At 37.0% G+C, this 72,089-nt stretch overlaps 1 protein-coding gene across 2 annotated transcripts; it reads left to right on the forward strand.

The window, feature by feature from the left end:
* The first annotated feature begins 5,229 nt into the window (after positions 1-5,229).
* On the forward strand, positions 5,230-27,353 carry LOC127449826 (zinc phosphodiesterase ELAC protein 2-like). Of its 2 annotated transcripts, XM_051713406.1 has the most exons (24): positions 5,230-5,640; positions 8,998-9,048; positions 9,276-9,346; positions 9,514-9,578; positions 9,702-9,759; positions 9,862-9,930; positions 10,032-10,163; positions 11,889-11,944; positions 12,168-12,226; positions 12,333-12,405; positions 12,528-12,640; positions 12,730-12,828; positions 12,917-13,055; positions 14,287-14,372; positions 14,630-14,751; positions 16,681-16,771; positions 16,934-17,072; positions 18,688-18,726; positions 18,809-18,918; positions 19,083-19,182; positions 19,858-19,978; positions 22,789-22,867; positions 25,646-25,790; positions 26,519-27,353. In XM_051713406.1, the coding sequence occupies exons 1-24, from the start codon at positions 5,360-5,362 to the stop codon at positions 26,759-26,761; spliced, it is 2,541 nt and encodes an 846-aa protein (XP_051569366.1). In that variant the 5' UTR covers positions 5,230-5,359; the 3' UTR covers positions 26,762-27,353. The 2 variants fall into 2 exon arrangements, 1 of the variants encoding a protein (XP_051569366.1); XR_007898823.1 differs by lacking the exon at positions 26,519-27,353 and having other exon boundaries at positions 22,789-22,965; positions 25,646-25,782.
* The last annotated feature ends 44,736 nt before the right edge of the window (positions 27,354-72,089 follow it).

Consider the following 72,089-nt stretch of genomic DNA (forward strand, 5'->3'; position numbering starts at 1 on the left):
CAAAGCTTGTGACAAACAGCTTGTGTTGGGATACAACAACTGGCAGTGTCTTTCAAAAACACTACATCATCATGAAACAAGAAAATATCATAAAGATGTTTACCTTTCATAGAAAGAATGAATGAATGAATGTTGCATTTATATAGTGCTTTTTCTGACACTACTCTCAAAGCGCTTTATACAATGAACAGGGGACTCTCCTCAACCACCAGCAGTGTGCAGCATCCACCTGGATGATGCGACGGCAGCCATAGTGCAGCAGTATGCTCACCACACATCAGCTATTTGTGGAGAGGAGAGAGTAGAGTTATACAGCCAATTAATGGATGGGGATTTTTAGGAGGCCATGATTGAGAAGGGCCAGTGGGGGGAATTTGGCCAGGACACCCCTACTCTTTTTACGAGAAGTGCCCTGGGATTTTCAATGACCACAGAGAGTCAGGAATTGGCAACTCGCTTGCAATTAGGAAGAACAGTTGACAGTGAATTGCAAAAGGTGATTGCAGCAGAAGAGTCCCGCTTGAAAAGTGTTTTGACAAGAGTAATTGACTGCGTTCTTTTGCACTTGCCACTGAAAGGGAAGAAAGAACAATTGGGGAACCCTAAAAATGGCAATTTCCTTGGCTTAATTGAGCTTCTAGCGGGTAATTATGTTACAATGACAGAGCATCTAAGAGAAACATCTTCCAAAAAAAATAACATCTTACCTGTCGTGGTGAACCCAAAATGCACCTGATAGGATAAATCATCATTCTCCCTGTTTTTATTTTTGCACCTCCAGGGGGCTCATGCATGCTTTCAAGCCAGGGCACCTCACTCTTCCCGGCTTCAGTCACTGTCACAGTGACCATGGATCAACCGCTCCTCCCAACTGCACTGACTTATTTATTTTACTAGTTATGCTCATTCTTCCAGTCCCTTTGGGCTCTGATTCATGCCCAGGGGTGCCACCCACCTCGGATAAGGTCACTGACACTGTTCCCATGGAGCTCACATGCACCTGTTTTTTCTGCACATCCAGGGGCCCGGGGCAAGTTTTTGCAGTCTATATCTGAATGCATTGTCAGCTAAATCTGTACACACATCAATGCAGCAAAATATTTTGCTGTTGAAGTTGACTGCACTCCTGACATTTCAAAACAGGAGCAGGCCTCTGTTATAATAAGATATGTCCACACAGATGAAAGTAAAAAAGCAAGTGTACAGGAATCATTGGTTGGCTTCACTGCTGTGAAGGACACAGCTGGTCAAGGCCTAGCAGAGACACTGATTGAAGTGACTGAGAAGAATTTAGGATTGGAGTTAATTAACTGTTGTGGACAGAGCTATGACAATGGCTCCAATATGAGAGGGATTCAGAAAGGGGTCCAAGCTTTAATTCTAGAGAAAAACCCAGAGGCATTATTCATTCCTTGTTGTAGCCACAGCCTTAATCTGCTTTTATGTGATGCAGCATCCTCTAACAGAGAATGTTTGACTTTCGTCAGCACTCTTCAGAGATTGTAAACAATCTTCTCCTCATCAGTCAAGAGATGGGATATTCTGAAAGAATTTGTTGAAACTACACTGAAGCCACTGAGTGACACCAGGTGGGAGGCAAAACTGGATTCTGTTAAATGCCACTAACAGTTGCCTCTGCTGAAAGATCTTTCAGCAAACTGAAACTTATAAAAACATACCTTTATTCAACTATGAACAATGATCACTTGATTGGCTCTTGATGCATCATGTTGCCTGCCTGAGCATCAGTGAATGTTTTCACCCTTTGTAATAGTTGTGTATGAGTCCATCAGTTGTCCCCAGTGTGAAAAGATGGATCTCAAAATCATACAGTCACTGTTGGAAAAGGGGTCAAATATGCAGAAGATGCTGGAAAACCAAAGAATGTGCAGGACCTGGAGGATTTTTATGAAGAACAGTGGGCAGTTTAACTGCTCAGGACAAACAAGGACCCATGAACAACTATCACAAAACTAAAAAACAGTTGTGGATCTTCCAGGTAACAAGGTACTCACTTGCAGAGGTGGACAGTAACGAAATACATTTACTTGAGTAATGTACTTAAGTACACGTTTTGAGTATCTGTACTTGAGTATTATTTTTCTGGAAACTTGTGACTTTAACTTCACTACATTTGAAAGACAATTATCGTACTTTTCACTCCACTACATTTCTATCAAGGTCCTCGAGTAGAAAGTCGTTACTATGTAGCAGCTTTGTTTGCCTAAAACTAACCATATCACAGCCTTCAAAAACTCGCTGTCCAACCTGTGGAAGCATACTGAAGTATGTCAACTTTTAATTTCTTGTGAAAGCTTGAAATTATCTGTGCTGTAGAGCTAAAGTTTCAGTATGAAGTATGGTCGGTCAAATTGTTTTCTATGGATTTGCCAGCCAAGTTGCCATAGCCTTGTGGATATACCGCTAACGCATAGGTAAGGTTCGACAATAATGTTAGTTAGCATGCAGAAGCGTGAATTCAAATGTAAATGAGCTTAAGAGTTAAATAAGTTAATATCTTGTAACTTTTATAGTTTTTTTTTGTTGTTTTTTTTTGTTGTTGTTGTTGTTACCTTGCATAATTACTATAGTTATGTGTAGAGCTGCACAATTAAATCATAAAAAGATCACAATCTCAATTCAAACACCCACACGATCTCTTTCCTAAATGATAACGATTCGCCTGTCTATTAAACCTTTGACAAAAATCATACAGGAACATTCAAATCTGCGTTGGTGCTGCCACTGAGCCAGAGAGAGCAGTTATCACAGCTTTCACTCAAGTAATGGAGTTGTGTACTTTGTCCACATCTGCTCACTTACAAAGTTCACTTACTTTTTCCACAGCACTGTGAATGTTTAATGGGATGTGTTCAATAAAGACATGAAAGATTATAATTGTTTGTGTGTTGTTAGCTGAAGCACATTGTGTTTGTCTATACTTGTGACTTTTATGACGATCAGATGATATTTTATGACAAATTAATGCAGGAAACCAACAAATTCCAAAGGGTTCACATACATTTTCTTGCCACTGTATAGTTTGTACAGTACAGAATATATTATATTTATGGAGGGTCCTCATAAACCACAAATACCAACACGTGTGTGTGTGTGGGTGTGTGTGTGTGTGTTAGGGCCTGGTAATATTGCTTAAATATTATATTTAGTACTTTTCATTTACAGGCACTAATACAATTGTGTGGGGAAAAGCTAGTATGCTAAAATTATAGGATTATATACTTTTGTTACATGTAGCATATTTCTCTCATATTTACTTCACCTTCACTGTTCCTGGGGCGGGGGAGATTTGGGGGTGCCAACATTGATCTTGCATACCCCTCAGCAAATGTGCAGTTGTGCACCCTGGGTATAATGCATTACAAAGTAATTAATTACTGTAATCAAATTACTTTTTCATTGAAAAAATTAAGGGATTACTCTTAATAATTTAGTGATTTAATTAGTTACTTCTGATACAATTGCTAATTCTAGATAAAACAAAAGCGAATTTATAATTGAAATTTAACGTCATGTTAAAATTTATCTTTTCTAATTTAACGCCGCCCCTTTAAATTCTTTGGCTGATTCATGAATAATTTATTTGATTTTATCTGATTTATTTGAAAGAATTATAAGAACAGTTTCATCTCTATCCTTGTATTTTTCATTTGGTCAAGGTTGATCAGGGTTTTAGAAAGTAATTAGTAATAAGTAATGCAATTACTTTTCAGACAGAGAAATTAGTACAGTAATCTGATTACACTGTAGAAGATGTAATTAGTAGTTAGTAGTTAATTACTTTTTTAGTGTAACTTACCCAACTTAGTGTGAGCTTTAAACCTTTACGGTTGCTTCGCATCGCCCATTTCTGGAAGAATTTCATGATAATTGCCATTTTATCCAATTGTATTTCTACGGTAATTGCTATTCTATCCAATTATATTTCTATGGTAATTGCTATTCTATCCAATTATATTTCTATGGTTATCCAATTATATTTCTATGGTAATTGCTATTCTATCCAATTATATTTCTATGGCAATTGCCATTCTATCCCGTTATATTTCTAAGGTAATTGACATTCTATCCTGTTATATTTCTATGGAAATTGCCATTCTATCCCCTTATATTTCTACGGCAATGGACATTCTATCCAATCATATTTCTACTTGACATTCTATCCAATCATATTCTATGGCAATTGACATTCTATCCAATTATATTTCTATGGCAATTGACATTCTATCCAGTTATATTTCTATGGCAATTGACATTCTATCCAGTTATATTTCTATGGCAATTGACATTCTATACAATTATATTTCTATGGAAATTGCCATTCTATCCCGTTATATTTCTAAGGTAATTGACATTCTATCCTGTTATATTTCTATGGAAATTGCCATTCTATCCCCTTATATTTCTATGGCAATTGACATTCTATCCAAACATATTTCTATGGCAATGGACATTCTATCCAATCATATTTCTATGGCAATGGACATTCTATCCAATCATATTTCTACTTGACATTCTATCCAATCATATTCTATGGCAATTGACATTCTATCCAATTATATTTCTATGGCAATTGACATTCTATCCAATCATATTTCTACGGCAATGGACATTCTATCCAATCATATTTCTACTTGACATTCTATCCAATCATATTTCTACTTGACATTCTATCCAATCATATTCTATGGCAATTGACATTCTATCCAATTATATTTCTATGGCAATTGACATTCTATCCAGTTATATTTCTATGGCAATTGACATTCTATCCAGTTATATTTCTATGGCAATTGACATTCTATACAATTATATTTCTATGGAAATTGCCATTCTATCCCGTTATATTTCTATGGAAATTGACATTCTATCCAATCATATTTCTATGGCAATGGACATTCTATCCAATCATATTTCTACTTGACATTCAATCCAATCATATTCTATGGCAATTGAATTTCTATCCAATTATATTTCTATGGCAATTGACATTCTATCCAATCATATTTCTACGGCAATGGACATTCTATCCAATCATATTTCTACTTGACATTCTATCCAATCATATTCTATGGCAATTGACATTCTATCCAGTTATATTTCTATGGCAATTGACATTCTATACAATTATATTTCTATGGAAATTGCCATTCTATCCAATTGTATTTCTACGTGAGGCTTGACGTCATCATCGTGAGCCGGAAACAGCGCGTCGAGGATTAACACACATGTGACAGTCCTTCAACTCACTTTTCGCTACAGGTTCAGACTGCACATCTGCTGTAATATCGCTTTATTCCGGGAATGATCGCTCTGATGTTCCGCTGTACTGTTTATTATGCTCGCTGCGGCTCTCCGCTGTACAGTATTTACATGTAGAGTGTTTAGAGGTGGTGAAGCGGCTCTACTGCATAGATCAGTGTCTCAGTGTGTGAAACTGATGGCCACACACACCTGCAGAAAGATCAAACCTCCTAAAGACACACTGCGACATGTGAAGATGAAGGAGAACCGCAGGCAGGGCGACCTGCACGGACCCTCCACCGTCTATGTGCAGGTGGTCGGGGCGGGCAGTCGAGATAATGGAGCGTCACTGTATGTGTTCTCCGAGTATAACAGGTGAGACATAACCACACTGAATAAATATCCCAGTGTCATATGTAAAAAAATAAATAAAATAAAGCTGCATCACTTTACAATAGCTTGCTTTAAGAACATTTCATTCAGTAAAATCATTATACAGTGCTGTGAAAAAGTATTTGCCCCCATTCGGATTTCTTACATTTGTGTATTTTTCATACTAAATGGTTTTAGATCTTCAAACGAGATATAACATAAAACAAAGGCAACCTGAGTAAACAACATACAGTTTTCATTAGAGAGAGAGAGAGAGAGAGAGAAGCAAAAAGTGTATCCAACACCTGTATCACCCATGTTAAAAACTAACTGCCCCCTTAAACTTAATAGCTGGTTGTGCCACCTTTAGCAGCAACAACTGCAACCAAACACTTCCGATAACTGGAGATCAGTCTTTCACAACACTGTGGGGGAATTCTGGCCCACTCTTCTTTGCAGAACTGCTTTAGTTCAGCCACATTGGAGGGTTTTCGAGCATGAACTGCCCGTTTAAGGTCCTACCACAGCATCTTCCATGGATGGCATTTTTGGCCAGTGTCTTTCTGATAGTGGAGTCATGAACAGTGACCTTTACTGATGCGAGAGAGGTCTGCAGTTCCTTGGATGTTGTCCTTGGCTTTTTTGTGACTTCCTGGATGAGTCGTCGCTGTGCTCTTGGAGGAATTTTGGAAGGTTGGCCACTTCTGGGAAGGTTCACTACTGTGCCAATAATGGCTCTCACTGTGGTCCTTTGGAGTCCCAGAGCCTTTGAAATAGCTTTGTAACCCTTCCCAGACTGATGTATTTCAATCACTTTTTTTCCTCATCATTTCTGGAATTTCTTTTGACCTTGGCATAGTGTGTGCTACTGAATGAGACCTTTTAGCCAACTTCATGCAGCTGAAAAAGTTTTATTTATGTGTTGATTTGATTGAACAGGGCTGGCAGTAATCAGGTCTGTGTGTCTAGTCCAGCTGAACCCCATTATGAATGCAGTTTCATAGATTTGGGGATTTAGTAACTAACGGGGCAAATACGTTTTCCACACAGGCCCAGTTGGTATTGAATAACTTTTTTGCTTCAATAAATAACATTATCATTTAAAAACTGTATTTTGTGTTTTCTGAGATTGCCTTTGATTTATGTTCGAACTTTTGAAACAGTTTAGTTTGAAATATACACAAAAACAGAAGAAATCAGGATGGGGGTAAATACTTTTTCACAGCACTGTAGAATGTCTAAAAGGTGAGTTGATGAACATTAAAATGTGAATATGAAAGTATATGAAGTATAAAAGTTTCATGACATTTCAAACTATTTGAATACTACACGTCATATCTCTTGTAAGAAAATATTAATTAATAGTCTATAATTTATTTAATTTTCAAAAAATAATTAGTGTTTATAGTATATTTAAATAAAATGTAATATTAAAATTACATTATTCATATAATACATATTATATTATATAATGCTAAATTCATTTACACTGATGTAAGTATAAAGTATATTAATCTAAATATTATGACATTTCAAATGCTTTGAATTGATCCATTAAAAACATTATATATATTATACATTAGAATTTTTAAATATCATTTATTAACATGAATGGTTATTATAAATATATTATAGTAAACATTAGTTCTTAATTCATGAATATTCACATGTAAATTTAGAAATGTTAATGTTATGACATTGAAAAAATTATTTGAATATGATATATAGTTAGCACGTCATAATGCGTCTAATAAATTAATTAGTAGTTAGTTTAATTGTATTTAATTAATAATTTGTTATAATTGTAGTATTATATTTAAATCCCAACATTCTTGATTATTAAAATTAAATTATTAATAATAATTTTATATAATATTTAATTAATGTACACTCAAGTAAATATATGTGAATCTAAATATTATGAAATTTCAAATTATTTAATACAATATACAAGCCAACACGTGAGAAAACTGTCATAAATAACATTAATTGTTAACAATGTTTTCTAATATATCAAGAAGTAATCATTTTTATTACAGTGTAATATTTAAAAAGCATTATTATTAAAATTAAATGTTCAATAACAAATATTATATAATGCCTAATTCATGAACACTCATGTAAATAAATATAAATATAAATATTATGACATTTCAAATGATTTGAATACAAAATGAAAGGTAAAACTTCATAGTACTTTCCATAAAAAAACATTATTAATACAGTAGTTAATTGTGAAATTATTATATGTCAATTATTAATAAATCTATTAATGGTAATATTATAATTAAATATCAACATTATTGATTATTATAATTAAATTATTTATAAAAAAAACATTATATATTGCGTAATTCATGTACATGCAAATTTAAACCTATAAAATGCTGTAATATGTAAATGCTACATGAGATTTCAAATTATTGAATACTATTCAAAAGTTTTCACTTCATAATGCCTCCCATAATTAACAATGTTTATTATATATAAATGAATAACATTATTATTAATTTTAATATTGGAATTAAATATCAGTATTGAATATTAAAATTGCATTATTTATAAATATTACAAACAGTATTACATTATATAATGATTCATTTATGTACATTCAAATTAAAATATGACAATTATATGACTCTAAATATTGTAGTAAAATGATATAATATTTATATTTTATAAAATGAACTAGGCATTATATAATAAAATATTTAATTAAAACATTTAATTTTAATAATAATGCTATTTAAATATTATACTATAATTAATAAAAAATATTATTTATTGATATATAAGAAAACATTGTTAACAGTTAATGTTATTTATGACAGGTTTTATCACGTGTTACCTTGTATATTGTATTAAATAATTTGAAATTTCATATATATATATATATATATATATATATTATGTGTATATATACATTCATAATATATATAAATATATAAACATTCATAATTGTAATATATATACACACATTCATAATATTAATATATTTATATACATTCATAATTTAATATGTATATTCATAATATTAATATATATATACATTCATAATATTAATATATATATATATATACATATATATATATACATACACATTCATAATATTAATATATAAATTATAAACATTCATAATATATAAATATATATACACATTCATAATATAAATATATATATATATATATATATATATATATATATATATATATATATATATACATTCATAATATAAATATATACATATACATTCATAATATAAATATATATACATTCATAATAAATAATCGAGTATCACTATAACTTTTATATGTTTTGTAAAAAATGAATTAATGAAAGTGATTCTCTTATTCTTTGCAGGTATTTGTTTAACTGTGGAGAGGGAACACAGAGACTGATGCAGGAACACAAGTAAGTTTATGATGACAGTAGACACTCTTTTAAATCTAATAGAGATCTGATCAGACATTGATTGATGTGTATAATGCTGCCGTTCTCAACACATAAGGCCGAACAGACATGTTTGAAAATATCATGCTTTGTGTCACTCAGAGCCTTAATGCACAACATTTTTCAAGTACTGCTGATGTCCTACTTTCATGCTGAGTGTCCTGTTTTTGTTCTTTGCTTGTGTGCAGATTAAAAATTGCTCGCCTAGACAACATCTTCCTCACCAGGATGAGCTGGGAAACTGTCGGGGGTTTATCAGGTCAATCATTGACTCTTTTTCATCACTTTAATCTTTCATATTTGAAGTTTTTCCCTTTTTATTTGCCTCATCTCTGCAGAGTTCGACACTGCTGTTAAACTGCACACGTAAACAGGAATCTGTACTTCATGGGTGAATGATGTTTATTCAATGTTTTGTCTGTGCAGGAATGATACTGACTCTCAAAGACACTGGAGTCCCTCAGTGTGTCCTGTCAGGACCGCCACAGCTGGTACGTGTGTGATCACACACCCTTAGTGCAAATGATCACTCTGTTTTACATGTATATTGTCTGCAGATCTATATATGATATTTTTGTAATTATGTGGTAGTGTCTGACTGATTGTTGTTTTAGGAGAAATATATAAGCGCCATTAGAGTGTTTTCAGGACCGCTTGATGACATTAAACTTGGTAAAGTCCACCGTTACTCTTCTGGATCCATGTTTCCACATTTTCCTGCAGTTATCCTCAGATTGCTTTATAGAAGTATTTCTTTCTCTCTTTGATCCACAGCTGTGAGACCTCATTCAGAACCTCAATATAAAGACGACACAATGACTGTCACTCAAGTTCCCATAGTCTGTGAGTGTTAACCCTGAACACTCACTTAATTCCCATTAAAGGTTGTATGCTTCAGATCTGTTTGCAGTAAATAACTGCACTGTGTCTGTGTGTTGTGTAAGCTGAGGGCAGACGATGTCCCGGCTCTGTCCGCAGCAGCAGTCCTCACAGCAGTCAGAGGGGGGCGCTCAAGAGGCTGGAGGATTCAGAGGAGACTCACACTCTGAACGCCAACAGAAGAGCAGCGAGCCCAGGTAAGACGACACACACCTGAGACTGGCTTCATAGGGGGTTAGCTGGACGTAGATGAAATGTATAAAGAGGAGAATTGTTTGAAAATTGTAATCAAAATATAAATCCTGTTATAATGTAGTTTATTGGATGTAATGTTTTAACAGGGATGCAAACTACTCACCTTTTGGATAAAGTCAAGCTAATTTGCCCAATTTGTTTGGTAAAATCATTTTTATTTATTTAAATAACTTGAAATGGGTACTTTAAGCTAAAACACACACACACACACACACACACACACACACAAACAAAGAAGCTTTATATCAGCTGAAAATACACCTCTGGAACACCTGTCCTTAGTTTATAATGAATTATTCATATCTTGCATATTATTATTATTATTATTATTATTAATGAACATTTTTTTTTGTATATTTCAACATTATTTTATATTGAATTTATATATTTGATATGTACATTATATTAAATATATATATATATATATATATATATATATATATATATATATATATATATATATATATATAAAATTTAATGTTTTAATAGATTTACAATTAATTATTATTAATATCTTCCATAATGTTGTTGAACATACATACCAAATGTTCTCTAATATTCATATTATTTTATTTTATATTTTACATATTATAATATTTATATAATTATATTTGATATACAGTATATTATATTAAAATAATTGTTTTTATATATTATTATGTATACTATATAAAAACAATTTTTAATAGATTTACAATCAATTAGTATTTAAATCTTAAAATTATATTAAACATATTTTTTCTAATATATTCATATTATTTTATTTTTATATTTTACATATTATAATATTTATATAATTATATTTGATATACAGTATATTATATTAAAATAAATACTTTTTATATATATTATGTATACTATGTAAAAAATGTTTTAATAGATTTACAATCAATTAGTATTAATTTTTTTTCTAATATATTCATATTTAATTTATTATACTGTATAAAATTATTTCTTATTTTATGGTATCTTCATTATATTTAAAATACACATGTTGTAGTTTATTTTATGTTATTATTATATATAATGTAATGTTAAAAAATAATCTAATATTCATATTTATTATTATAATATTTGTATAATTTTATTAATGAAAAATGCATTATATTTAAAGGATGTTATAGCAAAGTATTATTATATACAATGAAATAATGTAGTTTAAATATATTTACAGTGAATTATTAATATCTTATATAATATGTTATTGAGCATTACTTTTTTCTAATATTCATATTATTTTAGTTTTTTATATTATAATATTTGTAAAATGTTATTTATGGTATATGCATTATATTTTAAATTAATATTATATTGTTTGTTTTTCTTATGTATTTTTGTAATATACAGTGTAATAATATAAAGTTTTAATAGATTTTGAATGGATTATTATTAATATCTTTTATTTTTACTGAACATAATTATCTGCTTTTTCTAATCTATTAATAAATATAAATATTCTTTTATTTATTTATTTTTATTTACAATATACTGTATACATTACATTTTAAATTATATATATTATTGTTTATTTTTAGTATATATATATATATATATTAGTGGTTTTAAGCACAATTACATTTAGACTTATTTTGTTGTTTTTGTTGTTTTTCTTTTTTAGCCACGTAAAGATTTAATACAATCAGAAATTGTATAATTTTTTTCCCCAGATGGCAGAGGAAATGTCACTCGAGATTCATCTCTTGTGGTGGCTTATGTGTGTAAGGTGAGCAGAAATAATCAGATTTGATGAAACCGTTTCAGAGGCTTCAGATATGCAGACACACTTCTGCTTGAAAAATAAGCAAGACTTTAAACATACACCTTGTCCAGTCTGTCTCAACCACACAATGATATTTTTTCCTTCAGTTTAAAAGTCAACATTGCTTCATGGTTCTCGTCACTCTTTGATGATGCCCATTTTCTTGTCCTATCAAACATTTGTTTAGATGCACGCAAAAAAAGGGAACTTCCTGGCACTGAAAGCTAAAGAGATGGGCCTGCCAGTGTAAGTGTCTGAGATCAGTTCAGTTATTATGTGTTCACTACTCTTTCATCCTGTAAATGAATCCCACATAGTTTACAGCACAGTTTCACCCTTGTGTTTTCTCTAGAGGAACAGCAGCCATTGGACCCATAATCGACGCTCTTAAAGCAGGAAAGACTGTGACACATGATGGAAAAGAGGTGACACCAACACACCACACATTACTTTACAATAAGTCAAATTTAACTACTTGCAAAAACATTTCTCCAGATTTGAAAGTAGGGGATGATAACTAGAATTGTTTGTGTGCTGTGTGTTTCAGATTCATCCTGAGGAGCTGTGCACTCCAGCTGATCCTGGACCAGTGTTCATAGTGCTGGACTGTCCATCAGAGGAGTTCATACAGCCGCTCTGCACCAATCACGTTCTACAAAGGTGAAGAGATGTCTTTTGAAAGGCATTCTTTGCATTCTGCATATTTGAAGTCAAATAAATAACTGCAGCTAATATTGTCATGCGTGCAGGTATCAGACTGGAGGGTCTGAAGATTCGGCTGCTCTGGTGGTTCACATGAGCCCAGAATCGGTTCTGAACACGGATCAGTACAAGAGCTGGATGGAGAGGTACATCTGAAGTACACACACACACATCTGATCATACTGTCATCAGCACACAGCGAGTACGAGGTGTGATGGGTCTTTTCTCTGTCAGGTTTCCCAGCAGTACTGAACATCTGGTGATGAACGAGCACACGTACACGCATCATAACGCTCGCAGTCACAAACTCCAGACGCAGCTAAACCTCATTCACCCCGAGATCTTCCCTCAACTCAAACTCTACAGAACCAAAGTACTGCAACACTCACCAATGAAATATTTTCTCTTTCTAATCGAATTTAATATCGATTTAATATTTTTCTAATTGATAAAAAATTTATTTCATAATATATATTATAATTTCCACTAATTTAAATATGTATTTAATATTTAAATTCCCTAATTTAATAAAAAAACAAAAATGTGATGTAGTTTTTTCTCTCTAACTTTAAATAATTTTCCTATTTCCCTTATTTATATATGCATTTAATGGTTAAAATTCTTAATTTAATTTAGTATTTTTTATTTTATTTATTCATTTAATGTTTTTTCTTATTTAAATATTTATGATTTTCTAATTTTGTAATTATTTTTTTAATTTCCCCTAATTTAAATATTTATTTAATTATTACATTTTCTAATTTATAAAAAAAAAAATCTAATTCAATTAAATATTTATTTGATTTTCTTATTTCATAACTCATTTTTCTAATTCCCCCTAATTTAAATATGTATTTAATGGTTAAATTCCCAAATGTAATTTTATATTATGTTCTAATTTCTTTTTTTTTTTTTTCTAATTTAATTAAACATTTATTTGATTGTCAAATTCATGAATTTACTCATTTGTAATTTACCCTATTTAAAATATGTAAATAATGATTAAAATCTTTAATTTGATCTAATACATTTTTCTAATTTAATTAAATATTTGTTAGATTTTTTAAATATTACATATTGTTTTTATTTTATTTTCCCCAATTTAAATGTGTTTAAGGGTTAAATTCCCTAGTTGAATTGTACATTTTCTAATTTATCTGATTTTTAAACATTTTTATGTAACATTTAAATATGTATTATATTTATTAAGTTTTCTAATTTATTTTTTCAAATTTTATGTAACATTTAAATATGTATAATTTATTTAATATAATATTTAAATGTTACATAAAAAAAATAATAATAATAAATTAGAAAATGTATTTAATATATTCAAATTTATTATTTATTTATTTATTTTATTTTATGTAACATTTAAATATGTATTATATTAAATACATTTTCTCATTTATTATTATTTTTTTATTATTTTATGTAACATTTAAGTATTTATTATATTATATTTAATATTAAGTTTATGCATTTCATATATTTTGTTTAATATTTATTTCATGTTTTTAACTAGGCGGAAAGATGTATTAGTTGTTTAAGAGAAGTGTGTGTGTGTGTGTGTGTGTGTGTGTGTGTGTGTGTGTGTGTTGTAGGAGCCGCAGGCTTCTCTTCATGTTCCTAACGTCAGAGCCGAGTGTCTCCTAAAGTTTCAACTTCGGCCCAAACTGGAGTGGCAACGGTCAGTTCACCTTAAGGAAAGTTCTGGGTTCAATACAAGTTAAGGCCTATAGAGAGCATTACTTTTTCTTGTTTTTTACTATTTTTATTTCTTGTATTGAACCGGGAACATTTCTTTAATGGCGTTTATATTAGGTTCTCATTTACCCGACACACTTTCATCACATTGTTATAAACAAGTCACAAGGAGTCAGACTTGTCATTTATCACTTATTATTATCCTTTTTATTTTTTCTTTCTAAATATGTGTGTGTGCAGAGATGCCATCCCATCCTGCGACTCGGAGGAGTTTGTGAAGGAAGCAGCTGAAGTGCCAAACTTCTTACAGGCAGTGGAGGAGTGCAGGAAGCTCCAGGCGGCTGAATCCATCTCCTCGTCTGGTGAGCTTTCTACCGAGACTGAGAGAACGCAAGAGAGATGGAAGTATTAGATTAGTAGACAGAAAAAGACAAGAGGACTTCTGCAGCTTGACATTTAATGTTCTCAGAGTAAAACTTTCTGTAATCTGGACAATCACTCTGTACTGTTGCTCCATCTGCCAGAAATAGTCCAATCAGAGAAGAGTAGCTTGATTTAGGAAAGTTTAATAAACTGAAATGATCGAGAAACATGTTTTAGAGTAATGATTTGTTTTGATATTCTGATGTTTTGGATGTGCATTTAGATGCAGTCTGAGATTATTTCAAAAACAAATACACACCTGGATGAGCTATAGAACGAAACATTTTACAGTAGTGCTTCTGGCTGCTGCTATGGCAGATTTGAGGTGTATGTTTTAAAACTAGAGATGAAAAAAATACTTTTAGCATTTTTAAGCCTTCCCAAATTACAACAGTGTCAATATTGGAAGCAGATAATAATACATTTCTAATTTGTAATTTCCCCTAAGGAAAATATTTATTTAAATATTAAATTCCCTAATTTGATTTAATACATTTTTTATAATTAATAATATATATTTTTAATTAATTAAATATTTTGGAATTTCTAATTTCGTAATTAATTTTTAAATTCTACTAATTTTAATAAGTGTATAATGATTACATTCCATAATTTAATGTCATATATTTTTCTAGTTCATTGTTTTCTAAATGAATGAAATATTTGTTTGATTTTCTAGTGTCTTAATTATAGTTTATTTATTTCTAATTCCCCCTAATTTAAATATATATTGAAATATTAAATTCCACAATTTAATTTTTCAAATGTATTTAATGTTTTCTTTTCTGATTTAATTAAAGATTTCTAACATATTCTAATTTCTACTAATTTAAAAATATATTTAAAGAATAAATTCCCTGTATTGATTTATTACATTTTTCTAATTAATAATGTTTTAAATATTTAGGAATTTCTAACTTTGTAATTAATTTGATCAATTCATTTAAATATGTATATAATTATTAAATTCCATAACTTATTTTATTTTTTCAAAATTGATGAAATATTTGTTTGATTTTCTAATGCTGTAATTATTTTTTTTACATTTATATTTCCCCCTAATTTAAATACATATTTCATGATTAAATTCCCTTTTGGTTTAATACATTTTTCAAAAACATTTTTTTTTTTCTAATGAAATATTTGTTAGATTTTCCAATTTGTAATTCCCTCTAATTAAAACATGTTTTTAATGGTTTAATTCCCCACTTTATTTTAATATATTTTCTAATGAATGATCTATTGATTGAGCAGAAATACTACAGCAGTGTTTCTGGCTGCTGTCATGGCAGATTTGAGGCAGTTTAGTATAAAACTAAAGATAAACAATACTTTTAGCATCTTTTATCCAAATTACAACAGTATTAATATTAGAAGTAGATGATCATACATTTCTCATTTGTAATTTCCCCTAATTTAAATATGTTTTTAATGGTTAAATTCCCTACTTTAGTTTAATACATTTATATATAATATATAAACTAAATTCATTAAGTAATTGTTTGATTTTCTAATTTTCTAGTTAATTTTCTAATATCTAATTCTCCCTAATTTGAATATGCATTTAATGATTAAATTCCCTACTTTGGTTTAATACATTTTTCTCATTTATTTGTCTTTTTCTAAATTAGTGATATATTTGTTTGATAAAATGCCCTACTTTATTTTAGTATATTTTTGGTATGATATGAAACTAAGGATAAGTACATATAGCATCTTTTAACCAAATTACAACAGTGTCAAAATTGGAAGTAGGTAAGAACCAGTGAACGTTATTGGCTTAAAATGATCGGTACATCCCTAGAGTGATCTGTTGACTGATTTCTGTCTGATTTTAAGATATTTATTGTGTGTGTTTATTGGCAAAGGTGAGCGGTTTCCTGAGATTGTGTTTTTGGGCACCGGCTCGTCTCTGCCCATGAAGATCAGAAACGTCAGTGGAACTTTAGTGAATATCAGGTAAAACAAAACACAGTTACAGCACAGAGACATTGTGAAATAGCCGATAAACACACACCTGCATTAATGCAGTGCATTTACATGTGTATATCACCCCCAGTTCAGCTAATTACAGCTATAGTACATGATAAGTGTGCACTTGATTGTCTCTCTGATCTCCAGCCCATCTCAGTCGCTGCTGTTGGACTGCGGTGAGGGCACGTTCGGGCAGTTGTGTCGTCACTATGGCGATGATGTGGACGAGATCCTCTCCAAACTCTCCACTATCTTTGTGTCGCACCTGCACGCAGATCATCACACGGTGAGAGCCGTCATGAACTTACGGCTGCTCGTGATACCAATTATAAACTGGATGGTTTTTGTAGTCATTTGTAGTGATTGACCTATATGGGTTTTTTAATGGCCGATGCGATATCCAGAGAGCAGGGTGGCCGATAGGCCGATACAATGGCGATATATCACACAATTTAATATAGTAAATAACATAAACTTGCTAACAAGATTGACAAACTCTTATTTAACACCATGTTTACTCAATTTCACACAAAACTTAAACTTTGTAAAAAAAAATTAGCTAAAAAAAATATTGTATTTTAAGTGGTTGATAGCAGTTTCTCCTGATTTCTGTTTAGTTGTAACATGTTAGTAATTTTTTTGCACATGAAGAAATTAATATATTAGGAAGAAGGAAATAACAGTACACACAGTAGTCCAGCAACCATGGAGGCATGTCCACGTTAGCAATCGCATTTACTCAAAAAATACTGAATCAAACCAATTGCACATACAGAGATGAATAAGACATTTACTCATCGCACACGTGAAGCGTGAAGTTGCACTCGCGCGCTCGTGCGGATCCAGCGCGAGCAGCAATCTCCTGACAGTTTAAACGGCCTGGATCGCATGCTTGGATTGTCACGGACTGACCATCATGATTTGTGAATCAGAGGAACTTTTGATCCTGATCCTGAAGTTTTGATTCTGGCTGATAGAATACGCGCTTCAGATGAAGATATTAGATGAGTGCTCGACAGGAAAAAAACACTGGATTTTCGTAAAGTTCATGAATTACATCTGTTTAAATGAGATATCTGCATATTTGCAGATGGTATATAATACAAGTTTTATTGATATTTGCCTTTTATTATTAGAAAAGTTACAGGGAACTGTTGAGGAGAGACTGTTAGAATATGTGCTTCTATGAGCACTCCACAGGATGCTGGATCTGCTCAAGTTTTGTGAGGTTGGTTTATTACATCTGTTTAAACGAGATATGCGCATATTTGCAGATGGTATATGATATTAGTTTTAGTGATATTTGCCTTTTTATCATTGGACAAGACAGTTCAAAGTTACAGGGAACTGTTGAGGAGAGAGAGGGAGAATGAAACAGGCGAACACTTTAACATTATGAGCTCCAACGCATCTGCCGCGGCTCTGATATGCGGACCGTTTAAATGACACGGTGTTGCACTCCGGTCTATTATTGTATTTACACGATGGCGTGTAACAACAAACTGGTCGTTTACATGTCTCAGTCACTTCACATGCAAGCAGGTGATTTTCGGCGCCCTCAAGAAACAAATCGGCCAAAGGGGAAAATTTATTGGTTGATGCCGATCATTTAAAAATTCCAAATATCGGCCGATTTATCGGTCTCTGCGATATATCGGACAACCGCTAGTCATTTGAATTAAAATGTGTGTCTTTAATATTCTTTATTGAAGCGATGAGGCACTTAAGGACGTGCTATATTGTAAATATTCTGCCTAACAATGTCTGTCAGCTGTGAATATTCATTCATTACTATATTATTATAGCACGTTTATTCTTTTAATGAATTAATGGTTCAGCAGAATATTGTACTCACTGAGAATCCTTGTCTGCTGACATTTCTGCTTTTTTTGTTTACTCAGGGTTTGATTCATTTATTGGTGGAGCGTGAGAGAGCTCTGGTACGTATTTGTCTAATTCAGTTTAGTTATTTCTTAATGCAAAGTTGATGTTCATGCACTAATGATGTGTTGTGTATTGTAGAACAGTCTTGGTAAAGCGTTCAGTCCCGTGTACCTGATCGCTCCTGTACACATCATGACCTGGTTAAACCAGTACCACGACCACTGCCAGGAGATACTCAGCCAGATCAAGTATGAAAGAACGACTGCTTAACTGTCTCTATTATCTGTCTTTATATCTGCAATATCATCAATAATGCACATTTGATGGTAAATTAAAAAATAAAACTGTTAAAACAAATCTTTGTTTTGCTACTGGTATATACAGTACTTATGTTTGTTCTCGATCACTGTAGTGTTATCCCAGCTAAATTTTTATGTGACGGTGCCGAGACCCCCAAAGTGAAGACCAAATCCTTCATTCAAGCTGTTTTGAAGAAGAACGACCTGCTCAAGGTGTGTATGAACTGCTCGGACTGGCCAATTAGTAGGTAATAAACGATTAAGTGTTAGTTTAGTGTCAATTTCAAAATCTAGTGACAGATTTGTTCATGGAAAACAAAAATCACATATTTTTGTGTACAATAAGTTTAACTTAAACAACTTTTTACTTTATAATTTGTGCCCTAATTAAAGGAATATTTCGCGTTCAATACAAGTTGAGCTCAATCGACAGGATTTGTTGCATAATTTTGATTACCACAAAAATGTATTTCAACTCGTCCCTCATTTTCTTTAAAAAAGCAAAAATCGAGGTTACAATAGAAGTGAATGGGGACAATTTTTAACATTAAAACACTCACTTTTTCAAAAGTATTGCCACAAGACATAAACAATACGTGTGTTAACATGATTTTAGTGTGATAAAATTACTTGCTAAACTTTTCTGTGTAAAGTTAAAGCCAATTATACAACTTTGTTGCCATGACGACGTAATGCTATAAACCCTTTGCTCGCTGAGCTACCCATGCCCCCCATTTTTTTTTTAAAGAAAAGGAGGGACGAGTTGAAATTATTTTTGTGATAATCCACATTATGCTACAGATGTTGTCGATTGAGCTTCTCTTGTATTGAACCCGGAATATTCTTTGAATGGAATTATTCACCCTAAAATTATAATTGTGTGTGCAGTTTCAGACGTGTTTAGTTCGTCACTGTAAGAACGCATATGCCTGCAGTTTGACGCATCAGTCTGGCTGGCGGCTCGTGTTCTCTGGAGACACCATGCCATGCGATGCTCTTGCTAATATGGGTATGTACCACAAACACTTTTATGCCCTACAAAGACAAACCACAGTAACTGTGCCTTTTTTGCCATTGACGCTTTTGTATAAGTAGGTACATTCCATACTATAGTCCTACACCGATCAGCCACAACATTAAAATCACCTGCCTAATATTGTGTAGGTCCCCCTCGTGCCGCCAAAACAGCGCCAACCCGCATCTCAGAATAGCATTCTAAGATTATATTCTTCTCACCACAGTGGGGAAAAAATGTGATCTCAGTGATTTGGACCGTGGCATGTTTGTTGGTGCCCGTTGGGCTGGTTTGAGTATTTTCTGTAGCTGCTGATCTCCTGGGATTTTCACACACAACAGTCTCTAGAGTTTACTCCGAATGGTGCCAAAAACAAAAAACATCCAGTGAGCGGCAGTTCTGTGGATGGAAACGCCTTGTTGATGAGAGAGGTCAACAGAGAATGGCCAGACTGGTTCAAACTGACAAAGTCTACGGTAACTCAGATAACCACTCTGTACAATTGTGGTGAGAAGAATATCTTCTCTGAATGCTATTCTGAGATGTGGTTTGGCGCTGTTTTGGCAGCACGAGGGGGGCCTACACAATATTAGGCAGGTGGTTTTAATGTTGTGGCTGATCGGTGTATACCTGGTCTTATAGTCACTTTACTTATACCAGAATTTTTGTGGAGTGATTTTTCCATGGATTGTTGTATGTATCACAACAGTTTCCTGGTGACATAAACACTAGAGGAGCTACAATAACAATGACTTTTATTCCCTTTCACTCAAATCTGAGTAAAACAGCAGATTATCAGTTCATAAACACTTTTCGCTCTGTTCCTCACGCAATGATATTTTATGGCATCTAAACACTTTTACTATAGTTAACGTTTACATTACATATCTAACTACATTTACAAGTTTGTTCAAGAGTAATTAAATTGCTAAACTGGTAGCTCAACTGATTGAGCATTGCACTTGTGATTTAAAGGATCGGGGTAGGAGTCCTGAAGAACAAGTGAGTTAACACGTGAGCCGAAAGTGTCAGAAGCAGCACAAAATGACACTGTGGCGTTTTTCATCTCACATTTGCTTTTTCTGAAACTTTCGGAAAGTTTTTTGGTTTTAGTTTAGGGTAGGAAAGGTCGGTTTTGTTGATATAAAACTCAATAGAGTGTTAACCTTAAAATCATCATCTGTTTGGGAGAACTTTTAACTCACTTTTAGCGCCACACAGTGGACATTTCACCTCAGAACTGCCGCAAATTGTGATCAACCTAAAATGGTAATATACTGTGTGTGTGTGTGTGTGTGTATATATATATATATATATATATATATATATACACACACATATATACAGTTGTGCTCAAATGTATGCATACCCTGGCAGAAATTGTGAAATTTTGGCATTGATTTTGAAAATATGACTGATCATGCAAAACTGTCTTTTATTTAAGGATAGTGATCATATGAAGCCATTTATTATCACATAGTTGTTTGGCTCCTTTTTAAGTCATAATGATGACAGAAATCACCCAAATGGCCCTGATCAAAAGTTTAAATACCCTTGAACGTTTGGCCTTGTTTCAGACACACAAGGTGATGCACACAGGTTTAAATGGCAATTAAAGGTTAATTTCCCTCACCTGTGGCTTTTTAAATTGCAATTAGTGTCTGTGTATAAATAGTCAATGAGTTTGTTAGCTCTCACGTGGATGCACTGAGCAGGCTAGATACTGAGCCATGGGGAGCAGAAAAGAACTGTCATAAGACCTGCGTAACAAGGTAATGGAACTTTATAAAGATGGAAAAGGATATCAAAAGATATCCAAAGCCTTGAAAATGCCAGTCAGTACTGTTCAATCACTTATTAAAAAGTGAAAAATTCGTGGATCTCTTGATACCAAGCCAAGGACAGGTTGACCAAGAAAGATTTCAGCCACAACTGCCAGAAGAATTGTTCGGGATACAAAAAAACCCACAGGTAACCTCAGGAGAAATACAGGCTGCTCTGGAAAAAGACGGTGTGGTTGTTTCAAGGAGCAAAGGATTTTTTTAAAATTTAATTCATGAAAATAATTTCACTATGCAAACTATCTAAATGGTCCCAAAAATAGGCTTAATTGTTTTTATGATTTTTTTATTTTTTATTTTGGGGTAAAATGTGACCTGGACAGGTTCATGAGAATTAGTTACATCATAAACACAACCACACATTCACTCACTACGATGCACAATTAGGTTTAGCGATCTATAAGATTTATCTGTTAGTCCCGTGTTAATGTTTGGCTTTTAGTCAGAACGCTTGTACAACTAATACCGTCTACTTCTGAGAGTTTTGCCTCAAATATTCCGTTTTCACTGCAAAATATGGGCATTAATCCTCCATCAGTCCAACAGGAAATATTGAGAGTCTGTGATTGCTAGTGAATCTGTATATAGTGACTTTCAGTGAGCACTCACAGATCGATATGAATGAATGCTGTTTAAATGCTGCTTCCTGTCTTTATCAGTGATGTAATCGATCACAGAGCCCTCTTTAATGGCTCCTGTGGGAGTATTCAACCTGAACTGCCCCCCCCTCCCAGAACGCTGGAGTTGGTTTGTTCCTTTCTGCTCATTAGGAAAGCTCTTTGTTGTCTCAGTGGTTGCTGTTGGGCTGCTGGACTTCCAATGATTGATTTCTAGAGGAAAAAGATGAAGTGTGTGTGGCCATTTGTGTGTTTTTACAATTGGGGGAAAGATGGAACTGCATGACAACTGTAATTTATCTGTTGTGTGTGTGTGAGATTGATTCAGCTCTTGGTGTGTACTCAGGAAAAAATGCAACACTTTTGATTCATGAAGCCACTCTGGAAGACGGGATGGAAGAAGAGGCGGTAGAGAAAAGACACAGGTACATCAACACGGATACATTTGCATAGCCACACCGTCATGGGTACATCAACACAGCCAGACTTGCAGAGATGCAGTTGCACAGCTACAGTGAAACAGGTATATGCATACAACCGGATTAAGGCCCTGTTTATACGTTTTAACTGGGTGATACTAAAGACGGTTGTAAACCGAGTCCAAAACTTCAACTACATTCAGTGCTCAAAAGTGGTCGAAAATGCATGCGAGCACAATTGGCTCATATTGTAATGCATTCTTGAGTCAGACTTTAATGCTAGGCATCTGCATACAGGACTCACTTGTGCATGCACCTGGAATTATATGCAACAATTAGTGGGTCCACAAGGTGGCAACACTCACCGTTGAGCTTTGCGGTCGCAAAAAAAAAGCTAGATGAGTCAAGTCATTTTTATTTGTAAAACACTTTTCATAACACACATTGTTTCAAAGCAGCTTCACAGAAAATCATGCATTAACAGACAATTTAACTGTAATATCTATAAAGTCTTAGTCATCATTGTGTAGTTTGATTAAATATGATTGTAAATTGTGTATAAAAATAAATAATTATATAAGTAAATAATTGTAATTATAACCCCAGTGAGCAAGCTGAAGGTGACTGAAGGAATGTAAAAATATCTTTATTGGTCTAAACTTAAAAATAGAAATAGTCCAGTATCTCATAGTCGTAGTGTGCATGCGTCATCCGCCGATGTATATGTGCACGGTCAAATGAAGTATACTTAGAAAGGCTGAGCGTTCGACTGTTCGCAGATGTGAAGTGTTTGCGCCAAAACTGAAGTGTACTTTGGGTTTAAATGCGCCCAACTGGGTGACATAATGTTGGCTCAACCAATGGCATGAGATTGGGGCGGGACTATCTGTTTGCATGAACCCTGGAAGATGGGGAGTGTTTGAAACAGTCATAATTTTGTTTGGTACCATTAAAGGTGCACAAATTACACATTACAGCTTCAAAAGTAAAAAAAAATAATCAATCCTTGGCAAGGTGAGGAAATGTTCTTAGATGAAATTGGTCAGGGTTCCCCAGGATAATGTCTTCTCAGTGGAGGACCTCTGAAGTAACTGTGGGACTCTCCTCTTAGATGAACATTGATTGGGTTCTGTGTGCTCTCCTGGAGTTCAGGATCATCAGGTCTCTGGATGAACTTCTCCATGTCTTGCACTAGGGCCCTTCTCAATTTAAAGGGATAGTTCACCCGAAAATGAAAATTCTCTCATTATTTACTCGCCCTCATGATTTCCCAGGTGTGTATGACTTTCTTTCTTTACCAGAACACATTTGAAGAAAAATAGAATTATTTTTTCTTAAAATGCAAGTGAATGGCAGTTTTTCTTTTGAAGCTCCAGAAATCACAGACAGTCAGCATAAAAGTCATCAATATGACTCCAGCGGTTAAATTAATGTCTTCTAAAGCAATACGATCAATTTTGGTGCGAAAAAGATCAATATTTAAGTACTTTTTAACTCTAAATCATCGCTTCAGTAAGCTTCAGGAGAGGGTGGGTGTCACGTGGTCTTTCGTATGACGTATTCGCATTGCCATGATACAGAGGTCATCTCACGTTCTTCACTCGGTTGAGACATCCAAGATGAGCACACAAATGCACCATTGTGAGTAAAGAAACAGATAAATACAGATCTAAACCAAAACCAATCAAGCTACTGTACAGCGTTCCTCCTTCTCACTTGTAAACAGCGCAGCTTTTCCTCGCACGTGCCTCAGTTCTCGCCCGTTTCAAATGCCAATGTGATTGAGTCACACGCGCATACCGCTGCTGACTGGAAGCATGATTTAGAGTTAAAAAGTACTTAAATATTTACCTTTTTCACACCAAAAGTGATCGTAGCACTTTATAAGACACTAATTTAACAGCTGGTGTCGTATGGATGACGTTTATGCTGACTGTCAATTGATTTGTGGAGCTTCAAAAGAGAAAGCTCCATCCACTTACATTTTAAGGACCTATTGAGCTGAGATATTTTTCTATTTTTCTTCCAATGTGTTCTGGTGAAGAAAGTCATTCACACCTGGGATGGTGAGTAAATAATGAGAGAATTTTCACTTTTGGGTGAACTATCCCTTTAAGAGCTCAGAGTTTCTGAGAGGAATCGATTTTTGTTTTTTGAGGGATTCATTTGGGTTTCAGTTGGGAACTGATTGCCTGAGTGAGGGTAGAGAGTTTAGTACATGTCCGTAAAGGTTCGTTCAGCTTTGCAGACTTGTGTTTTCAACACTTTGCAGAAAACAGATAATGAAAAGAGAAGTACTTCTAACATAATCAGAGATATAAGTTTTGTTTTATGTGTAAATCAGTTATATATGGATATTATAAATCAATCTTTGGCGTTTGATTTCAGGGATGGGGTCAGGGGTTGGGGATAGGTTTAGTGCTATGATTCGTTGATAGGAATCCAACAGATGATCTTGATCCAGAAAAATTTACTATTTGGATAAATCGCATTGTGTAATTTTGCCAAATTATAAAGGCAAAATGCAATATCTATGCCAACACTAAATATGAGAAACATTGCCCCAATATAACTTAGTTTTAGTGTAGATTGTGAAGCTACTGCTTCACTACAGTGTAGTTGAGTTGTGTAGTTGTTCTGAGATACTACAACACACCACTTCAATGATCCATGCAGACCATGCCGGGTTTGAGTTGTGCATTAATCATTAGAAATCACCTCCGGAAAGGTAGAATGTTTCTTCCATTCATGTTTTAACCATTTTCTGTCTGTTCCTCTTGTCAGCACCACGTCTCAGGCTATTGGCATCGGAATGAAGATGAACGCTGAATTCATAGTCTTGAATCACTTCAGTCAGCGGTACGCTAAAATCCCACTCTTCAGTGATGACTTCAACAGCAAAGTGGGGATCTCCTTTGACCATATGAAGGTAAGGAGTTCCACCTCATCTTACAATCATATTACCTCCTCACTTCCTTCCTTCCTTGATTGATTGATTGCTTCCTTTTTTCCTTGCTTCCTTCCTTCTCTCCTTCCCTTCTTATTTTCATGCCTTCCTTCCTACCTTCGTTCAGTCCTTACTTCCTTTCTTTCTTCTGTACTCCTTCCTAACTTCTTTCTTACATCATCTTTACTCCTTTCTTCTTATTTCCTTCCTTTCCACCTTCCGTCCTTACTACTTTATATATCTTCCTTACTTCCTTCCTTCGTTCATGCTTCCTTCTGTCTTTCCTTCCTTGCATCTTAAAATCTTCACTCCTTCTTTCATCTTTACCTCCTTACTCCTTCCTTTCATCTTTACTCCTTCCTTCGTTCCACCTTCCATCCTAACTTCTTTACTTATTTCTTTTCTCTTTCTTAACTCAGTTCCTTTACGAATTTCTTCTTACTTCCTTCGTTCATGTTTCCTTCCTTCCATACATCTTAATTTCTTTACTCCTCCTTTACTCCTTTCTTCCTTCTTACATCATTGTCCTTACTCCTTCCTTCATTCCTTCCCTCTTTATTCTTTCCTTAGTTCTTTACTAAGTTACTTTCTCCTTCCTCTCCCACTGATGTTAGTGAGTAATAAAATATAAACAGAATTGAAGTTGAGTTTATTCCATTTTGAATGAAAGTTTGATACATTGTTTCATTTTGTTCTGACTTGGATTACAGATTCGATTTGGAGATTTCCAGATGCTTCCACGGCTCATTGAGCCTCTGAAGGCATTGTTTGCAGAGGAAATTGAAGAGATGGAGGAGAGGAGAGAAAAGAGAGAGATGAAGAAGACCATTGAGATGCCGTCTAATGGCGAGCCCGGAACAAGCCGCCAACTCGAAGACAAAAGCAGAGGTGCCAAGAGAGAGCAAGATGACCTCAACCAGGAAGCAGCCAACAAACGGCTGAAGGCCAACTGATGGAAACCAAACAGGGTGAGGGGTTGGATCAGCCCATCCAATTAGAAGTGCAGTCCAGGAAACTGTTGAACCAATATAATAATGATCATATAATATGGATCATATCATAGGAGATGCTTTTTTTATTTTCAGAGTCCAGAATAACTGGAAATGTTGAGATGAAATTAAACCAGATACAGATTAATGTCAGTTTCAAAGGTTCTCAAAAATACCTTCATGTTCCTGTGTAGCATCAGGTCCCAAAACTGTTAATTATGCAGCAGATTTGACCCTGGTTTTGGCGAGAAAGTACACTACTTTTAGTTTTGTGAAAGATTAACGTTTAATTTCAAATTTCGAGCCTCTCGAAACCTGAAACAGAGGCATCTCAGCACTGAAGAATGACGATACGTTTAGCCTTGATAATTTATTAGTGTTGCAGAATTGAACTTGAGTTTGAAGCAGGTGGGTTTTGTTTGGAGTATACTTAGTGCAGTTGCATGTGAATAAAGCACTTGTACATTTTCTGTATGCAATATTTCATTATTTTATGTACATGAAATGGCAGATTTACTTAGGCTTTTCTAATTATTTCAGGGAAATAAACATTAACCTGAATAATTGTTTGTCATCTGATTCATTTAAAATGTATTTGAATATTAATGAAACAACTGGACATTACCAAAGTCTTAAATGAAGCAAGCCAGTTCACTCCACAAACATCTTGTTAGGACCTCTGGCCAGAAATTTTCTTGTCAGACAAGTACAGCTTCAGTCAAAATTGCCAAGATGACATCTCCGCATCAAATCACCAATTAAAACTTACAAAATTGTTATCTTACGTTTTGCTTTCTTACCTCAAATCACACTCAAAACAGTATTTTTCAGGCTTGTCCAGCTAATTTACAAGCACATCATCAAGAGTAAAAAGACTAGGTGATGCCTCAATCAAAAAGTCAATAGGCTCTTGGATTTGGAAGGCAGGACTTGATTAAGTGATTACAGATAGACAGATATTGCTCATCCAATGATAATTTAGAGTCTGAACAATGTGTTATATAAATGCTTTTTAAAAACTGTAGCTCAGACAAAGAGTTGGGCACCGTGTCATCATTTTTTCCCAATAAAAACTGATGAAGCTGTCGGTAAAGTAGATTGGGTACTCTAACAAAGAATTTGATTTAGTATCACGTCTCTGGATTTGATGGTTACTCAGTCATAAAGTACTTTCCCAAAGGAAAACATGTTTGTTTGGCTGTTTGCACAAATTTCCAGCACTATCTTGACATCTAATCAAATTTTGCTTGAGAAATAAAATGAACTTAAACAGCCAAGAGATATGAAAAATTAAACGTCTGTGCCATCTCTCTGGTGGAGATATCAATTAATTACAAAAAAAAAGAATATGTCGGATGTTCTCAGGGGCTTTGTGCCCTGGTATTCGCTGGTACATTAGCAGTGAGCAGTTTTGATTTAATATTCATCACAGAGGTTCAGATGGAGTTGTTAGCAATGAAATCAATCATAGTTGGAATTGGCTACATATAACAAGCATCTGACAGATCTGACACAGAGAGAGATGGCTTCATTCTTTCATTAAATACAAAAACTCGTATAAACGAAAGACTAATGCTGTTTAGCTGAAAGAAGTGCCTTGCCTCAAGTTTCGGTTTCGTTAATTTCGAAGAGGCACTGCTTTGTATTCTGCGCATGAAGCTCAACTCTGAAGAACATTCTCAAACCTTGTGAAGAACCTCTACAGGACTTTTGTAAGGGGGTTTAGTGGAAAGGAGGCGGCGAGAACCGGCTTAATAATATAAATAATAATTTAATAAACAATTTAAACAAAACACTTAACTATAAACACACAGTACAGCTGTCTGTAATTCTCTCTCTCTCTCGAACTGTCATCCCCGGCCGCCTTTATCCCTCGCGTGCCCCATCAGGCTGATTGGGGACCGGGTGTGTCTCATTCCAGCCCGGCCCCCTCCCTCCTCGGCTCTACACTCCTCCCGGCGTTGCCTCAGGCCGGGGAGCCCCCGGCATGACGTACATCCCCCACCCTTCCTCTCCGGGGGGGGGGCGTGCCTTACGCCCCGACTGCCGGCGGGTCATCCCCGCCTTCCTCGACCTGGGAGGAGACAGGAGGGGAAAAACAACAAAACAAAATGGCGAGGGAAAGGCCAACATGGAGCAACAGAGAGAGAGAGAGGAGAGAGAGAAAAAAGAAACTCACCGGTTCTCTGATGCGCCGTCGCGTGGTCCTCGATCACTACTCCACCCTCTCAGGCGGACTGCAGCCGCTCCTCCCCAGGCAGACCGGAGTCAGACCACCAACCCCCAGCGGACAGAACGCCCCTCCGCGTTCCCGGTGTCCCGTGGGGACACTCCTCCACCCCTGGCAGCGGCCCTACCACTCCAGGCGGTCGGGGAGTCGCTTCCCTCCTCCCCCCGCGGACGGCGGTCTTCCCTCGACCCCTCCGCGTTCCCGGGGGACGGCAGGGCACTCCTCCACCCCCGGCAGCGGCTCCCTCGCTCCAGGCGGTCGGGGAGTCCCGTCCCCACTCGCCTTGCGGACGGCGGCCGTTCCCCGCGTCCGGGTGGTCGGGCTACTCCGTCCCCCATCGGACGGCAGCGGCGCTCCCCTGGGTGGACGGCAGTGTCGAGGACTCTGCGACGGGAATCCCTCCTCCTTCCCGGGTTTCGGCACCAGTGTAAGGGGGTTTAGTGGAAAGGAGGAGGCGAGAACCGGCTTAATAATATAAATAATAATTTAATAAACAATTTAAACAAAACACATAACTATAAACACACAGTACAGCTGTCTGTAATTCTCTCTCTCTCGAACTGCCGTCCCCGGCCGCCTTTATCCCTCGCGCGCCCCATCAGGCTGATTGGGGACCGGGTGTGTCTCATTCCAGCCCGGCCCCGCCCTCCTCGGCTCTACAACTTTTTTTATTATTATTATTATTTACATTTTTGAAGTAATGTTCCAGAATAAAAACAAGCTAAGCTCTATTGACAGTGTCTGTGACATGCTTCAAGGGGGCACAAGGAAAATCTAAGGGGGGCAATGCCACCTCTAGCCTCCCCTTTGGCCCAGTCATGTTTAGTCCTCAGATGTTTGCTCAAGGGTCTATTCACCTCACCAAGTTCTGTAGTCATGTTTGCTGTTCTGTTTCATTCAGTAAGATTTCTGCAGTTGACTGAATGCATTTCCCTCGTCCATCACCTGAGGGCCTTCTACCCTTATGAATTACCCTAAATGTGCCTTCTCTTTCCCACATATTGTGATGTGATGTGATTTGTACAGCGGGACACAACCCTCAAAGACCTGTCATGTCAACTGACCGTCAAACCAGTTTCTTGAGTAAACTGATTCCGGTCATTTAAAAGCATACGCATGTATTGCTCACTGTGATGGGTGTCTTCTCTTAAGTTGTGTTTTCTCAGCGTCTCCTTTTTACAGTAGATATTTGTGGATGTGGGTTGCCTCTTAAGGGATCCTTTCTAAGTTCAGTTCAATTTAAGCGCTCCTCTCCCCTATCAAATATCTGTGCTCATCCCTAATGGAGCGACACAAACGCACATCATGCAGACGTTTGGTGACCGAGCAAATCAGCTCCACTGTGTGAAATGTTCATACTTTTGGTGAATATAGAGTTCTTCTAAACCTGTCAGATACTTCTGGCCGACCTTTGCTCTGTCTCTGTGTGCAGTTGAGCGGGTGGTAATACGGACGGACTTGTGTGTGTGACTACACCGGAGATCAGTGCATAATTCCTCAGCACTCCAGATTACCTGGACAGCCTGGTAATTGCTGGTTGACACCAAATCCACCCGACCTATCCATCAAACTCAAACACGTCACACATCGGCAGAATTTTATGTACCATTCTTAAAGAAAAGAGAGATTTTCAAAGAACAGCGATGGAGATGGAAAAAGTCACTAGGTGAAGGAAAGTAACGTAGCAACTGGTCTTAATAGTCAACTAGTGGTCCAGCAAGCCGATTTGTGAGGCTGACTAGTTAATACACATATATATATATATATATATATATATATATATAGTTTTCATATTTTAGCATGATGCTTTAATTCGCTTCCTGCACATTAGATGTTTTACAGTTTGCACATTAAGACCCTCTCAGAGAAGCGTTTTAAAATTGATCAAATTTAAAGCTGATACATTTTGATGTTAGTGTTGGGGTTATCCAAGTGACTAAAGTCTTTTGAATCTGTTCGCCAAAAAGAATTGTTTAGATTAGTTCACTGATTCATTTAGTGACCATTTCTGCAAATTACACCTTTGCGACAGTAGATGGCATCAAATGAGCGTAGATCCTCGTTCACGAACGAGATGAAAAATGCATTAATTTCATTCACGAACGAGTGTACTAGTACATTCAGTGCTTTCACAGACGAGATCAAATGATTGATTTGACTGGTTCAGGCTTACTCGTTCAGTCGGTCAAACCAAATGCATGCTTCTTGACAGCCTGCATTCGAATGCTATAGTCAGTCTTTAGAGGCAAGAAAAGTTACCAAAGCAGTCTCACGCTGCAAACTAGAGCTAATTGGCTTATAAAGGAAGAGACTTTGGTGAACAGGAAGTATGGAAGAGAACAAGAATGATTCATTCATTTAAACGATTCGTTCAAAAAGACAGATTTGCTCATGAACGAGACAAACGTCTTTGCATGTTGTCGCATATAATGCTGTTTTTTGAGCATGGCATGTTTAAGATGGTGTAAAGTTTACAGTCCATCTTTTAAAAACATGTCTTGAGAATGCATCTTATGTATGTGCACCCTAAGGGGTCGTTTACAAAGAATGTGTTTTTGTGTCTGTCTGCAATGCTTTTTAATCGTTTTTCTATGTAACATGCACTAGATGGACGCCTTTGACCATTGCATCACGTCTCGCTTTTTTTTTTTTTTTTCCATCACTTGCAGGGGCGTTGTGATTTTGAGACTCCGAATCTAGATAAAATAACTTTTTAAAAACATGTCTCGGGACACTTGCTTTCTGTTCTGTTTGGTGTGAATGGCGTGCCCAATTAGGGTAATTTGAAACACAAACCAATCTAATTATACAGGGCCTGAAGACTAGTCATTCAGGCAATCCATCGACTATTCAATTTTGAAAATACTTAATTTTGCACATCACTAAATGTTGCCACGTCTTTAAAAGCTCAGCAACAAGGTGAAAATAGCCTTTATGCAGCTCCCATGGACTGCTGCTTTAGGTGTAAGAGATGTGCATATATAACGATAAAGGCAGGCCAGCGGAGGACATTAGTATTCAGGATGGTTGTGTGGGTCGCTCTCTTGTTCCCACAGCAGGCAGGTTTGTATTAGCAGACTGTCGAGGAGCAAACTGAGTCTCTGGGGAGCAAGTCAACACCAGACACCCTGCAGGAGCTGCATTCGAAATTCTGCTCTGGATCAGGGCGTTAGGATCTTCTCAAAGTCTCAGTGCATAAATGATCTGCCAGACAGACACTGTTGAGAATGAGAAAGACAGTTTTGGATCTGCCTGATCCAAATGTTCCTGATGTTTAGGAAAGATTTGCACTAAACATCCAACACTAAAGCTCAGAGCTTAAAGGAATAGTTCACACTAGAAATGTTAATTCTGTCACTCTTGTAAAAATCTGTTTACTCACCCTCATTTATTTTTTTCCAAGAGGGACTTTCTTTCCTCAGTGGACCATAAAAGGACTTTAGTAGAATGTCTAACCTGCTATTTTCCATACAATGAAAGCATACAGTGACTGTCAAACTCCAAAAAAGCACGATAAAAAGTAGTCCATATGAATCACGTTATATTGCAAGTCTTTTGAAGCTGTACACTAGCTTTGTGTCAAATCAAATCAAATCAAATTAAATCACTTTTATTGTCGCACAACCATATACACAAGTGCAATTGTGTGTGAAATTCTTGGGTGCAGTTCTGAGCAACATAGTAGTCGTGACAGTGATGAGACAATTTACAACACAGTTTAAAATCTAATATACACATAATTACACACAACACAATATACAAATAATAACATACAATGTACAGTATACAAAACACACAATATAGAATACACATTATACAATAAAAAAAGTACATATAGAATGTACAGTAGGTTGTATTGTACTGTATTGACATTCAGGCTGTCGGTTGATAGTAAGTTGTTAAGAGAGAATATAATATAATAATAATATAATTTATGACAGTCCAGTGTGAGATATAAGAGTAATAAAGTGCAGTGCTGATGTATTTTGATCGTGGGAGATCAAGAGTTCAAAAGTCTGATTGCTTGGGGGAAGAAGCTATCATGTAGTCGGCTGGTGCAGGTCCTGATGCTGCGATACCGGCTGCCTGATGGTAGCAGTGAGAACAGCCCATGGCTCGGGTGGCTGGAGTCTCTGATGATCCTCCGAGCTTTTTTCATATACCGCCTGGTATATATGTCCTGGAGGGAGGGAAGCTCACCTCCGATGATGTGTCTGGCAGTCGCACCACCCTTTGCAGTGCTTTGCGGTTGTGGGCGATGCTATTGCCGTACCAGGCGGAGATGCAGCCAGTCAGGATGTTCTCTACAGTGCAGGTGTAGAACCATGTGAGGATGTGGCGGGTCATTCCAAACTTCCTGAGCCGTCTCAGGAAGAAGAGGCGCTGATGAGTCTTCTTCACAATGTCTTCAGTGTGGATGGACCATGTTAATACCTCAGTAATGTGGACACCCAGGAACTTGAAGCTGCTGACTCTCTCCACTGGTGCTCCATTGATGGTGATGGGACTGTGTTCTTTATCTCTTCTCCTGAAGTCCACCACAAGCTCCTTTGTCTTACTGACATTGAGGGAGAGGTTGTGCTTCTGACACCAGTGTGTCAGAGTGTGCACCTCCTCTCTGTAGGCTGTTTCATTATTGTCAGTGATCAGACCTACCACCGTCGTATCATCAGCAAACTTAATGATGGCATTGGAGCTGTGTGTTGCCACACAGTCATGTGTGTACAGGGAATACAGGAGTGGGCTGAGAACACAGCCCTGCGGGGCTCCAGTGTTGAGGGTCAGTGATGAGGAGATGTTGCTGCCTATTCTAACCACCTGGCGTCTGCTTGACAGGAAGTCCAGGATCCAGCTGCACAGTGAGCTGTTTAAGCCCAGAGCCCGGAGTTTCTCATCAAGCTTGGAGGGCACTATGGTGTTGAATGCTGAGCAATAGTCTACAAACAGCATTCTCACATAAGTGTTCTTTTTTTCCAGGTGGGAGAGAGCAGTGTGTATTGTAGATGCAATGGCATCATCAGTGGAGCGGTTGTTGCGGTAAGCAAACTGCAATGGGTCTAGTGAGGGAGGCAGCACAGAACAGATGTAAGTCTCTCAAAGCATTTGCTGATGATGGGGGTCAGAGCAACAGGACGCCAGTCATTTAAGCAAGTTATTTTGGATTGTTTTGGAACAGGCACAATGGTGGACGTTTTAAAGCATGTGGGGACTACAGACGAAGAGAGGGAAAGGTTGAAAATGTCCATAAAAACACCAGCCAGTTGGTTCGCGCACGCTCTGATGACGTGGCTTGGAATGCCGTCTGGACCCACGGCTTTGCGGATATTCACCCGTCGGAAGGATCGAGTTACATCCGCTACAGAGACGGAGAGTGAACTAACCTCTGTGGCTTCGGCCGCGAGAGCTCTCTCCGCGAGGGTGGTGTTATTTCCCTCAAAACGAGCATAAAAATTATTTAGCTCATCTGGGAGAGAGGCAGCAGTGTTCGCGGCAGAGTTTTTATTCCCTTTAAAGTCCGTGATGATGTTAATTCCCTGCCACATGCTTCTAGAGTTGGTGGTGTTAAACTGTCCTTCGATCTTGTTCCTGTACTGACATTTGCTGATCTGATAACTGGCTTGTTTATGCTCCTCCGTGTTCCCGGAATTAAAAGCAGTGGTCCACGCATCAAGTGCCACGCGAACATTGCTATTAATCCAAGGTTTCTGGTTTGGATAGATCCGTATTGTTCTGGTCGGAACGACGTCCTCTACGCACTTTCTGATGAAACACGTTACACTATCAGCATAAAGCTTGATGTCGTCATCAGAGGCGAACCGGAACATCTCCCAGTCCGTGTGATCAAAACAGTCTTGTAGCATAGAGTCTGATTGGTCCGACCAGCACTGGATCATTCTGAGGGTGGGTGCTTCCTGTTTCAGTTTCTGCATGTAAGCGGGCAGAAGCAGAATGGAAGAGTGGTCCGATTTGCCAAATAGTGGGGGGGGGGATTTGTAGCCGTCCCGGAAGGGAGAGTAGCAATGGTCCAAAACCCGGTCCCCTCGTGTGTTAAAACTAATATGTTGGTGGTATTTTGGTGCGACTGATTTTAAACTGGCTTTATTAAAGTCCCCGGTCACAATGAATGCGGCCTCAGGGTGCGCGGTTTCCTGCTTGCTTATAATCCCGTACAGTTCCTTGAGTGCCCGGTCTGTGTCGGCTTGTGGCGGGATGTACACAGCAGTGATAATGACCGCTGTGAATTCCCTCGGTAGCCAGAATGGTCGACACAGAAGCATGAGAAATTCCAGATCAGGAGAGCAGAAAGACTTGATAGAATGTACGTTCCTCTGATCACACCAGGATATGTTGATCATAAAACATACATCACCACCTCTGCTTTTACCTGAGAGGTCTTTCGCTCTGTCCGCTCGGTGCACGGAGAACCCTGCGGGTTCAATGGCTGAATCTGGAATCTCAGCAGACATCCAAGTTTCTGTTAGGCAGATAATGCAGCAGTCCCTCGTCTCTCGTTGGAAAGAGAGCCGCGCTTTCAGCTCGCAGAGCTTGTTATCCAGAGACTGAACATTTGCCAGTAGAATACTGGGTAGCGGGGGGGGGGGTCGATTTGCGCGACGTCTTACTCTGATGAGAACGCCGGCTCTGTTTCCCCTTTTCCTCCTGCGTTTCCGCGGCCGGACAGCCCAGACAAAGGGCTCCGCTGGTGTGTTTGTAAACAGCGGGTCGGCATTGAGGAATTTGAAGTCCGGTTTGCGGTGTGTAATTGCTGAACCAATGTCCAAAAGTGTTTGTCTGTCGTAGACAATAAGACAGACAACATCCAAGACAAAAAACATAAGAATTGTAAACAAAACAAACAAAACACTACAGTGTAGTGTCGGAGCTCGCAACGCAGCAGCCATACTCAGCGCCATCTTGAGTCTAATCCGGACTCAAAATGTGAGGAACAGACCCAAATTTAAGTCAGAATTTACAGAATTTCACTGAAATCAAACTATTACTTTAACGACTGAAGCATAAGCAACTATGCGAACGTTAACGCTACTTGTTACATCAAGCTCGATTTCACGTGTTGTTGTATTTCAAAATGTATTCAAATGCAATTCATTATGTAGTGCAAGTATGCTTTGCATTCTCAGCATCGCCGCAAGAGGCGCTATAGCAAATGAGGAATATAAAATCAGACCAAGACCAAATGTCATTCTAGAAACTATTGTAATTTGTCAGAATGCCTGGAGAGAAGAGTCAATACATGCTGAGAGTCCATAATTCCCTAAAGAGCTCTCTTTATGAAATATGGATCCCTGCGTTGAACAACTCCAAGCTGTGACTTTTGCTTACTGGTTGCAATGGCATTAGCAGCAGTGGACACATATATGTGACTTATCACTTAGAAGATGCTTTTTCCAAAGGGAATGGTTCTGTACTAAATGCAGGACAGCATAGAGAAACCTGGGCTTAAAAAAAAAAAGGAAATACACTAGGATATACTTTTTTCTTCTGTTGAGCACTCAGCCATGCAAAGTATATTTTATTGACCGCAAGCTCCTACGGATGCATTCGATGCATGCGCACTGTGACTGCTTTGTGATACTCTTTAGCACAGTCAACACCAGGTGTATGGACTGATGATGTGCAAAGACAAATACTGTGCTGATAACGTCATTTACATTTATGCATTTGGCAGACGCTTTTATCCAAAGTGAATTACAGTGTACTTATGACAGGGACAATACCCCCAGAGCAACCTGGAGTTAAGTGCCTTGCTCAAGGACACAGTGGTGGTGGCTGTGGGGATCGAACCAGCAACCATCTGATTACCAGTTATGTGCTTTAGCCCACTACGCCACCAGATATACCAACACACTAAACAAAGTATGCTTTAACCTCTATACTACACACAAAAAGTATGTACTTCACTTGTGATTGGAAAGTACATGATTTTGAGGATGCATCTTAAACAAGCCGTTTAAGTTTGCTGATCTTAGCTGACCACCAAAGTAGACATGTTGGTCTAGTTTGTTTGTTTGTTTGTTTGTTTTAGGAGGGGATGATTTTTTTGGAGATCAGCTGGCTGACCAGCAAAACCGTCTGAACACCGGCTTGGTCAGGCTAGGAGACCAGCTAAGACCAGCAAACCACCTAATAGGCTGGATTAAGCAGTTTTTTGTTTTCAGCCAAGTAATAAGCACAGCAGAATTGGAAAATACTACAACATCATAAAAGTGTGTCTGGATATCACAGACCCCTTTGTTGCACAATATGAGCATTAGCGTGTTAGCATTAGCATTTAGTTCAATTCATTTTAAAATTCATTATTATATCATTTTAGGTTCATACATAAAAAAAAGTGCTGCCACAGCTTAGGCCTCGCAGTTTTTCTACTACTGAAAAAACAAACTCATCCTGTTGCGTAGCACAAATTATTGTGAGCAACATTAGCTGGAAAAACATGGGTGCATAATTTAAAAAAGCACAGAAAATAGTACACCCTGGCATTTCGACTTACTGTTTTCAACACATTACTATTTGGATACTATATAGTGTGTGTGTATAGTATGCATAGTATATATACAGTGGTCTTTGAATTGGGATACATCCTCTGATTTTTAACTACAGGAAGCAGGTCTTGAAGTCAATGTCTTGGTTGTTAACTGTGTTAAGCTGTAGATGGCTAATTTAAACAATCTTTTGTAGGCTCAAAAACTTTGACTAATCCTCTGCTCGTTACTGAAGAAGCCGCATTTTATATTGGTTCTCTCTCACTGGTTTGCTCCATCAGCGTTTTAGGACTCCACAGAGACGCGTTCCTCTGTCTCTCTCAAATAATTGCCTTCAAGCTCGCCGTTTAGTTAAACAGAGTGCGAGAAACTCCAGACTCCAGAAAATACACTCAAGCCTCATTATAGAAAGCAAACATTACACCATGCTGTGGAGCATTTACTATTACGGCCACACTCTTTTCTACTGTTCAATTTAACTTGCACTTTCATAGTTATCTTATTTTTGAATTGTCCAGTTCATCTTTTTCTGTTCAAATTTGTTTACATGGCACTTTTAAGGATAAAGATTAGCAAAGCTGTTTATATATATATATAATACTCTTGCTAGCAAACACCATAAAGGGCAGTTTTATTGCTCAGAGTAATATCTTGTTTATATGAAGCGAGCATCACGGGCAGTGTGGCTTTCATTCTGTCAGCTATGGACATTTGATGACCCGAATTAATGTAAGGTTGTGATGTGTATCGCTTCAGTTTCTCACTCTTGAGTATTAGCGATAATGTGTCTTTCAGCAAACCTCTCTCGCGCACACTGTTCTCTCTCACTCTTCAAGCGTTTCCTCTGAACTCAGCTCTGAAAATAACTTGGATTTGACTGTCTTCCAGGTACCTTTTTTTTTTTTTTGAAGTCTTTGAAGAAATGTTGCCATTAAGGAAGTGTTCTCGAGAATTATTGCGCTTGTAACAAGGGGTTTTTGATGCATCAGTTATTGCAATTAAATACAATTTTTAATGTTATTTGTTAGAAAAAAAAGTGATTTAGAGAGAACATTAAATTCTTAAAGGAATAGTTAACACACAAATTTAATTCTGTCATCAAGTACTCACCCTCACAGTGTCACATCCTACTATTTTGACATACGACTACCGAAATTTTAAGTTATGTTATGCATGTCTTATTAAATGGCTACTAACCAAATAAATTATTACATTATTATGTGAGTTGAAAGAGACTACGGAGTCTCCAGAGTTCTGTTTGTTTCGCGAAAATGACCGTCTGACTGCTCATTATCCAGCTTATTACAGGACAACTTGTGAAATAAATAAATGGGTATGAAATATTGAGGAGTTTAAATTATTTTATAAGCTTACTTGCAGAGAACTCAGAATGATTCGAGAAGTAGAAAAGATGACTCGCAATACCCGGATGACCGGTCTGATAACACAATCCCCGAATGTGCGGTTGTTATTCAGAAATATCATACCGCTGTGTGGTTAGAATGATCAATCAACATTTAGTATTCTAGGGGGCTATGTAATAATGAACATTATATTTTCCCCTCAATCACAGCTATCAAATCTCAGCGAAGGAGATGATATTTAGCGAATAATTACTTCCATTTCAGTCTGTTCCTCAAACAAAAGCTATTGTATTACTTCAGAAGACATATAGGAATATAAGTAATAAATACTACTTTTATGGTGCTTTTTGGTCGTTTTTGGATCTTGACAGCCCCAGTCCCCATTCACTGTCATTGTATGGAAATAAGCAGGGTGAACATTCTGCTAAACATCTAATTTTGCGTTTCATGTGAAAAAGAAAGTCATATAATATGAGGGTGAGTAAATGATGTCAGAATTTTCATTTTGGGTGGCACTATTCATTAAGTTTGAAAACGTGGTTTAGTGAGGTGTGAGAAAAGAAAGATAATGAAATGGAAGGGTAATAAAAAGTGTTTCATAATGTCACATAATTCGGCCATATGAGAGTGTGTGGGTGAGAAAGGTCACCGCTCGAGTTTATAATGAAAATTATGAAGTTCAGCAATATCACTGTGTGGGAAAGATTCATTTTATGAAACTGGCAATATTCTTTGGGGTACAGAGCTGAGTGCTAACAGTACAACACCCTTCAGCTTCGTTTCAATGGCATTTATTTGTCAGAATCAATGGTATCCTGCTATTGTCGGCTCAATGAAATCTTTCACTGTGGCAGTGCTACTCAAAAAAGCCATGTTGATTTTGAATTCTTCAATAATGCATTGAGTCTGTGTTTGGCTAATCGTAGCTCCTGCATTAGCCTCACTGCATGCTAATAGCATCATGATTCTCTGCTTGCTTTCTCAGATACAAAACAGGACATACTGTACTAGGTTACATACAGTATGTCCTGTATATTAAAACCAGTGGAGCACTATCTTAAATCAGCTAAGATCAGCAAACCATTAATAAACTGGTTTATTCAGCAAGATTTTTGTTGTAACTGTATAGTTGTTATTATTTGTAGCTTAATGCTCAATTAAAACTAATTGCAACTGTTCATTCATTCAAACACAGTTTTTGTGCAAGAAAAACATCTCTGATTAAATAAGAGATTATATTGTGGATTCTGTTATTGTCAGCAGTGAACAAGGAGAGAGAGAAGTTAGTGAACCCAAATGCAGTATTTAATGAAGATGATTATTCAAATGGCACAAGTCTTGATAAACAAATGAGTGAGGAAACAAGGGAATATATACAGGCATGGGAATTATCAACATGAGGAACAGCTGTGAACACTGATGGAAAACAGGTGAAACTAATGATGATGGTGCTTGCTGAACATGAAGGAAAGGTGAGATGAAGAGATGTGATTGTTATCTTGTACCCCCAAGTAGCTTGAACGTAGTTGCTATTTATTATTAGTTTGTAGCATAGCTAACATGTAGCATAGCTAATTTTTTCAAAAGAGTAGCTTGACTGTTGTTTAACTGCTTTAACCCATTGTGATTGTTCGTTCATTCAAAACATCTCTGAAAATTATAATTTTTTATTGTTTGATAGTAATCTTGCACTCCACCCCCCACGTAGCTTTAGAGTAGTTAGCTACTATTTGTTATTAGCTTGTAGCATAGCTTACTACTATTTCAAAGGAGTAGCTTGACTGTTGTTAAACTGCTTTTTTATGGGTAGCTTGTTGCTTGCAATGTGTTTGTGTGCTCTCAAGGAATATTTTCTGGACTGCTGCGGAGAATATAAGCCAGTGTTTTGTTTTGTTTTGTTTGTCCTGAAAGTTTAAGCATCAAGGCCACAGACTCCTCAGAAAGTTTTCCACATACTTCCAAACTCTCCTTCCCTCACTGCACATTGGGTAAACACTGACCCAGCAGGCAACCGATTATTATTTTGTATAAGTCTCCTTTACTTGAGTTTGAATGGTTTAGAGTCAAGCAACGCAACAGTGGCCTTCAACTGCCAAACAATCTAAACAATCAGACACCAGTGAGATGACAGATAAACCCTCTAAACAATCACATACGCCACAGAATGTGTCTTGTTTTCATCTCTTTGTTTTGTCATTTAATTGAACAGATTGTGATATCTGTAGAGTGTGCGTCAAGCAAGCGGTTGTCTTGTTTGTGGGGCCGCTTTTGGGATGTCGCTTGCAAATTAGCATCTTTGTTTGCTTGTGTTCTCCTGAGGCCTTTCGTTCTTTGGGTACATTCGTATCGAGGGAAAGTGTTCTGTCTGTAAGAGTTTGTGGTGCGTTCCTCGTTTTGTTTGACTATTGTCCAGTCTGAATAGAATCGTACAGTTTTTAGAGCATGCAGGCCGTGGAGTTTCTCAATGAGGCCATTATGGGGGAAAAAAAGCAGATTTTGCAAAGTCATTCTTTCAGCGTCTCATTCTTCTTCTAATGTGTTTCTCATAAAAAGAGTCACTACAGCTAATGTCTGTTCTTTTCGACCCACATAATTAAATCACCCCAAATAAATCTGCAGTCTTTCGCCAGATTCGATTCTAATCCTAATATAACAGTGTTTCTTCAGCTAGAGGCAGGATGAAGAATTCATTTTTATTACAATGGTTTTATTAAAATGAACACTGGTCACATTAAAACTGGTTGTTTAAGTTTTTGCCATGCATTCATTTATTTTTGCTATTTTCGAATTCTTTTTGATTTTATTGTTTTGCCACAGACTTTCAATATTTAATTATGAAAATCCACCATTAAAATATGAATTACTACATTTTTTGACTGATGATGATCTAAACAATGAGTGATAATTAGTAAGATATATATTTTAAATACATGTGCGTGTGTGTGTGTGTGTGTGTGTGTGTAATATATATATTAGGGATGTCCCAATACCATTTTTTTTGAGAACGAGTATGAGTACTTGCTGATACCGAGTCTAAAACCACCTGCCTAATATTGTGTAGGTCCCCCTCGTGCCGCCAAAACAGAGCCATCCCGCATCTCAGAATAGTATTCTGAGTCTATTCTTCTCACCACAATTGTACAGAGTGGTTATCTGAGTTACCGTAGACTTTGTCAGTTCAAACCAGTCTGGCCATTCTCTGTTGACCTCTCTCATCAACAAGGCGTTTCCATCCACAGAACTGCCATTCACTGGATGTTTTTTGTTTTTGGCACCATTCTGAGTAAATCCTAGAGACTGTTGTGTGTGAAAATCCCAGGAGATCAGCAGTTACAGAAATACTCAAACCAGCCTGTGATTATCTAATCAGCCAATCATGTGGCAGCAATGCAGTGCATACAATCATGCAGATATGGGTCAGGAGCTTCAGTTAATGTTCATATCAACCATCAGAATGGGTAAAAATGTGATCTCAGTGATTTGGACCGTGGCATGATTATTGGTGCCAGACGGGCTGGTTTGAGTATTTCTGTAACTGCTGATCTCCTGGGATTTTTACGTACAACAGTCTCTAGAATTTACTCCGAATGGTGCCAAAAACAAAAAACATCCAGTGAGCGGCAGTTCTGCGGACGGAAACGCCTTGTTGATGAGAGAGGTCAACAGAGAATGGCCAGACTGGTTTGAACTGACAAAGTTTACGGGAGCTCAGATAACCGCTCTGTACAATAGTGGTGAGAAGAATAGCGTGTCTGAATGCTATTCTGAGATGCGGGATGGCACTGTTTTGGCGGCACGAGGGGGACCTACACAATATTAGGCAGGTGGTTTTAATGTTGTGGCTGATCAGTGTATATCCCAAAAGGTAGAGACATGATATGTGTGAAGGTAACAAAAAAAAATAATAGGAAATATATATATATATATATTTCTAAAAGTCCACAGGGCCAATAGTGCTCATATTGAAGAACAAAGGGTTTGCTTTAGTGGTCAATAGTGGTATATTTCATTTATACACATTAGTATGATAGGACAAGAGGTCAGTGTGGTCAGGAAAATGGACAAACAGTCTTGGGCAACAAAAGGGACAGCCACAGGTAATCTACACCGAAAAACAAACTTAGTGAAACGATATGAATCCATAAGGCCGTTTCCCTCGGTAATGAGGTTTGATGATGTCTCAGCTTTTATTTCAGGCGATGAGCATGATAGAGGTTATTATCCCCAGAGACGGATGGAGATTTTATCTCCCTCTCTCCACGCAGTATGCACCAATGTCCTTGGACTCGCCTCATTTTGGTTTAGGGCCGTGAGACAATTTAAGATCTTAGTCTCATAACACTGTGACAAAATAATGGTTTGGAATGGAATACTAGCTTACTACTAGCCGAATATTGTGTAGTGTAAACTGTATGCCAGCCACTTTTTTTATTAAAATGTATGCAAAAGAGTATGCTCTATTCCACGAGAAACTTTTCAAACGGTATTTGTGGAAGTAAAACATTGTTTGCATGTGTGAGCTAGTGCTTTTAATAAAAATTCAAATGAACCTGTTGCACTTTTTACAGTTGTACACTGAAAAACCTAATAAGTTGAATTTACTTAGCTGATTGAGTGAACTTTTTCCCTCCGTTGAATTGAGTAACGATGTCTCCAAAATGTGTGTATTTAATGTAAGTTCACTTAACTTGGTGCTCATATAAAAAGAACTTAAGTTAGGTAGACTTAACTCAGATTTGCCATTTAAACATTGTTGTTTCTACTTAATAATTTACTTAACACAAACTTAATTCTCCACTGAAATGCATAGAAACCTGTACTTCAGTTGCTCAATAGTTTAAGTTATTAACACTTAAAATATTAAGTCTATGGATTTTTAAGATAAATATGTTCAAGGAGCATAGGTATTGTAGTTATGAGCTGAAAACTTGACATTTCATGTAATGTTTAATTAAGACAGGGTTTACACTTGTTTTCATTGCAGGCATCAAGTTCACATCACAAGGTATGCATTATTGAAAATGACCAATTAAATACAGCAACTGCGCGATTGGATTGAGAGCTAAATCAAGACGGCACATTATATCTCAGGACACAATAGAAGGAAAGAAAAAAGCAAGAATATTTCAAGCCACTTTTCAACAACACCAATGGAAACATGTTCTTTTCCGAGCTGGACAGCCTGCGCTCATCCACTGATAGAGAAAACATTATCTTTACCTTCTGAACAAAGCAAGAGAATGACTGTCAGACTGCAGAGAAACGGCACTCATTAAAATATCTGACGAGAGAAATGCTGCGTTAATTTTTACCTTAATGATTGGCATGGGAAACAATAGACGGAGCTCGGACTCATTCATTGTTTTCTTTCAAAACGATAATGATTGACATTCGGTGTGTTTGTGGCTTGTCGTCCAAAATGGTTTTATGCATGATTTCTTGCAATGTTACTCTGAAGAAGTTTGACTGAGCGGTTTTCAAACTTTTAATCAGTCTGTTTGCATGGAAGTTGCTCTTTTTTCTTTCAACAGATTAATTATGCTTCTGTGTTTTAATATGCGTTGGATATTTCTAATAGAGGGCATTAAAACATAATAGACAGTGAACGACATATTCTTTGAGGAAATCACCTGAAAACATTCTGTTCCTACAGGTATTAATTGAAAGCGGCTAAGACGAGGTACTTTTTGCAAAAAGTGTGAACAATAGGTTCACAGAAAGTTCCTTCCCTGTAGTTTTGTTAGCATTTCTTTACTCAAACACCCAGGAACCATCCAGAACACCGTATCAATGCATTGACAATCCCCCGCACCACCCTAGGATTGTGGTGGTGAGTTTTGCATGGGCAAACTTCACTCACATTTTCAATTGTTTGTTTTAATTTCTCTGCTGACATGGTGTTTCTTTCAGAACTGCCATTTCACATGCCTTGTTTAGAGAGAGAGAGGTCAGTGAGATGTTTTGTGTCTGGTTTGGGTCCAGAGCCGTGAGTCTATGAACTCCCTGAGGGAAAAACCAGCACAACTTAGTAAACAAGACCCACTGACACACACACACACACACACACACACACACACACACACACACAAACAACATAAGGCAAGAGTGCACAGTGAGAGAAATAGAGAATGAGGAAGAGTATTGACAGAAACAGAGCGCCAGAGAGATGTAAATGTTGAAGATCTCTCTCCTGTTGTATGAGTCAATGTATACCACTATATGCCAATTAGGAAAAAACAATAATAATAAAAAAAACATATATAATACAGATATGAATGTATGTACGGAAATATATACCTGTAGTAAATAATTATATATATATATAAAACATGTAAATAATAAAATATATAGGGCCTTTATTAATATACAGGGGAGAATGGGGCTAGTTGTCACATGGGGAAGTTGTCACTGGGGCTATATCTCAGTAACGATTGCGAAAATGTGTTTTCTCTAGCGGAGGGTGTTTATGTTGGTTTCAAACATCTAGTTCAAAACCCTCTTAAATGAGAATATTTTTATGGGAATTTTACCCTCTAAAGTAAATTTTCATAATCATATTTTTGGGATAAACAAGCAAGCATAATCAAACCACACTGGCGTACATTCAGGCCAGGCTCAACTATATTATAAAGGCAGATTTATACTGAAAGGTTTAAATGTATTTTTCATGAAAGTTAGGTATTGGCATGCTGTCACGTGTTTTAAATGTAATAAAATTATACAATTTATCAATTAAAATAATTGTTGGCCAAAGCAATGTCTTATATTTTATTTTGTTACCATTTTGTTGTTATTTTTATAATAGGAAAAAGGAAAATATATAAATATATATTATTGATATATATATACATACTGTATATATCAATAATCTCATTTTCTAATTAAAGTTTGAAATGCTCAGTTGCATTGGAATTTCGATGAATCCACTTGAAATGTTTGTTTTAAGTGTGTATCGAGCATAACTCTCTCTGGAGTGCAAAGCATAAACTCAGTTTGATGAAGTGAAACATAAGACGCGACCTCGCCCTTAATTAGGGCTGTTCATTTATTGATTCAGTTGAAAGCAAAGACTGCTGTTCAGATCTGCTGTTTCATTTCTGGGCCAGGAGCGTTTTTGAGGGTTTACAAAAAGACTACAAAACCGAATAAGCTGCCTACAGAGACTGTATTTTAAGGCATCATAAGCTTGCTGCTGATGCAAAGGAGTATTTCACCCAAAAATGAACACATTTTGTCATCATTAACCCACCTTTAATTCACTTTCACACAAATCCCAAATGAAACGGCAGATTATTAATTCATAAACGTTTACTTTTCACCCTGTTCTTTACATAATGCTATTTTATGACATATAAACACTGTTAACGCATGACTTGTTAGGTGAAGCATATTAACGTGTGAAGTACAAAACCAACTACATTTTCAAGCTTGTTTGAGGGCAATCAAATTGCGCAGTAGCTCAACTGATAGAGCGTCACACTTGCAATGCAAAGCACCGGGGTACGAATCCTACTGTGCATGTGAGTTGACACGAAATGACATGGTTGCTTTGGCAATTGTCCCTTCGCTAAGCCCCGCCTTAAAAGTGCTTCTAAACAATCCTGTGTTAGCAACTGTTGCCCTGCCGCCATTACTCTGACACACGTTTGCTATTTTCCAATAAGACCCTATGGAAGTAACGTGTGTTTGAGTACTTTTAAACGGGATTTTATCAAAATAATCCAAAAATGTAAAACACGTTGTTGCCGGGTCATTTGTAATAGTGAGACGAGTTACCCAGAGAGGATACACTCTTTCTTTATAAAAAAATAATCTTTATATAAATCTGGAGAAGAACATGTTATGGATTAAACTGTGTTATTCCTCATTCCCAAATGAACATATAACATCTGCAACGACACCTACATTTGTTCCAAGATAAATTAAAGCTAATAACTGAACGTTAATTCATTTATGCATTGATTCAAGTTATTGTAAAAGTGATAGTAAATAAACAGTTCACAGCATCAAAATGAGTGTGTTATGAGACGTTATAAACAGCTCTGTTCACTTACGCTCATGTTATTAGATGTGTAATCACTATTAAATGAAGTTTTTCTCTTTTCAAGTGACTGTAATAATTGTTTGCCTTGATTCTGATTCATTCTCCACAGTTTTTATTCAAATTACTGTGTAATTTAACAATTTCTTTTACAAAAATCTTCAGATAAATATGCATTACAGTGTCACTCTTCATACCAGCCCACATAGAAATATTATCCATTCCGTTTATGAGAATATTTTGGCAAAAAACTCTCCGTCCACGGCAATCTCCCATTCATTCCAATGGGGAGTTCTGCAGAGCTTGTCAGAGCGAGCAAGTGTAACAAAGGGGGACAGAGTTTAGCATTTTTCATCTCACATTTGCTATCGGTTAGGTTTAGGTTAAAGGTTTAGGGAATGGAGGTCGGTTTTGTTGATTTTAAAACTCGATGAACTCGCATTAACCTTAAAAACCTCATCTGTTTGGGAAAATATTTAACTCGCTTTTAGCGCCACTCAGTGGACATTTCACCTCAGAACTGCCGCAATACTACGCGTTTGAACCCATAATATCATTTAGCAAAAATATTGCCACCGTCACGTAATTTTCATAACATCTATATGGACTACATTATGATACTTTGAAGGTGCTTTTGTCTCCATTTATTGTAATTACAGCACAATTCTTCATAATGTCTTCTTTTGTGTTCTCCAGAAAAAAAAAAATATTCAAACAGATTGTGGCAAGGAGGAGGGCCGGGCCGTGATGATGCACGCCCGGCCCCTAATCAGGCTAATCAAGCCCACGAGAGGGATAAAGGTGGCCGGAGGCGGCAGTTCGGGAGAGAGAGAGCTACAGGCAGTTGCCCTGTATGCGTTTGTGTTTTATGTCTTTTGCTTTAAGTTAATCATTAAATGATTATTTATATTGTCATGCCGGTTCTCGCCTCTTCCTTTCCCATTTACCTCGTTATATTGGTGCCGAAACCCAGGAAGGAGGAGGGATGTGCCGTAGTAGAGTCCTCGCCACTACCATCCACACCAAAGGAGCAGCCGTGGCCATCCGCCGGGGGACTAAGGAGCCTGGCCGCCTGAAAGTGGAGGAAGGACCGCCGACCGCGAGGGGAGGAGTGGAGTGGTCTCCACTGCCAGGGGCGGTGGAGACCCCTACCGCCGCTAAAACACGGCGGGGTCAAAGATAAGACCGCCATCCGTGAGCGGGGAGGGGCTCACTGCCGACCGCCTGGAGCGGGAAAACCACTGCCAGGGGCGGAGGAGACCCCTACCATCCACCAAAACACGGCGGGGCGTTTCGTCCACCAGGGGCCAGAGGACTGCCTCTGATCCACCCGGGGAGGAGCGGCTGTCATCCACTAGAGGGTGGAGGAGTGACCGAGGACCAGGCTACGGCGTATCAGAGAACCGGCGAGTACGTTTTTTTTTTTCTCTCTCTCTCTCTCTCTCTTCCGCTGTCGCTCTATGTTGGCCTTTCCCTCTTTTTTTTTTTTCTCCCCTTGTCTCCCTCCCAGGTCCGAGAAGGTGGGGAAGACCGGTTCTCGCCTCTTCCTTTCCCTTTTACCCCGTTACATTGGCCTTCATCCCTCTCTTGGGCTTGATTAGCCTGATTAGGGGCCGGGCATGCATCATAACGGCCCGGCCCCGCCCTCCTCCTTGCCACACAGATTTACATCAAGTGGGTAAATAATGACAAATTTTACATTTCTGGGTTGACTTTTCCTTGTTTTAATCAGGAGTCACTATATCAACCAATATTTCATGATGGCTTCTAATTTTTAAGCAGCAAGGGACGTGTTCTCGTCTACTGGTCAAAACAAAGGCTAAAAAGTCTGCTCTGAGGTCTATTCCAGCCCTGTTTCTGCAGTGTGGATATGCCTCTGTCTCTGGTGGATGTATTTGTACATTGGTATGGATGGATTTTGGTTGTTTTCCTCACAATAATGGGAAATGAAGCAGTAATGGCCTGACTATAGCAGTGTTAGAGAATGGAGAGCGACTGTAGCGGTCGAGGGTTTAGTAATGGCTGCTCTGCTCTGCCACGCTCATTATTTCACTCTCCAATGAGACCGCGGAGAGTCCAGCGTTCTGCTCCACTGCAGCACAAATGCATCCTGCATTCAGTACATCACGCTTCTGAGTTTGAGCGAATACTCCCCAAGTAAGTTGTGTGTTTGTAATGAGTGGTAGGAAATGAACGCAGCAGTAAAGTATGTGTTCTCATTGGCAAATTAAATGGAAATTGCTTGTCAATCTGCAATGAATATTCAGGAGTATTTGGACTGTACCGTGCCATGAGCTTTGGCTTTTTCTCTAGAATTCACACATATTGTAAACTCTGAAATGCCACAGTATTTACAATATATGTTCTTAATTCGTTATTACCACTTTTTCTAGAAAAGTAATGTGTGTGATGTGGTTTTAAATACAAATATATTTTATATTTATAGAGCTACAGTTGATGCTCACAGACTTTGAGAGCAAGCACACAAATACATTTATATTGATCACATCAGTTTGTAAAGGCTGTAAAGGCTGAAAACATACTCAGTGCAAGAACATGCCACAGATGCTTCAAGCAACGCAAGCTTGATTTTGTGCGTTGCATTCCAAAATATGTCCGAATGCACGCAAGTATGCCACAAGGGGCACTACAGTGAGATTATTGTGAACTGTCTGCTTCTATGGTTCTGTTGTCATGTACCTGTAGAGCAACAGTTTGAAGTAATATATTAGTCAATATATATTTTTAGAATGACAGTGCCCCTCCCCCAAATTAAATGAAAGGCTATTGGCAATCTGCAAAAAAAAAAAAAAAAAAAGAAGGATGAGGCCTTTGATATGTCCCACCCCGACTTCCTATTTTAATATAAAATATATTAACACATGAAATAAAACTGCGCTTGTCAAGCCATTTAAACATACATAAACAAAAAGAGGCAAGTTAAATACAACACCTGAAACCTAAATGCAAAGAGACAGATGACAGATATTGTTAGCGATGGCATGGTTGTTTTGTGGCTGAAGGTGACAGATAATTGCTTGTTAATTGCCGTGCGTTCTCGTTAAAGTGTTGATGTGACCTGTACTATTGAGAATTTCATGCATGACAGGATTTGGTCTTGGTGAATATCTGATTCAGCAGGAGAATATGTTGTGCTCTTTCTCCACACAGAAAACACATCTTCACATTGAAATCTTCAATCAGTGGCTATTGTGAAAGTATTGCAGCGTGATATGGATGTTGAAGAGCATATCATCAGTAAGTGCTTGAAAATGCATATGTGTACTGATGAAACATTATTTCTGAAGTCTTCTCTAGTGTTGACCAAACACGCCTAACATGAAGAAACGACTCAAGTGAATATAAACGAGAGCGTCCTCGGATTTGATTGCACTTGAAATGCCTTACCTGAAGAACATCTGGTAGAGAAAAGCAGTGACTGAAGGGGTAAATGTCCAATCAAACAGCTCCATTTTAATATCGCTGTGTACTGGAATGTCATTTCCTAAAGTAATTTTCTTTCTTTTTTCTTTCTTTCTATCTTTCTTTCTCCTTCCCTCCCTCCCATCTGTCCGTCGGATTATCTGTCTGTCTGTCTGATTTTCTGTCTGTCTGTCTGATTATCTATCTGTCTGATTATCTGTCTGCGTGTCTGTCTGATGATCTGTCTATGTGGCTGTCTATCTGTCTGTCTGTCTGTCTGTTTATCTGTCTGTCTGATTATTTGTCTGTCTATCAATCTGATTATTTATTTGTTTGTGTATCTGTCTGATTATCTATCTATCTATCTTACTGTCTGTCTGTCTGTCTGTCCAATTTGATTATTTATTTGTCTGTGTGTCTGTCTGTCTGATTATCTATCTATCTATCTATCTATCTATCTATCTTACTGTCTGTCAGTCTGTCTGTCTATCTTACTGTCTGTCTGTCTGTCTGTCCATCTGATTATTTATTTGTCTGTGTGTCTGATTATCTATCTATCTATCTTTCTGTCTGTCTGTCTGTCTGTCTTACTGTCTGACTGTCTGTCTTACTGTCTGTCTGTCTATCTGTCTATCTATCTATCTATCTTACTGTCTGTCTGTCTGTCTGTCTATTTTACTGTCTGTCTGTCTGTCTGATTATCTGTCTGTCAATCCATCGGATTATTTATTTGTCTGTGTGTCTGTCTGATTATCTGTCTGTCTGTTCGATTATCTGTCTGTCTATCCATCGGATTATTTATTTGTCTGTGTGTCTGTCTGATTATCTATCTGTCTGTCTGTCTGTCTGTATCTATCTATCTATCTATCTTACTGTCTGTCTGTATCTATCTATCTATCTATCTGATTATCTGTCTGTCAGTCCATCTGATTATTTTTTTCGTCTGTGTGTCTGTCTGATTATCTGTCTGTCTGTTCGATTATCTGTCTGTCTGTCCGTCTGATTATTTATTTGTCTGTGTGTCTGTCTGATTATCTGTCTGTCTGTTCGATTATCTGTCTGTCTATCCATCGGATTATTTATTTGTCTGTGTGTCTGTCTGATTATCTATCTGTCTGTCTGTCTGTCTGTATCTATCTATCTATCTATCTTACTGTCTGTCTGTATCTATCTATCTATCTATCTGATTATCTGTCTGTCAGTCCATCTGATTATTTTTTTCGTCTGTGTGTCTGTCTGATTATCTGTCTGTCTGTTCGATTATCTGTCTGTCTGTCCGTCTGATTATTTATTTGTCTGTGTGTCTGTCTGATTATCTGTCTGTCTGTTCGATTATCTGTCTGTCTATCCATCGGATTATTTATTTGTCTGTGTGTCTGTCTGATTATCTGTCTGTCTGTCTGTCTGTATCTATCTATCTATCTATCTTACTGTCTGTCTGTATCTATCTATCTATCTATCTGATTATCTGTCTGTCAGTCCATCTGATTATTTTTTTCGTCTGTGTGTCTGTCTGATTATCTGTCTGTCTGTTCGATTATCTGTCTGTCTGTCCGTCTGATTATTTATTTGTCTGTGTGTCTGTCTGATTATCTGTCTGTCTGTTCGATTATCTATCTATCTATCTATCTATCTGTCTGTCTGTCTGATTTTTTTATATATATATATATATATATTTATATAATGTCTGTCTGATTTTCTGTGTGTCTGTGTGTCTGTGTACACTTTTAGGAGTACACTAGCATATTGATCAGACCTCAAAGCTAACAGACATGAACTAATAGCCACAAAACTCTGATTTCGATTTAATTGGGTATTTAAAGTCTGTCTTCTTTGTCTGGGATTCTTTATCCATTCTCGTCAGCAGTGTCATGTAAGTACATTAATTACATTATTTCTTCTAATTTTCTCTCATCAGTAAAACATAGAGGATGAGCTTCACCTTGACAGTGAGTTCTATCTGAAGTAATAACAGCTCAGTTAATATAACCCATGAATCAAACAGCAGAGAAGGTTTCTTGTGCTGCCAGGTTATCACCACCATGACTAATGTGTTGGGAAATCCTTAGTCTGCAACACATTCATTTAGTCAATGTCTCATATAGACTCACATAAACCCAGTCATTCATTCAGAGAAAGAAAGCAAGAGAGATGCTCTATAAAATAAATAACCCTCTTCTTTTCATGGGGCTTTTTTTTTTTTTATTATAACAGGATGGGTTCCTGAGTTGTTTTGTGGTTCTTTGGAGATTAATAAATTTCTTGATGTTTCATTGTAGGTGCTTGAGATCAGTGTTTTAGTTTCATAGTTCTGTAAAGCCCCAGAACATAGATGCTCTTCTAAAGAATTTGAGAATGAACCTTTTTGGTTCTAATTGGAACCTTTATTGTTTAAAGGTATACTGTAGTTCAATCAAAAATGAACCTTCAATCATTAATGATTAACATCATTCAACGTTGAGAAGAACTGACCCTTTTAACGCAATAGATCGCCCCAAAAGAAAGAAACATAATTTAATCATGTACTTACCCTCATGTAATTCCAATCTAACTTTTTTTTCCTTGAATGCAAAAGGAGAAAGTTGGAAAGAACTGCTGTTTCTACATATTCAAACATGATCGTCACATGATGGGTGTGAACCAATGGCATTCAGGATCATTGATGTCAAACCTGGTGCAAAACTAACTTTGCAACCCACACTTGTACAACACTGCCCATTTACCAATCTAACAAACACACAAACATTGCAACATCTTTTTTTTTTTCTTTTTTTTTTTTTTGTGTTCCAAGTTCAATACAATGGTCAGTCCTCTAAGTTGCATTATTTGATTGCCTTATTATTTCTAAAAGAAAAGAAGGATTTGCTGTGAAAATGTTAACTAAAAGACCCGAATACAAAATAAGCTATACTCAAAAAATTAACTTAATAAAATAAAAACATTTCCACTCAATTAAATTAACAGTTTAATCAAAAAGTAATATATTTGAATGAATTTGATCAAGTCTTGTTGTACAAACTTAAATACATTTTTTGTCAAAGTCATCATTTTAATTACATTGAGGCAACTTAATTTATACCACCTCCATTTCTTTGTCAAACATTTGTTGCTGCAAGTATAACAAGCTGTGAACTTGTAGCCTCAGCAACAGAGGATGACATCATACTGATGAGTTCTAAATCAACCTTTCCAAACAGGCATGCAGGGTCCTATCACACAGACCACAACGAATGATGTCTCATTACATAAAACACAAAAAGACAACACCACCAGTGCAAATACTGCAATAAAAAGTGAATATTAAGACATTAATTCACAATTTATACTCATGCCGCAGTGCATGCTGGAAACATAAATGGATAAAGTAAACTTCAATTTTAAAAATGTAAATTTGTAAGGAAAATTACATTTGTGCCACATACTGTAAGCTTAATTTAGGTAACAAAATTCAACAAGGAGAATGTATTTTATTATTATTATTATTATTGTATCTGCAATTTTATGTAGTGCTTCTTTTATTATGTTTGTCTTCCATAATTTTTTCCTTTATTTTGGCTGAAATTGTTGACCTCCATCATTAGGTTAAAAGTGTTTAGATTAAAACTATTGCATTTAGAGTATAGGGTCAGTTTTGTTTTTAACAGGGAATGGTATTAATATATATAAAAAAAAATCTTATTAAAAGTCCAAATAATCAGATTTTGGATGAAAAAAATAGTTTGACACACAATGTGGAACCAGGGGCCAGCATGCTTTAGTACCAGTGCAGTTTGGATCTTGTGCATGTGCGCGAGTGTGTGTGTGTGTGTGTGTATGTACAGGTTTAACCTACATTGTGGTCCCCATGAGGGAAATGGCTTAATAAACATACTAAACAATGTTTTTTTGAAAATGTAAAAATGTAGAAAGTTTTTTTGTGAGGGTTAGGTTTAGGGTTAGGGGATAGAATCTATAGTTCGTACAGTATAAAAATCATTATGTCTATTGAGAGTCCTCATAATGACAGCTGCACCAACGCATGTGTGTGTGTGTGAGAGAGAGATAAAGAGAGAGATCAGTGTTGTATAAGGGCTTTCTCAAGGGCAGCGTAAGATGTCTTGGGAATTGCAGTTGTGTGTGTGACATATAACTGTTGGATATAATAAGGTTGTGTGACGGGTACTTATTTCCCCCAGGAAACTATCACAAACCCTGCCAAAACGACAACAAAGATCCATCATATTGTTCCATTATCTCTGCTGTTTTCATGTTTGAAATCACGATATTCTGTTGGGATGTGAACCTTTGACTTGAGTTTGACATGTATGTCTATTTCTCAAGTCTATAACCATGGTAATACCATGTTTTTTAAACATGTACCATGGTAACACATATCGTTCTTTGAAGTACCTTGGATTACCATGTAAATACCATGGTAAATTTGTATACTAATCATTCAGTACCATGGTCTGTCATTTTCATTTTCCCTCCAATTTTCAGTATTTCTGCGTTTGAGAATAAGCATTTGAAAATAAACTGTAACCCAGGATTAAAAAAAGATATATTGCTTTCTTTAATATACTGTTTCAATTTAATACAGTGTGCCTTATGTCAACTATGAGTGCCTAAGTCTGCAAGCTAAACCTCCAGGATTTATAGTTCACAGACAGCACTAGCATTACTTTAGCATTAGACTTCACTTGCTAACTTAAAAGTTGCTAGTGATAGTTGTTGTGATAGAAATTCAGAAAATATTTGATAAAACTGCTACAGCAATATAGCAATTTGTAAGATGGAATTTGTCAAACAGATAACAGGAACTCTAGCAAGAAAATCCATTTTTACTGATCCATATTCACTGATTAGCATGTAGGCTAGCGTCATGCTAAATAACACAGCGGAGGGTAGGAAGGCAGATGTGGTGATTAGTGACTCAGAATCAATATGTGGCTCATTCTATGTGTATGAATATTTCAGAGCCAAACCCGCAACTCAGGGGGTGTCTGGCCTTTAGCAATTTTTTTTTCAACAAAGCATACAAAGGATGTGCTGGACAGAAAGCTAGGTGCCATTTAGTGCCATCCCTCCAGGGTTGGAGACTGAGAGGAGAAGACAAATTATCTATCTTTTCACACACATGAGTCTTACACTTTCATTATTTATTTACACACTCTTCTTTTGAGACTCTTCGCTGGTGTGGCGAAGTCTGCATTTTGCAGCAGTTTGCATCTAATCCTCCTTGGTTTAACGACACAAAAACAAGAGGACATACTACAAACATGTTATGATGAACTGTGTCACGGAATCAAACAACATTCTGGATGACATTTTGTGGTAGAAATGGACATAGGGGTTAGAGAGCAACTTGATTCTATAGGCTACCTGATGTAAGCATCATCCCAGCTTGGGTTGGAGTTGAGGATGAATCTGTGATCTGCAGGTTAAGACGGTGATTTGGGTTTAAAACATACTCGGCCTCAATTACACTCGTTGTGTATCTCATTTGTGTCAGCCTAAGGCCACAATACATTTTTGTTTTCATATTGAGTCTAAAGAGTTAAACTGTAGTTTAACTATGATAAGTTATGAGTTGCCTTAAGATTGAGAAGCTACAGTCTCAAAATAGCTTCCCCAGCACTGGTTGTGGCCTACATATACAGGGCTACTTGTTCAGACAGTCCACCAACTAGTTGCAAAACTAGTAACACGTCCCTACATGTAAGCTGCTAAATGACTGATTATCCATTTGCAGTACTACCTGGGACCGTGGAGTCTGGTTATGATGGTGAGAAAGATGCAAATTATTGTAACATGACTTTTATATTATAGAGTTTAATTGCAAGACACTTTTCAGCTTTCTTATAAAATTAGCTGAGTTTGACTCTTAAGATGTTTGCAATCTCTCATCACATCCTAGAGTAATGATTTTTGCTTTTTTGCTTTGAAAAAACATTTGAAAAGTAAATAAAAAGTCTTTATTTGTTATTCGTATGGCCACACACACTATAACAGTGGCTCATTTTTCTGCGTGGTGCCCCCGTGGCCCCCACAGGAAATAGCCAGCAGTGGGCTCTCAGCGTGACGCCAAGAGGTTTGTGCGGTTACATTTAGTCATGTCCAGGATTAGCTTGTGACAGCCACACAGCGAATGGAAACAGTAAATAAACCATCCCTGACATTCCCTGTGATGTATGCATCCTATTTGCAATCTGTACACAGTGATAAATAGTGTCTGTTTTATTTTTAATAAGCCTTTGGAAATAATGAGATGAGGTCACTGAAAGGCTGAATTGTATGTGTGAGACGTCCCCTAAAACCGTCTGTCAATTTAATCTGGTAAAATGAATTGTGTCACTAGTTATTCATGTGTCCAGCATTGTGACATTGATACAGCACTGAGAGAACAGAAGTGATCAATCAACACAGAGATTGAGTTTTATACTGAAGAATAGAGATCACTGTATCTTAGTCCAGACAATTCATGACATAACTTTCACTGAATTTGTGTTGCTATGTTATTGCATATTTACATATTTACAATTAAGCTCTGGCTATGGAGGACTGGCTAATAAGTGCAATTGGATAATTTGTATACATTTATGGAATACATTTTCAATCTTTTAATTTAAATTCCAAAAATGTAAATGCTGTCCTCATTTCCTCACCTGTCTGACTTTTTCCGTAGAACAGAAAAATAAATGTTAGACAGAGCTGACAGCCTCAGTCCCCATTCACTTACATTGTAAGGTGAGAAAAAAAGATGCAATGAAAGTGAATTGTGACTGAGACTAACATTCTGCCTATCATCTCATCATGTCCATAGAAGTAGTAATGAGGGTCTGGAAAACATGAGAGTGAGTAAATTGGGACATAATTTTCATTTTTGGGTGAGCTGTCCCTTTATTTCATATAAATAATGCAAATAAATATGTTAATGAATAATAAGTTACAATGCAAAATTTGAATATCCATAGTTTGGAGTGAGTATGCCCAATACAGATAATATATGGTATAAAGAATGTATCACTATTACTATTTCTGTTTCTATTTTTTTTTCTTCTCCTTTTTTTTATTTTATTTTTTTTAATTTTATTTTTTTACTTGGGCCAGTATGCTACCATCCAGAAAACCATAGCAACCACCTTGGGACACCCTAACGACCACCTAGAACACCCTAAAAAAACAATGTGAAACACAATAACAACCACCCAAAACCCTTTGCAAACACCTTGGGACACCCGAACAACCACCCAGAATACCCCAGCAACCTCCTTGGAACATACAAGCAACCACCTAGAATACCCTGGCAACAACCAATGAACACCCTAGCCACCACCTTGGAACATAATAGCAACCACCTTGGAACACTAACAATCACCATGAAACACCCTAGCAACCACCTTGGAACACCCTAACAACCATCCAGAACACCATAGCAACTACCTTGTAACAACCTTCCAGAATACCCTAGCAACCACCCAGAGCATCCTAACAACTACCTTAAAACACCGTAACCACCCAGAACACCTTAGCAGCTACTTTGAAACACCCAAACATCCACCAAGAAGGACCCTAGCACCCACCCATAACACCCTAACAACCACATTGGAATATCCTAACTACCACCTTGGAACACCCCAGCAACCACATCAGAACACCCTAAACACCACCTTAGAGCACCCTAGCAACCACCCTGAAACAACCTAAAAACCATCCAGAACACTATAGCAACCACATTGGAACACTGTAACAACCACCTAGAACAGCAAAGTAACTACTTTGGAATACCACCCAGAACACCATACCAAGCACCTTGGTACACCCCAGCAACCAACTTGGAATGCCCCAGCAACCACCTTGGAACATCCTAGCAACCACCCAGAAAACCCAAGCAACCACCTTGGATCACCATAGCAATCATCTTGGATCACCCTAACAAACACCCAGAACACCCTAGAAACCACCTTTGAACACCCCAAATACCACCTTGGGACATCCCAGCAACCACCCAGACAACTCAAACAACCACCTTGGAACATCCTAAAACCACATTGGATCACTACTGCAACCATTTTGGAACACCCTAATAAACACTAAGAACACCCTAGAAACCAACTTGGAACACCCTAGCAAGCACCTTTGAACACCCTGACAGCCATCCAGAACACTGTAGAAACCACCTTGAAACATCCCAACAACCACAATGAAGCACCCTTGCAACCACCCAGAACAGCCAAGCAACCATTTTGGAATACACAAACAATTATCTTGGAACACCCCAAACACCACCCCAAACACCACCTTGGAACACCCTAGTTACCACCCTTGAACACCCTAACAACCATCCAGAAAACCCTAGCAACCACATTGTAACAACATAACAACCACCTAGAACAGCCAAGCAACGACTTTGGAATACCCTAACAAACACCCAGATCACCGTACCAACCACCACGGAACACCTCAGCAACCACCCTGGAATATCCTAGCAACCACATAGAAAACCAAAGCAGCCACCTTGGAACATCCTAGCAACCACCTTGGATCACCCTAGCAACCATCTTGGAACAGCCTAACAAAAACCCAGAACACTCTTACAGCCATCCAGAACACCCTAGCACCTGCAGAGCAATGCCCTGGTAACCATCCATAACACTATACCATGCTGGCGGTGATATTTGTATTGGTAAGCACCACTCACATTTCTTTTAAATCTAGTTTGGGATCCAAAATATCTACTTTGTGTAATTCTTTGATGGTTTTGGCTTTTAATCTATCTGCAGAGTTTGAATCTTTGAGTCCGACATACCAGCCAGACTGAGCTCTTTTGCAAGAAAACTACTTTTATAAGGCTGTCCTAAAGGAAAGATAGATGCCTCCTCACTGCTGAGTTTAATGCGAAAAATATGGCCATATTTCATTTGACCTGTGTCTGAATAAGGACAAGGTATCACGGCACCATCTTTCTGTCATGAAGCTGTACATCAGCCGTTGCTCTCTTCATAAAAAGTTAGTTGTACAAAGTCACCAGAGACAGCTTGCTGTTATTCCGAGTTTGTGTGTGTAAGAGAGAGAGATTTCTGTTGTTATTGTTCCTCGGAAAAGGACAACCATCTGCTACAAACAACTGCTAAGAGAGTCAGAGTGTCAGAGAGAAAGAGAGGTACGAGGACAGAATGAAACAGGTAAGGTAGAGATCTACTCTAAGGTGTTGAGAATAAACCCATTGTGAATTAGGTATATTTGAAGGTTAGGTTTGAATCCAGCTTATACTTCCTAGTGTGGCATAATTCTGTCTCCTCTTCACTGTCTCATCAATTAAAAGTGGCGAAAGGGCATTTTTGTGGCTTTGGATTGCTTGCAGTATTTCACATCAACAGTTTGATTCATTCTGATATGGTGTCTATAATTCCTCAGACTTATTCAGTACAGCTAATCAAAATTCAAGTCTTGATTTAAAACATATCTGAGCTTCACTACAAAATGGTGAGCCGAGACTTGAACACTTTAATAGATGACAAGAGAAAGCAGGTTTACCTTGCAGTTATCACAGCTTTGGAAAGTTTTATTTCCCATCTGTACTTAAGCTGACTGGGTTGATAATAGTGTAATATAAAACAGGCCACTGCACTCAATTTCAACCGTGGATTTACAGCACGAGTGTTCACTTTTGCAGTGTATGAGATGTGAACTAGATCAGCTATTGAAGACCTGAACTAAGCTGAACTGCTGATGGGAATTTTTTTCTTGTTTCAAAGGGGAGCTTGACCAAAAAAAAATTGAGAACCACTGAGGTGTTGTAACGGGATTTTATGAGACCAGGTTGCAGTATGCAGAGACTTCAGTGTTGGTGGAACCACCAAGCATGAAACCAAACGACTGACAAAATGTCTCAAGCATTGCTTGGCCTTTTTCCAGACAAGCTACATTTATTCTCAGATGACCACTGTAGTTTTCTCATTTTCAGGCTGGTCAAGGGTGTGCAGATTGGGGAAACTCAGAGCCAAAATGGACACCTGAGATCCAGCAGTTTCCTACGATGCAATACTGGATAAATAAGTCATAAAGTATTCCTTTACCTCTGAGAATAACACAAATAATTCAGTAAAAATGGGTTACAGTTCTCAGAAAATAGCATCCAGAGTCTAAAGGGTGCAGATGTGTTTTAAAATGGTTGAAGTTTTTTTTTTCGATCAACGCAGAGAATACTCTCTAATTTGATTCTATTCTAACAGAATTGATCCACACCTGTTCAAACACCTGAAAGCATTTGTATTCTGTCTCAGAAGATCAATGCATTTTGAAAACTTTTGCAGCCTATTATTTGCACCGATTTTTGTTTTCAATTGTAACCTGTCGTACCTGTTTTGGAGTATCAGTTGCACATACGTGATGTTGATCCTCACGATGGCACAATTTCTCTGACAAACTGTCATGTGAAGCAGAGTACTCTTGCAATCCGTCGACCTCATTGCCATGGGAACGGCTCAAGTGATTGAGATGAAATCTCCTGCGGTTAGGTTACGCTTAAACACGACCCGTCCTGAACCTGGAATCACTGGGACTCAGAACTCAAGGATGGAAGGCCACAAATGGTCATGTCAAGATATGGAGAGTTTGTTCTTAAAGGAATAGTTCACCCATTGAATAATCTGTCAACACTTATTCACCCTCATTTCATTCCAAACCCAAATAACATTAAAAAAAATAAAATAAAAAATAGCAGAAAGTTCACGCTGTAGTTATTTCCATTCATTAAATGCATATAGTAGCCAAGGGCTGTCGAGCTTCAATATAGACCAAAAAAATAAAAATAACAAAGCCACACAAATGTAGTCCACATGACTCTATAGGTTTTCTGAAGTCATACAATAGCTTTGTTTGACAAACAGACCATAATTTAAGTATTTATTCACTGTAAATCTTTCCTTCTGTCACAACTCTCAAATTCGATTTGTGCTTAAATATATTCAAGACTGTTTAAAAAATAAAAAGTTGAGTAAACTTAAAAAAATAAAGCAACCAGCCAAAAATCATTTTTGAGTTTACACAACTTCAGGCACAGTTGTACGAACGTTACCATTAAAGTTGGAGTGTACACTCAATGAACATAATATAATAAGTTCAACAAAATCAAAAATATTGATCATTTTTACAAGTACATCCAAGTACAATAAACCTGCTTTTTGAAATTAGCTGACCATAAAACTTGAACATTTTGTGTTCTTGCAGTTTGAAATGTTATGTTGCTCACACATAAATGCCTTTTGAAAAATTGACTTTATCTGGGGGTTTTTCATCTCAAATTTTTCTACATTAGGTGACAGAGTTGTCATTATGGAGTGAATTATTACTTTAATTTCATGATTATTTTTCATAATGTGATTTGTTTTCATAAGGTTGCCCTTCAACATGGAATATTGACTTGAGACTTGACTTAGGCCACATCCACACTAAAACGTTTTCATTTAAAAACCCCAGGACCATTTCTGAGTATATAGGGGCTCTATGCAAAATCCTACTTGGAGGCCCCCACTCCCCCCAACCACCTGGGGATCCATGCCCACTTAAGAATGACACCACAATACAGTCTTCAACAAATTTTAATATATTAACTCAAAATGACAATAAATAACTACACAAATTACCAATAAATTACTATATACAACAGGAAACAACTGAAAATGTTAGCTAACTTGTTGCAATTTAATGCATGACAATAAACAAATATCATCTAGCCAGGTAGCTGGCTTACATTCTTTTATTAACGGTGGACTGGCTGCGTTTCTCCTCCTCTTTTTCTTTTTTCCGCTCCTGACTTGTATGTGTGTTTCACGATGACGAAATACCCTTAGAGTGTGTGCATGCCTGTCACATCTGGCTAATAATCACCTTGCAGCTACATACTCTCTTCCCACTTTGGCCACAAGGGGGCCCCTATAACTTTCTAATTGAGCCATAACAGCTGCCTAAGTCTTACTAGCAGCTTTTAGTGTATATATATATATATATAAAAAGAAAACATTGCTTTGTGGGGCCCCCTGGTAGCTCGGGGGCAGTAAGCAGCCACTTAGAGCTAGAACCGGCCCTGGAAAACCGAGTAGTTTCAATACATCACAGCACTGAAAATGAAAAACACTCTCCATAAGCACATACTTTTGAAAACGATGTTGTTATGAAACTGAAAACTGAGATTTCAAACTTGAAAAGATTAGTGTAGATGTGGCCAGGCATACTTCGTTTTTCTGTGTTCCAGATCGTATCGTGCCAGGTTGATCGCATTGCCTTTCAAAGTATAATCTTTTGACCGCGAGTGAATATGAACGCGTTGGACGCATGCGCACTACAACTGCTTTGTGATACTCTTTTAGTACAGTCTCACGATTTTCCGCATCCACACTTTGCTCATGAGAATGTATTAGACCTCCAGGTAGGGTTGCCATCCGTCCTGTAAAATATGGCATCGTTCCTTATTTAAATATGAAATGATGCGTCCCATATCGAATCAATATGGGATGCGATTTTGTCACGTAAGCCGGTCAGATCGCATCACGGTTAAATCGTTCCAGATCGTTAAATGTACATTGATATAAGTTGGAAATTTTTAATACGGTGGGTAAGGGGTCGTCTGAAATGTCCACAAATTGTGCTATTATGTGCTAATACTTTTGAGGGTGTAGTAAGGGACCATCTGAAAAGTCCACACGTGCTAAACTGGATTTTTTTCTTTTTTTTTTTAAACAGAAGGCTCAATATAAATGTTCAATAAGATGTGCAAAATTAAACAGATCCAACAGTGTACGAATGCTATTACTGAGTCATAAAGACAAGAAGTACAGGTGAAGGAAAATAATAAATAATTAAAATGAAATAAAAAATACGTATAAACCAACACAGATGTATACATAAGAAGATAAATAATCGAAGAAATAAAATAAATATATTTTTATAAGTCATGGGTCAGGAAAGTTCTCAGTATGTAAGAAAGGATATACACTTTTTAATATGGATAAATCTGTGAAGGATGTGGTAAGGGACCATCTGAATACATTTCTTGGTATTATTCATTTTCATTGTAGTATTACTGACCGGTACCGCCGCTCCCTATATGCATATTACACAGTCTGCATAGTGCGTCTCCCTACAGGGGCACCATTTTAACCTAGGGGGGCACCAGAAACTACACTGGCTGCCATTTCTCGTACAAACGAACCACGACCATTTACCGAATTATTAAAGTCTTGGCTGTTTTTTTTTTTTTCCAGCTGTTATAGATGTTGTTTTTCCTTCAGTCTCTTTTCTTTTCAAGTGATTGTCAGGTTGTTTCCACCCCTCTAAAAATTCATTCATTCATTCACAGCTCAACTGACTCACTGCAATGGCCTGTTTCTAACATCCTGTAGAATTACACCTCCACTGAGAGCATATTTGTGTGTGTGCTCGAGACATGATGAAAGCTTTTCGTGTGTTGGTGTTTCATGAATGACGAGGAAAGAAAAGCAGTGCTTTCTCTCTCTTTCTGTATCCATCAAGCTTTTGGAACGGCACAAAACAACATCCAGCGTTGAACCAAATGACAGTTCACTCTCAGAATGAAAAATGTTCCGGAGCACTTTTTTGACCAATCAGTATCCAGAAATGGAATTATCTGTTCTGTATTTTGATTTATGTTTAAGGGAATGTTCCTGATTCAGCTCAGGTTAATCGACAGTAATCAACAATACACACATTAAAATACACTGGATATAACGTTGCACAGATAATGTTATTTAACGGTTTTATCACACTAAAATGATGATAACACGCATAATGTTTTACATCTTGTAGCAATGTTTCAGCGTTCATGGACTGGCCCCTTTCACTTCCATTGTAAGTGCCTCGCTGTAACTGCAATTTCTGCTTTTTTATTAAATAGGCGAGGGACAACTTGAAAGTATTTTTCTGAGAAAATCAACATTATGCCACAAATGCTGTCAATTGAGCTTCACTTGCATTGAACTCTGAACATTCCTTTAATAACGTGTGTGTGTGCATGCTGTTTCTTTGACTGTGTGTCAATTCAAGGTTTCTTGAGAGACGCTGAAGACATTTCAGATCTGGTTTTCTGCGTTTCTTTTGAATGACAGCCAGAAACGTATCTAAAGAATGAGTAATTTTCTGCTGTCATCACCAAGACAAACATTATACGAGATGGATTGTAGACAGCCGGTAATTAACATGTTATCTCCTGTGCTTTTAAACAGCTTGAGAATCACTGAACGAGCATTGAGACGGACAGCTGGTCGAAATGAGAAACGTCCATGTATGTGGAGCAAGGACGAGACGTGGTTACCTGCGACAGGATGTTGACAGGTATGGCTGTTGGCTGAAGGCATGTCTCATCTTACAGGTGAGCAGAGGTCATGTGATCAGCTCAGAGATGAGGATTCTATGCTGAACAGAAGCATCTAGAGCTGTAGAATATTCCTGTTTATTTTTATCTTTATATACAGTATGTACCCCATTTCCACGGTGCTGTTGATTACCACATACGATAATTTTGACCTGTCCCTCAGTTTGTTAAAAAGAATGGTATCGTTTGAGGTAAACACACTTGAAATGGAAACATATAAGGCAAGTGGAATATACGATTCAGTGCAAGGTGAAATGTTGTTTAACACTAAAAGTAATTTTGGCTTGCTCCTAACTTATTTAAGAATAAATAACGGTTGTAGTAAGGCAATGGAACACTTAAAATGGAAGTGAATGAGGCCAGTCTGTAAACATTCAAATACACACTTGTTCAAATGTACAACTACAAGATGTAAACATTATACGTGTTAACATGATTTCAGTGTGATAAAATTGGCTACTAAACATATCTTTAAGTTTTATCCAATATTACAACTTCATTGTCATGACGACGCTATGCCTTAAACCCTGTAATCAGGTAAATGCCATAATGCTGATAAATCCCAGATTTTATCACACTAAAATCATATTAACACGTTTAATCTTTGTGTCTTTTAACTATACTTTTGAAACATTTACGGACTGGCCCCACTGACTTCCATTGTTAGTGCCTTACTGTGGCGGCGACTTTTTCTTCTTTTTTATAAACAAGGGGTGAGTCAAAATAATTTTTTGGGTAATTAATATTATGCCACAAATGTAAGCTCAGCTTAACTTGTATTAAAAGTTCTTTAAATTGACACTTTAACATTCATGTGTTAATATGAGCCATGTCTTTGTAAAGTGATATCCAATCTTTCACCTCATGTCATGACTATGTAAAAAAACCAGTGTAACACTTTTTTACTTGTTTAATTTCGCATTTCTACTTATAAAGTCATAATGAAAAGGCTTTCACAATCCTTTTGATGTTTATTTTTGTATTTGTTTCATTTTCTCCCCTTTTCTCCCCAATTTGGAATGCCCAATTCCCAATGCGCTCTAAGTCCTCGTGGTGGCGTAGTGACTCACCTCAATCCGGGTGGCAGAGGACGACTCTCAGTTGCCTCCGCATCTGAGACCGTCAATCCGCGCATTTTATCACGTGGCTTGTTGAGCGCGTTACCGCGGAGACATAGCGCGTGGAGGCTTCATGCTATTCTCCGTGGCATCCACGCACAACTCGCCACGCGCCCTACCGAGAGCGAATCACATTATAGCGACCACGACGAGGTTACCCCATGTGTCTCTACCCTCCCTAGCAACCGGGCCAGTTTGGTTGCTTAGGAGACCTGGCTGGAGTCACTCAGCACGCCCTGGATTCGGTGTGATAGTCAGCGTCAATACTCGCTGAGCTACCCAGGCCCCTCCTTTTATTGTTTCTTTATATAATTCAATGTATTTCCAATTAAAACAAAATATTCACAGAACATTCACACATTTTATCCTTTGGAAAATAATGTAATGTCTCTTGAGCATTTTTGCTGCTTCAGTACAGGACACAATGCCTTTAATACGGGCCAATAGGCATCATGTATGGGACGTTTTTATTTTGGCAAAAAGAATGGCTAATCTCGGCTTTCCCGGCTAGTACTGGAAAATTGGAAACCCTAATGTATCACAATGATAATGCTGCTTTTTTTCAAATCTGAAGTAATTAAAACTTCATTACATTGACATTCGCCAGGTTACAATTATCGTGTTAACTATTGTAAAAATGTTATAAAGGCTACATTAGGTACAGTAGTATCCAAAACAATGTCTAAATAGCTATTTGGCTTTTAGCATGTGTGTGTTTTACCCCTGCGTATGCTAGCAACTCTTTAGCCTCTTTTACGACTTGCAGACTTCCTGTATGAGTGCTATTTTTCCCCCCTTCTACTACTGGCATTTTCATAAAGAAGTGTCCACATTCAACCCGACAATTGTACCACTGTAGAATAACTGTGTTTCCTGCGTAATTAGCCCCCATGCTAAAAAAGCCATGCTGCATTTAGTGCTAATTTCTGTTCTGTTGGGTATGAGTAATATTGACCATAATGTGTACTCAACTAATGCTCCACTAGCATTCTCTCTTAATCAATTTAGTCAGTTTGGCTCCTCAGTAATTGATTGTTGGAGGAACATCAGATAGATCATCCAAGCTTCAATGGCCATGAATGACCTTACCTCTACCTCTCTCTTTTTCTCTGTCATTCATATGGAAATGTAATTAATTCTGTGGGAAAATAATGGTTTGTTCAGTCTGTAACAGTCCTTTTAGTGTGTTCTGCCATTGTGTTGGATCTTAAGTACTTGTGCTGCAGTAGACCTTTCTAATATTGAATTAGGAACATAAAAGCCACAGTCAGGTGTCCTTTTATGGGACATACTGCATAGCCTTACAGACAAGCTGAAACTGAATTGCATTTAATTTACCATGAAATGTGCCTACAAATGTTATATGTGAAATTACAGTATTTATGCATATGAGTGTACCGTTATGAAGTGTAAAATGGCAAATTTACTAGGTGTCTGCCTCTACAAAAATTTACCACGGTACTGCCAAAATACATTTACGGCCATAAAATCAATAAAACAGAATGTGGGTTCTCCTTCAAACAGTGTGAGAAACTTTCAGGATGGTTTTGCCCTTCTTTTTTTTTTTGACAGCAGTATTGGCTGGCAGTTAAGTTACCACATTTGTATTGTAGTAATACTGTAAATGTAGTACCTATGATTTTTGTGATGGAATCTAGTTAAATTATGGTTAACTAGGAGTTTTAGTCGCCAATCACGATTTTTTGAAGATTGCCACAGTTCTTCAGAAAAAATGGGTATCGATTACACCTTGAGGCAGGGTTTGTGGACTGGTCTTTATGAATAATTAATGAGCTTGGGTAATACCTTTTCAACATTTTCTATCCATGAATGAATAAAGCATCCATTATCTTCTTTGTGTTTGTCTCTCTCTGCACACCAACAAAACACACATTTAAATGCTTTCTCTCACACACAATCACAGTCAAAAAAATCAATCAGTCTGAAGTGCTATTGCTGTAATAATGGTGTGTTTTCTTTATTCTCCTTCAGTCCTTCAGAAGATGAATCGGGGTGGTCTCTAAACGCAATAGATTATGCCCACTCTCAATCGTTCTGTTACCCTTTTAATTTCTTATACTAACCTTGCACACAGTTCTGAAGACACACATACAATAAAAAAGAAATTAGGGCTGTGAATTGATTGAATTTTTTTTTTTAATTAATTACACGATATGGCGTTTAGTTAATCAAATTAATAGCAAATAAATTATAAATATTTGCCGAGTAAGCCTCTCAAAATTAAGGATTTAATATATAATGATTGAATAATTATAGTTACATATTTAAATGAACGTAAATATTATGCAAATAATAATTCAGATAATTCAATCAAATCAAATCAAATCACTTAATTATGCATTACATTATGGTGCAGACAAGTAAAGTATTGATAAGGCAATACAAAAAGTGGCTTTAGAAGTCAATGTATTATTTATTTCCATATTATTGAACATAAGCCTATCATTGGCCTGCAGTCCACATCAATCAGTTTTGCAAGTGAATTCGTCATTCTGTCCGAGATTTATTACAAGGGCTTTTCTAAGGATGCGCCAATGTATATCAGCGTCTCACTTTGATGCGTAATATACACAGCACTTCTAGGTCACTCGTCAAGTTAAATGTAGTTTCAAACTTAGAAAAACAAATCCCAAGATTCCTGCATTCTAAATTTCGCTCTGTCCAGCTGTGTTTGAACGTAAGAACACGTCTTCATATTGTGCTGTCGCTTGTGTCAAGCAAGTCTGAGTGTGGTTTGTTCTCTGCTGCACAGCTCCGTGTTGCCTAAACAGCTGGAGTTTTGCTTACTGCCCCCTGCTGAAAACAGGTGGTACTTCAAGCTTGAATTGCTCCAATGGTAGGAATATTCCTTATTACAGTCCCAGGATATAACAAATTACGAAAAACATTTTTTACACGTTTTCTTTGTAATTAATCACACTCAATTAACTCGTTAAACAGAAAGCCCTATTATAAATCCTAAACTCGAATTATTATCCTAAAACCCTAATGCTCACCCCAACCATACCAACCCAGTCTCATGATAATTCGTTCATATTTTACGAGTTGGCTATATGATTTCGTAAGAGTTTGTTCGTATGAATTTTTACGATTTCATCATGTACAAATGCCCGGATGTCTAATGCAGAAGTAAGCGTGAGTTTCGCGCATGCGTCATTAAGGATGTACTTATTAATATTATGCCCTTACCCAAACCCCTTATCTAAACTTAATCAATTAGTAGAGTGTGTAAACATAATATGAAGCTGTTGTGTGTGACAGGAGCAAGTACTTGTCGCATATTAGATGGAAACGATTTCCAGCGATGTCATTGGCTGTAGTGAAAGTCGACATATGAATTTGCCAAATTGAGAAAAGTTATATGAATCCTCACCATTTCGCCATGAGAGTCTGTAGACCATACTCCTAAAAGAACACTTTTTGAATTGTCAAAATATAAAAAAATGTATTTGCTTTATTTAAGAATATGTTTTTTTCCCCCATTCCCAAATGTGCCCAGTGATGGTGCTATCTCCAAACAATATCTAAATATGTACACTAGATTTTTACATTTTATGAAAAAATGTGTGTGGTGTTTGCACGAGCAACACTCACTGCCACTACCGTAGCTTGTTGTGGATGGTTTTTAGCACATGGATTTGTGGTTGCTAGACGGTTTATCACTGGGCCTAGTCAAAAGTCTTGATGATAATTTGTTCTCGAGATATGACTTGGGAGTGAGAGAGAGAGAGAGAGAAAAAAATGTTTAGAAAGAAAAAGCAGTGAAATGTTGACTAATGTGCATCTAGTCTAGCTTTGCAACTCTGTTTTGGGGCGTTTTTGTAACTCATTTAATTCCCTGTTTTTCTCCTCTTACTGCAGCTTCCATCACACGATATTTCTTTTTCACAACAGTCCCTTTTTGATGTTTGATGATACACAATCTCCCCTACAGCGGCCTAAGGGCCACAACATAACAAAACTTACAAAGCAGACAAAAGTTGATAACACAACAGAATTCAGCCACAACACAACAGAGTAACTTCTAAAAAGTTGCAAATACTTCAGTATACAGTATTTATTATATGCTATTATTTCAGAATCTCAGGTTTTCTCAGGTTGTTTAATTCTACATTGTGACGAGGAGGAGGGTGTTGCCGGGCCGTGATGGTGCACGGCCGGCGCTGAATCAGCTGATCAGCGGGAGAGCGAGATAAAGGGGAGCCGGAGGCGCCAGTTCGAGATCGAGAGAGAGAGAAACGCATGCGGCCGTGCTGCATGTGTGTCTGTGTTTATTTATGTTTAATGTTGTTTTAAGTTCATTTTTATCATTAAACCTTTATGTTGACCATTCAGCCGGTTCCCACCACCTCCTTGCCCATCCCTATACTGTTACGTACATATTAAACGTATTAATCTTTAATATGTTTGAAACATGATTGCAAGTAGTTTATTCATGTTTCATATATTTAAATATTTGGTTAAAGTTTGGTCTGTTACAGTTTGATTATTTATTTTGTCATTTTGCACATTAATGTCAACTAAAATATGTTTTTTTATTTTGTCAACTAAATTGATATGCCACCTTAATCAGAGTAAAATAGACTAAAACTAATGGCGTAATTAACAGAACGTGTTGATATCTGCGAGAGCCAATGAAGTTTGTGTGCACTGTCTTGTCCTTATATGGTGTAGATTGTGCTGCACATCTAACTGTACCCAAACAAAGACAGTTCTTGCGTGTAGATGTCAGATTTGAATGTCCGAAAGCAGTCTGTTCCTCACACAAAGCTATCATATGGTTATCGTATGAACTGCTTTTATGATACCTATTGGAGCTTGACAGCTCCAGTCCCTATTCACTTTAGTTGCATGGAAAAGTGCAGCGTGAGCATCCTGCAGATCTTCTCCTTTTGTGTTCCACAGAAGACAGAAAATCATACGGGTTTGCAACAACTTGTGTGAGTAAATGCTTATTCCTTCAATTTATGCCATCACTGTACATCTAGGATATTTAAACCTATTTAAATAATAATGTTCTAAAGGCAAAATCTTTTAGGCACGCTTTAAAACCACAGAATGAGGCAGAAAGACTGCTGTTATTCAAGGAATCACCGATTAAACACTATTTAGACCCAATGGAAAAGCAGCAGGTTCATTACCATTAATGAACAATTATTCTTGTCGAAATCACATTTGGCGGTCCTTATGACTCTTAACTCTTAAGATTTTTTATCATGAAATCAATACATTAATTGCGTACCTAAATTGAAGTCAGTTCACCTTTGTGAAATGATCAACAAATGTGATGGACTTCCTATTTTTCTCCTTTCTGTTTGTTGTAAACATGCCAACCATACACACACACACACACACACACACACACACAATCAATAGCCAATCAGATTATCAGCGTGTTTCCTACTCTTTAGTAATTACCTGTGTTGTTCCCCCAAAGCTCATTGATAAAGCACTTGTTTTCTGTATTCAAAATGAGAGCCACATACCAAATACTAAGACATTCGCTAATTCATGTTGCTTTTTTACTTAAATTATTTTGCTGATATTATCATTTGTAATTAAAGACTTGTATTAAGTTAGAAAAGAATGCAACAGCATTTTTACTAGTGATCTCAGACTTTTGGACTCTGTTGTACTTTATATTCGCAGCATTTTATTCAAAACGTGTATATCTGTATGGAATCACCTCATCACTCATATCAGAGCACATGAGAGTCTAATGAATATGTAATGAGATGCAGATTTGGACAGATATGGGAGGGGTACATGTTAATTAGGAAAGCAGGTTTCATTTAATTCAGGGTCTGATCTTATGAAGAGAACACACAGCCCCCACAATCAGTACTAATTTATCTTTTTTGTCTGGCAGAATATTATATATATATATATATATATATATATATATATACATACACAGTACTGTGCAAAAGTCTTAGGCACTTAAGATGTTTCACAAAAACATTTGTCTTAAGATAGGTATGTATATCTACAGCTTTAGTGTGTCAATAGGAAATATAAATGTTAGACTCCCAAACATTACATTTGCAAATAGAAAAAGATTAGAATAGAAGAACAGGGAGCCCTGCAACAGATGTCATGGCCCCCACAAAGCCCCCCACTGAACATCGTGTCAGTCTGAGATTACATGAAGAGACAGAAGCAACTGAGACAGTCTAAATAGTGACTGTGGTGAATTCTCCAAGAAGCTTGAAACATCCTATCT

Source organism: Myxocyprinus asiaticus, chromosome 13 (genome assembly GCF_019703515.2).
Source record: "Myxocyprinus asiaticus isolate MX2 ecotype Aquarium Trade chromosome 13, UBuf_Myxa_2, whole genome shotgun sequence".
Taxonomy (NCBI): Eukaryota; Metazoa; Chordata; class Actinopteri; order Cypriniformes; family Catostomidae; genus Myxocyprinus; species Myxocyprinus asiaticus.

Excerpts from the sequence above, each read along its gene's own strand:
- LOC127449826 (XM_051713406.1), top strand. The coding sequence starts at position 5,360 with ATGCTCGCTGCGGCTCTCCGCTGTACAGTATTTACATGTAGAGTGTTT. Across the intron at positions 10,164-11,888 it reads CAGAAGAGCAGCGAGCCCAG|ATGGCAGAGGAAATGTCACT; the intron begins GTAAGACGACAC and ends TTTTTTCCCCAG. Across the intron at positions 12,829-12,916 it reads TACAAGAGCTGGATGGAGAG|GTTTCCCAGCAGTACTGAAC; the intron begins GTACATCTGAAG and ends TTTCTCTGTCAG.